Source organism: Eulemur rufifrons, chromosome 7 (assembly GCF_041146395.1).
Source record: "Eulemur rufifrons isolate Redbay chromosome 7, OSU_ERuf_1, whole genome shotgun sequence".
Classification (NCBI taxonomy): domain Eukaryota; kingdom Metazoa; phylum Chordata; class Mammalia; order Primates; family Lemuridae; genus Eulemur; species Eulemur rufifrons.
The window spans coordinates 177,091,774-177,163,862 of record NC_090989.1 but is presented as its reverse complement, the minus strand read 5'-3'; the positions used below and the strand labels follow the sequence as shown (position 1 = coordinate 177,163,862).

At 36.8% G+C, this 72,089-nt stretch overlaps 1 protein-coding gene across 3 annotated transcripts; it reads right to left on the bottom strand.

Annotated features, from left to right (window-relative positions):
• Positions 1–14,958: 14,958 nt before the first annotated feature.
• On the bottom strand, positions 14,959–71,786 carry PPP4R2 (protein phosphatase 4 regulatory subunit 2). 3 transcript variants are annotated; one of them, XM_069473817.1, is made up of 9 exons: positions 71,690–71,786; positions 70,643–70,724; positions 30,343–30,513; positions 20,558–20,651; positions 18,873–18,910; positions 17,776–17,850; positions 17,384–17,527; positions 15,879–16,168; positions 14,962–15,624 (listed from the first exon to the last, which is right to left on the bottom strand). In XM_069473817.1, exons 1-9 carry the CDS (start codon positions 71,721–71,723, stop codon positions 15,299–15,301), a joined length of 1,254 nt encoding a protein of 417 aa, XP_069329918.1. In that variant the 5' UTR covers positions 71,724–71,786; the 3' UTR covers positions 14,962–15,298. The 3 variants fall into 3 exon arrangements, with proteins under 3 accessions (XP_069329920.1, XP_069329918.1, XP_069329919.1); XM_069473819.1 differs by lacking the exon at positions 30,343–30,513 and having other exon boundaries at positions 14,959–15,624; XM_069473818.1 differs by lacking the exons at positions 70,643–70,724; positions 71,690–71,786 and adding an exon at positions 38,594–38,625 and having other exon boundaries at positions 14,964–15,624.
• Positions 71,787–72,089: the final 303 nt, after the last annotated feature.

The following is a 72,089-nucleotide window of genomic DNA, read 5'->3' as shown; positions in this document are numbered from 1 at the left end:
AATTGCTCAAGTCAAAAATCTTGCAGTCACTTGGCCTCATTTTTCTCTCACAGTCCATACCCGATCTGTTGACAAATCGTGTCAGGTCCAGCTGCAAACTGTATCCAGAATTTTACCCAATGGAATACTACTCGGCCATAAAAAATAATGAAATCCTATCATTTGCAGCAACATGGATGGAACGGGGGGACGTTATATTAAGTGAGATAAGCCAGGCACAGAAAGACGAATATCACATGTTCCCGTTCCTGTGTGGGAGCTTAAGAAGTAGATCTCCTGGAAGCAGAGAGTAGAAACACGGTTATCAGAGGCTGAGAAGGGAAGGGAGTGGAGGATGAGGAGAAGCTGGTAATGGATACAAAAATACAGTTAGAAGGAATAAGATCTAGTGTTCGGTAGCACAATGGGGTAATTAACAATAATGTATTATATATCTCAAAATAGCTAGAAGATTTGGGAAGTTCCCAACACAAATGGTAAATGTTCAAGGTGATGGATATCCCACTAGCCAGCTTTGATCATTACACATTGTAGGCATGTATCAAAATGTCACATAGTACCCCATAAATATATAAAAACATTATGTATTCATAAAAACTAAAAATAGATAGGCACGGCGGCATACACCTGTAATCCCAGCTACTCTGGAGGCTGAGGTGGGAGGATTGCTTGAGTCCAGGAGCTCGAGACCAACCCAGGCAACACCCAGCAAGACTCTGCATCAATTTATTAAAAAATTAAACTTAAAAAATAAGAAAATTTTTGAAACATATCCAGAATTTAAGCACTGCATTCATTGAGACTTTTTCTCTCCCTCTCCAACTGCTCCCAATTTCTGTCTTTTGATTTCCCCACAGTACTTTTTGCTTTCTGAAAGTATCTTGTTTATTCAATTCTTTATGTGTTTACTTCTGTTTCTCCCCTCTAAAATGGAAGCTCCGTGAAGACAGGGACGCTGTCCTGCTCATGCCTACGGAGCTGCACAAAGAAAAGCCCCGCAGAACTTGGGTTCTTCACACAGGCAGCAATCTCAGCTTCCAGCCCCACGGGATTGAAACTCTGTTCTGCCTCTGCTTCTCAGCTGGCTTTCTCTGGGGCGCCTGCTTTAATTCTCACACACCTGGGTGGGACTTACCCTGCGTCCCTTCCAGGTCTTACTGTTTGTCCTTCAAAATGTTTTGGGCACGTTGCGTCGTAAGGCTCTGTGACAGCGCTCCAAAATGTGTCTACATATCTTCTGTTGTGGTTACTTTGAAGTTTGTTGAATTATATTGTTTTGACAGGACTGTCACATCTCAAAACGTGTTGCTGACTAAAAACATATGCAGGACCTTTTTTCCTTCTCTCTCTCTCTCTCTCTCTCTCTCTCTCTTTTTTTTTTTTTCCTTTTAAAGAAAAACTCCACCATTGTCTTGCAACTAAACAGATGACCACAAGAGGGCACCCCGAGGCCGTGTTTCTGCTCCCAAGGAAGGCAGACGGTGGGGACGGTGCAAAACTTCGATTTTATCAGTGATCTCCGTTTTCATTCCAAAATCTACCTCTCAGTGATAACACACCCTTTGGGGAGCAGGCTGGGAAAACGAAATACTGGTACAGCATTAATAATTAATAGTAATAATAATAAGCTGTAGAACTTCTTCCAGTTAGTAGGAACTTTACAAAAGTGCATTTACTCAGATATAGTTTGTTCTAGGTTATTTTACCAGAGTTGAATAAAAGTATATAGATCAACAGCTATAAGCAAAAAGTGAAGAAATCTGAAACTCCTGTAATTACAGCCTTCAGAAAAATTTATTCTATAATAGAACCTCCAAACAAAACTAAAAAGTCATAGAAAGGGGTGAGGAGGGCTTAGGACTCTCTTATAATAAAGAGAGGCACTGATATCCGTCAATTTCTTAGACAGTGACGACCTCAAAAGGAACTGTTAGCCTTCAGTGATACTGTAAATGGGATAGTTTAATGGATTTGGAAGAAGTTGGAGAGGGGAATAGGAAAAGGCTTTAAATGTGCACATAAACGTTAAAAGTTACCCTTACATGGGGTTGAGGCAAAAGGGGAAATGGAGACTTTGACATCAGAGAATCCTGTTTAACAATTAACTAGCTGTGTGTCATTGGAGAGATTAATCTACCTCTCTGAGCCACCATCTTTTTTATCTCTACAGTGGAGATAACAGTACCTACTTCTAGGGATGTGAGGATTAGGAAACTAAATCTAAATGACCTGGTGCATGATAAATACCAAAAAGGCTACATTAATGACCATTTATTTCACACACCCAGGCTGTACAGGCTATATGACTTAAGAAATGCCACTCTTTAGTGTCAATTTTAAAAGAAATGTCTGTGGCTAAGGATTATGAAGTAGAGTCCTTTTGAAATTCCTCAAGAGATGCCAGAAAAGCTTTCAATAGCTTTTAATTCAAATAAACTTATGAAAACAATCAATACACCTCAACCATCGCCATTTGCTTCAGACATTGCTACCAGAGGGATCGAGATGTTAGACTTTGTTGACATCAATATCAGATCAATGGCCGAAATAAAAGCATCTTGAAAATAGTTCACAAAGCCTTTGAGTGACATGGGTTTCACAGAACCTCTGAAGCCTGCGTGGTGCCATGTTTGGGGGGTGGAGGCGGGTGGAGGAGAGAGACTCAAGAAACCCACCTCTTGCTTTAAAGGAGTCTCTCTCCCTAAAAAAGGCAGGGGTTAACAAATAACAGATACCTCAAGAATTCACTGGAAGATCATACTTGAAAATTCTAATTTCAGGTTTATATTGATCACAAGATTTTGTGTCCAAGGCTTCTTGGCAAATTCATCACTTGATACACCAGAGTTTGGTTTGGGATTTTTTTTTTTTTTTTTTCTTTTTAGTGTCGTCCGGGTAACTACAAAAGCAGCTTGGATTTTAGTAAGCAGCACATTTCTGGCTTTTGCTCTGCCAAGCTTGGTGCCTTCATCCTCATGTCTCCGCATAGGTAGAGAGCAGCTGTTCACTTCAAGACCTGCCTGGGTCTCAGTTTCATGGGGCAAGAAGAGGTCAGGACAGGGGAGGGAAAGGGCAAAGGGCAAAGAGGCAGAGAACACAGAACTTCCTCCCAGCAAGAAAAACGCACCCTGGGGACGTCTGTCTTGTCTTCCCCAGCCAGAGCTCTGTCACACGCTGCTCCTATGAGGCTGGGGTGGCCAGCGCCTTTCCAGCCTTTATTGTAAAGGTGGGCAAGGAGAAAGTGACTAACCATGGCTTTGGGGTATCAATCAATCGTCTATCCAGGGGCCCTTTTCAACGTTTTATTTTACCAGTTAAGGACACTAACACACCACGACCAACTCCTATCTCCTGCCCCCATCATTTCTGAGCAGAAAGGGTATTTTGACACTGGCAAAGGAACACAGGCAATCTCAGAATAATGATCTGTCCTAGACATCGCATCAGTTCAGTGATGTGAAAAATTCCCCACATCGTTCTTAGTTTCTCAAAGTTTTCAGTGAAAACTTCAGCACAGGTTGGCACCGCAGCAGTGGCGGGAACGAGAAATGACGCTGTGTTTACGCTGGGACATGTCAACCACAGCACGCGAGCCTGTGGCCTTTGGAGACATAGCGTGGAAAAGTTTTTTTTTTTTCAGATTTGTTCGTACAAATAACCATGGGACACATGTTAGTGCTATTCAATCTTGTCACATACTTTGATGAGTTGTCATAAATGAAGATGTACGTTACTAGATCGTACCAACCCCGCTGTTTGTGTTCCAGATCAAGATGAATCAGCAGAGCCCGGCTGGGACCTGACAGCCCACTCCTGTGTGAGAGGCAGGGGGTACGGGGCGGGGAGGGGGATGTCTCAGGAAGGACACATGGGAGCAGATCACACGGCCAGGAAGTTTGAGTCTTTCCCTCCCTTCCCCCCAAAAGATTCTGCACCTCTCACAAGAAATCATCCCATTTAAAGAAAGAACGCAAATTTAACGTCCAAGAGAAAACAGACTTTAAATCTCTTGTCAGTAGCATTCTAGGTTATTCTTCACTGGAGGAATTCTAGGTGTCTCGATTATTGGTGGCAGCCCTCCAAGACTGTTTTAGAAAGTCCAGAAATACATCTAATGCACCCAGGACTTTACTATGTGATGAAGGCAGCATATCAAATTAGTGTGATAAAGATGAGGTTTTTAATAAACTGTGTTGGGACCTAAAGACAAACTTAGATCCAAACCTCATACCACACAGCAGAATAAAAAGCACTCTAGGTAGACCGAAAATTAAATGTAAGAAATGAAATCGTATAACTTAAAATGGGGAAAGCCATTCTAAAAATAATCTAACATCCAAAACCATTGAAAGAAAAAACTCATGAATTCAAATATATAAAAACAATTTTTTGCTTATGATTTTTTGTCATGCAGAGACCAAAAGAAAAAGACCAACTAGAAGAAAAGTGTGATTGTAAATCATGTCACAGCTTAAGGGTTAACTTTCATAATATATAAGAAATTCTAAAGAAAATTCTAGGCAGGTTTCAGTGGCTCACGCCTATAATCCCAGAACTTTGGGAGGCTGAGGCAGGAAAATCCCTTGAGGCCAGGAGTTCGAGACTGGCCTGAGAAATCTAGCAAGACCTCATCTGTACAAAAAATAAAAAAATTAGCCAAGTGCATGCCTGTAGTCCCACCTACTTAGGAGACTGAGGAAGGAGGATCACCTGAGCCCAGGAGTTTGAGGTTGCTGTGAAATATGATGATGTCACTGCACTCTAGCCTGGGCAACAAAGGGAGCCCCTCTTCTAAAAAGAAAAAGAAAATTCTAAATTTTTCTAGAAATTCTAAAGAAAAAGACCAAGAACCCAGTTGGAATATGGGCAAAGGACATGAACTGAGGGGTCACACAAAAATACCAGTATCACTTAAACCTGTGAAAGGACCACATTGTTGGTGAGCCCGCAGGAAACAGGCACCCGTGCCCACCGCTGGCGGAGAACAGAAAGGCATCACCCCTATGACAGGAAATTTGACGGGAACGACCCAAATGACTCAAGGAGTTATCTTTGGACAGGACCTCACTTTTGGAAATCCATCCTGCAGACACTGCTGTGCACACATCAAATGACATATTTACAAGGTTACTCACTGAAGCATTACTGTAGATGCCAAAGATTGAAAACAAGTGAGTACACGTCCACTCTACGGAATTCAGAAAAGAAAGATGAGCACGATCTCTACATGAGTGTGAAGTAAGCAGCAGGATACATAAGTGAACAAAGCAAGGTGTCCAACAGTGTAGTCTGCAACTGCTACTTTTGTGTAAGAAAGGGAAATAAAACTATATTTTTTATTGGTCTTTTTTTTTTTTTTTTAAGAGAGTGGGTCTCACACTGTTGCCCTGGTTGGAGTGCAGTGGTTATTCACAGGCACGATCACTGCACACTACAGTCTGGAATTCCTGGGCTCAAGCAATCCTGCTGCCTCAGCTTCCAGAGTAGCTGGGACTACAGGCACTTGCCAAGCTATGTATTTTAATTTGCTTGTAATTACAACAGGAAACAATGAAAGAAAAAGCAAGACACAAATAAAAATGGTTACTTATAGAGGGTTTGCGGGGAAGGAACAAGGCTGGTAAGGAGAGCTTATGCTATCTTGACATTTTAACCATTTTAAAACAGTCTTGTTTTTTTCTTACAAGAAAGAATGATTTCACTTGTTCATTTAGCAAACATTGAGTAATGTTCCAGGCTCATATGAACACCTGGGTGGGGGTGAGGATTGGGGGTAAGTAGAGAATATGACGGCATGCTCATAAATATGTGTATTTCTACATATTTAAAAAATGTATCTCTGAATATCTGCTTTGGTGCAATGGAAAACAATTAAGTTTGCATTATTAAGAAGCCAAATCTAGTTATTAATTGAAAGTGCATGAGGCTGGGCGCAGCGGCTCACACCTGTAATCCCAGCATTTTGGGAAGAAGGGGTGGGAGGATCACTTGAGGCCAGGAGTTCAAGGTTGCAGTGAGCTACGATGACAACACTTCACTCCAGCCTGGGTGACAGAGTGAGCACCCCCCCTCCCCCGTCTCTAAACAAAAAAGAAAAAGAAAGTGCATGAGTATGAGAAAGAGAGATCAAAGAATTAGAGAGACCCCATTCAAGATGCAACTGCGTTCTCAGAGACTGACAGTTGCTGCCTTGGAGGGAACGGAGCCCCTCTGGGGGGGACAGCCACCACACTCACATAAAATGTCATTTCAGAGACTCTCAGTTTGAAATTGCACTACCCTCCCCCACGCTCCTTCCTTCTCTCCTATTTTCTTTAGGTTCGCAGCCCTTATCACCATCTTACATATATTTTTACTAGTTTGTCTTTATTCACTGCTCTATCCGGAGGGCCAGACTCATAAGCAGTTCCTTAATAAATATTTATGGATGAACAAATGAGCAGATCACTGCCTGGACTGATTGATGGCTCTTTCCGAGATGTTTGACTCCGGGATGCCGGTTTTACCGTCTCGGAAATCTGGGTGATCTCTCAGTCCCTGGGCCGTTGCCATTGCAGAAGCACGTGCAAAGTTGGTCCTTGCTGCGCATGCGCACTGTTGTCACTCCAGTCGAGGTAGGTGCCTTGCTGATGTACCACACACATTGAAATTAATCGCCACTGAAAAGGTCTCTAGAATAGCAGTCCCCAGCCTTTTTGGCACGAGGGACCAGTGTCATGGAAAACAATTCTTCCATAGATGGGGGTGGGGAGGCAGAGCTCAGGCGGTGATTCGTGGCCCGGTTCCTAACAAGCCACAGACCGGTACTGGGTCATGGCCCAGGGTTGGGGACCGCAGCTTTAGAAGGATTTCACATTGAGACAGAAAGTTAGCATGTCCTTCTGAAAGTCAAGGAAACAGAGCAGCAAGGAGAAAATTTGACATTGGTGAAGCATGTATTTATTTGTCACTGTGGAAATGGCTGAAATTCTATGTTTTCTTGCTAAACGACTAAGAGTTTTGCAGAGCCTAAGAAAGGAAAATACTCACAAATAGCTGAAGCTATATTTTGTTTTATTGCAGGATCACCGATCACAAGCCGAAGCCATGCAAACGATGGAGAAATTGCAAAATTCCTGAGAAGAAATAAAAATGTCAAGTCAGGATAGATGGTGTGACTGGTGCATGCATTGTGCAGGAATAACACTAAGGCACATGTCCTGTGCCAGTGGGTGGCTTATTTTCTTACTCTGTGTAAAATACAGTGTGCCTTGCCATCGTAGATGACCTGGAATATAGCATGTGGTTTGCCTACCAGATAATGCCCCATCCCTCCCCCACCGTACATCCCCAGGGGCAAGGATGACTATTTCACACATTACTTAATATGGTAATTCTTTAAAGACTAGTTTAATGGCTTGTTCTTTACCCTGGGAGGGGACTGATTTTTAAGTCTCAGTCTCAAACTGCTTGAACCGAGCAAATAATGGCAAGACAAAATACCATGAGGTCACTTAAAGGGGGACTGGTTAAATAAATCATGGTTCATCTATACACTGAAAGACTTCACAGATATTAAAATGACTGGAGTAGCTTTCTAGGTGCTGATCTGGAAGTATCACAATACTATATTAAATAGGGAAGGAAAAAAAGACCAAGCGCCGCATCTCAATGGGTTTGTTAGGCAGGGACCAAATCTGCAGGTGGTGAGTGTAGGCCAGGAGGGTGGTTCTTAGGGTTGGAGAAGCCGGGAACCAATCAGGCAAAAAGACTGCAGGAAAATGCAGAACACCTGATAATCATTGGTAACAACCCGCACCTCCTGTAGACCCTCGCCCGGACCAGGCCAATAAAAGGAAACCACCTGGGCATCCTCAATGTTTTTCTCCACTTGTGGAGACTGACCCGTTTCTCTCTCTGGAATGTATTTTCCCTTTGAGTAGCTTCCTTCTTTACTTTCAGTTTATATAGTTCCTTTCTTTTCTGTAATAAACTGTTTGTGTGGCATTGCTTTGTATTTGTGATCACTCCGTCACTGGCTCAACTCTATACCAGTACTCACTGTTGACACTGGGAACCGAGGACCAGGGAACAGCAAGCTAGACCTAACACGTGCAGAGTACGTTCACTATGGAAAGGGGAATCATAGAGAGGGAGTGACGACCACATCGTGCTTGCAAGGGTATATACCATTTTCTCTGGAAAGACACAGGACATTTCTGTAAAATGATGTCTTTTGAACTCCTCTGTATGTAGGGCTTACTAGCTGACACTTTTCTAATGGCTAATCCTAACAGCCCTATGAGATAGGCACCTCATCCTCCTATCTTACAGATGTACGGAGATCACAGAGTCAGCAAATGGCAGAGCTGGGATTCAAACCCAGGGAATCTGGCTCCAAGATCCTTGCTCTTGAGCATTCTGCCCGCTGGTAAGAGCGCTTGCCAGTGGGGTGAGGGAGAGGGTATAACCATGGGCATGGGAGCTGGGAGCAAGGGTAGTGGGACAGAAACAGTCTGGTATATATATGCCATTTTGTTCTATTTGAATTTTCACCAGGTGTAAATTATTTAATTTAAAAAATAGATGTTTCCAAAACATCCAGCTGGAAAAACCTGGGCAAGCCATTTAGAAAGATCAGGTGAAGCCAGATGCTGAAGCACATGCAGTGTGAAACCAAGAGCTGGGGTGCTGTGCCGTGAATGGTGAGGAGCATTTGGACGTTCTGAACATGGGCAAGTCCACATGGTGCTGAGAATCTTGATACCTGGAATGGCTTTGTCTCTGCTGTTCACCTCCTCGGTGCCACCACACCCTAATTCTGCAAGCCGTCCAAGACTAGGTACCACCTAAGCATGACAGGCTCTGGAGTCAGAGCCCTGGACTCTCACAATGACCTTCCACTTTCGAAGGGGCCGGGGCAAGTTGCCTTTCTTTACCTCAAATATCCATAAAATGGGCATAATATTAAGCACCTTATAAAGTTGATAGAAAGGTTAAACCAGGTAACACAAGGCATGTGCTAAGGATAAAGAAGTGTCCAATTAGTGCTTGCTGTTATTATCCTGGTACTGACCAAGATTGAAACCTGGACTTTGAGTCCAATAAAACCTGTTTTCTTCCCCAGGGACAACGGGCATTTTTCCCTCCTCCCTTAAAACATCAGACTCTGGACTAGATCTAGCTTTATATCCATACTTACTTAATGCTCCCAACAATCCTACCAGGTAGATATTATACATATTTTATAAATGGAAAAACTAAAGCTCAAAGAATACTGTAACTTAGCACAGATGCGTCAGCTGGGGATGGTGAAGCTGTGACTTAACCCATCTCATTACAACTCCCCTGCCTCTCTTCTCTGCCCATTACACCAGGCTACTACCTCCCTGTCCTGCTCACCTAAGGCCAAGCTGAGCCCCGCCTCACCCGAGAAGCCTTCTCAGACTGCCACAACTGCACTAACATGGCTCTCCTGTGCATCTCTTCAAGTCACATGCCACCTTTAGCTAAAATCTTGCATTGCTTATTGTTCTTCAAAGGTGACTGAATTCCTCAAAGATTAAAATTGGACTGAGTCTGCTCTTTTAGCCCCCCAAATACACAGCAACTCATCAAAGTTGCCACCTAACACGAGACAGATGCTTTTCTGCATCTGTATGTTGTGTGTACCTCCATTTGTTGGCATAAATGAAATCGCATAACCATAAATGCATTACCGTGAAATTAAAACTAAATACTCAAACACCTGGAATTTTTTGTGTTCTATTATTTTTTAGATGAAACTTATGAAATGTACTGGAAATTTATCCCCACCTCCTATACCTTAATACACTTCTAATATTCAATACAAAAACAAAATGACAAGACTGCAAATTCTACTGCATTCCTTATCACCAAATATTGAGCCATATTTAGTAGTTTATGTTAAATCGCTGACTTTTAAAATAACTGACATATCTGGCAAGCTACTGTATCCTCCCTGACACACCTCCACCCGCAGTCCTCACTTGCACTGCCAGAACTGGAAGAGGCATTTGACAAACCCACAAACTGGTCCCCATTTTTCCAATAGAAACGTTACAACTGCTACACTTAACTTAGACTATACTACACTTACTTTAGGGACTAAACAACTTCTTGAATAAGATGTGGCCTGACAGCCACATTTTAAATAATTTATAAGAGAAACTGTATTCTAAACAAGTGACTTAGTTTTAGCTACTCACCCAGGTTGAAAGTGGGAAATTGCATGCATTCCTAAACGCACGTTGGAATTGTTGGTCACCATTAAGATTACCCTTCCATTCTATAGCACTGCACGCAATGCAAAGAAAAAAAATATCCAAAATGAAGACAAAATACTAAACCCATATTTATCTCCAAGTTCACAACATAATAAGCAGTATTAAAAGCCCCACAAGCCTACTCAACTGCAAAAATTTCTTGATGCAAGATCATTGACCTAATATCAAGTCCCATTATACCATGTCTAAAGCAGGACTTCAGTGGTTTAATGACACGACTTCCCACTTGTGGAAGCTCCTATCTTCTATCAGGTGAGGGTATGTTGTGCTTTCTGTATAGGTCAGAGGTAGCTGGTCTCATCCCAATAAAGAATCTGCTCATTTCCTGGTGATACACAGTCCAACTGCCTGATTACCAGTCAAGGACACCCAACAGCATGTACTACTCCCAACTCCATAAACCTAGCAGCAAAGAAAAGCTTCAAGGTTGAACTCTGCACCCTCGAAGAGGGCAAACTTAGCAATCCAAAGTAGATTGTGCAGTCACTATCCACCCAGCCCACTTGCTTTCAATTTTGTTACCACTTACCAGGCATGAGGCCAGCCTGCAAGGTTATAAAGGTGATCAAAACAGTGGAGTTTACAGACTCGTAGTATACAGGCAATTGCCAGCATTTTTGTATATTCATTACTTTTAGTTTAAAAAATTACCTTCGGGAAGAAAAACCCTGGAACTTTACGAGTAAACCCAAAGACCACAAACTCCATGGCTAAATTTTAAACTAAAAACACTGTCCCCAAACTGCTAGAAAGTAGTATACTCTTCATTTTAGATAGGGAAGTAGCCAGAGATCATGCATCTTATTCCCAGTGGGAGAATCAGTCTTCCTATTATCCTCAAACTCTCTATCAGCTATACAATTTAGTAAATCAAATTTAGTGGGGAAAAGTCACAGAGCTCAAACATGAATGAGAAGCTGAAAGTCAAACTATTCAACTAAGTTTAGAAACATGCTGACCAGTACTCCATCTCCTCCGAGTTCAGAGCCACAGACGTTACTCTCTACTATACCTACTGTGCAATAATGTGCATAGAGAAATGAATCCAGATTTGAAAACACAATCCTCCTCTCCACTTTGGGTAATTCTATACTTCTTACCACGCAGTTGTCTGAAAGTGGGATGTCTAAAATGATTCCAACACCAACATTGTAGATCTGTGCATGTAGACTAGTGCCAAATTATGCCAATGGAGAAATTTTTACTTAAGTCCAGACTTCAGATTTTTGTCAGAAATCACTCTTGAAGTGCCTGTCAAAGAACCACAACTGTCCATTCAACTGAGAAGCAGCCTCCCTGTTGTCACTCCGCATTACCACTTAGGACACAGCTCTAACAAAGCCATGCACTGCTTCCTTCCCGTAGATCATAAGATGCTTGTGGAGCCTCAACTATCTGAGGTAGGCAGGGAGGGGGCCAGGGTGAACTATTATGGTAAATAAAGTAATTCCACACATGAAGATCTTCTAATTTGTATTTTATTGCATTATGAAAATAATACATTTATTTGGCAAAGTAATCTAGGCTCCAAGTTGAAATAAAAGAAAATTCTGAAGAAAGTGTACTGATTATTTTTTAAATGTGAAATAGTAGATGTATTCTAACCAATACATACTAGCATTCTTATTAGGCCAATAACCCAGTAAACCTAATTTTAATAATTCCATTTGAAATTACAAGGTGTTTTTGCATTCATCCATTTTATGATTAGCACAAATCTCAAGAGAACTGACCTTCATTTTATCAAAACCAATGTATTTAAGAAACTCCTGTTCAGAAGACAATTTGAAACACTACCCCAAATTTTTATTTCCTTTGGTTCTACAAGTTGCATTTTCATCCTTACCACAAGTTACATTTTTCATAATCAAACATTGTAGCAGCTTTAGATTCTGCCCAAGTACCTTTATAAGTAAACTAGTATATTACATTTACATTATTTGAAAAATTGCTGATTTTACAAATGCAAAAATGCATAAATACATGCCTATCTACACCAGCAAAACAAAATACTCTAAACCTCTATGCTTTAACAGGCCACACCTTCTGGCCCAGGACTTCTGAGACACCTTTCCAAGCCAGAGGGTTACGGCTCGCTGACCAGCAATTCCACTGCTCCGGACACACTTTTGAAAGGTGTAGTTACAATAAACCCTAAGCAGAATAAATTGATCTAATAATCAACATTTAAAACGTGACATTTTCACTACTTTTTTCTGGTCTGCTACATTTTCAGACTGAAAAGATATATATTTTTCAAAAAATTGCAATAATGTTTTCATTTTTTAAAAGGGAAAAGTGCTAAAAAAATATTACATATGTATTCTCAATTTCCTCATCAGCATCTTCCAATTCTTTCTACATGTTGGCTCACAGTCTAGAGTAACAGGTAAATGATCTGCTCAAGGTCAAAACAAAATATCTTTAATCACTGAGGTCTTGATTCTTAAAAGATCTTTTAATAGGACTTTGCTTGATATGTGTTAAGAAAATATGCCTAATATTAGCCTTTTTAAAGTTCACAAATAAATCAGTTACTATTAGAACAGACATTTTTATTTAAGCAAAGTCCTTGTTAAGTGCACCTATGTATATTTGTGGAAATTTACTTCCAAATGGCCATTAATATCTAAAGCCAGCTGAACAAGGTTTCCCAATTTAACTACAGAAGTATTCCACCTATCCTAAAGAAGATATTCCATGAGCATTCTACAATTATCTGTATAAACAGCAACAAGTTTGATCTATGATCAACATGAATATCTAATAAATATTAAAACTATTAAACTATAGATTAAAATGTAGATCTCTCATAGAGTTAAGTGATGTCATTTTGGTACATTCACCATTATTGTACTTTATTTAATAAAGAAATACATTTGCCCTTGCAAAAATAGCAATTGCAAGCTTACAAATAAAACCACAGACCTTAAAAGTCATGATGCTAAATCGTCAACTTATAACCAACAAAAATCAAGTTGTTTACAAATGGTCCATGGCACAATTAAAATAAAAAATATCAAAAGGTCACAAGATCTTAAAGAATAGGTTTATTGACAGTAATTTCATAAATATTCTAAAGAAAATTTCAGAATTTCTAAACTTAAAATGTTTAAAATCTGTTCTCATTGTCAAAATATTCCTCAACAAAATAAAGTAATAGGACACTATAAATGAACGTCACATTTAAAATCTGCTTCATTTTAACATTTTTTTTGCAAAAAAAAATTTTTTTAATTTACAATGTGTGATTCTTCTCCCCTCTTGGGTATAGTAAACCAATATTTAGTTTTTATTCCAACTATTAGACATATTCATTCATAAATATATCACCTAGCTGCTGTTAACCTGACAGTCAGTCAGTCAGTAGTACATTACCCTACAAACATAAAAGGGGCTGAATCATTTAGGTGTTTTTAGCCATTGCAATTTAAGTAGTCAAAATGCAAAACTTATGTTTGCCCCCCAAATCACCCAAAAACGTATGATACAGTGTCAGAAATTGTTCGCATCGGTTTTATAAGTTCATCTGTGTACTCCAGGTATCTGAAACTAAAAAAGGGATTCTTTTATATTTTGATAAAAATGTACTCGAATATTTCATAACATTAATATTTATTGCTTTATATGAATACTGTATTGAAAGCCCAAGCATTCAGTTTACACACAGAAATTATACAATTATATACCGCTTCACAAAGGCAGCGAACACATTACATTCTACAAAATCTACTTTACAGAAATTTAAAAATTCTAAATATCAAAAGGTACAGCTGAAGAAACAGGTATAAATTTGGCAGCCAGTAATTTTGACAGGGAAGTTGCAGCTTGCATGACTTTAAATATGTGAATTTGAAAATATTGAGTTTAGAGTAATCATTGTGCTTTGTGTTGATCTGAAAAATATAACACTGGCTGTCGAAGAAGCATGTTCAAAAATATTTAATTCACTTCAAAATGTTATACAAATTATGATGGTTTCTATGCACCCCTAAAGCTTCAGTCATTTAGCTCAAGTACATGACTAAAGTAATATATTAATTCTTCCAGTACAGTGGTGTTTCATACCATTGACATTTGCATACTCTAGAATAATTTAGAAAGAAATGTGTAATATTCACAATGTTCAGAAAAGCAAGCAAAAGGTCAAGGAACCTGCCTGGTTCTTCTGAGATGGTCTCATGTCAGCTTCATAAGTATTCATTCTACAAAACAGTAAGCTAATGTTTGAACACAATTTCCAAGATAAAGCACATTTTCTCATAAATAATGAAGTCTTTTTTTCTCAGGCACCTCAGAAGTATACAAAAGAATTTGTTTGAACAGATCTCTTGGAATGTGTTTAACCTGGTATTTCAACAGACTTAAGATTTCCAGGGTTTCATAAGGGCCAGATTTTATTCGAATTACTCAGAAGAGAAAGAAAATGTCTTCTGAAAGAGGTGAACTCAATCATTACCAATAGAAAAAGTATCCACTGTATTCATCTCTTATAGAAACAGAAAAATATAACATTTCCCCCCTTAGAATATTATATATATGTATATATGACTTAAAGTTCCATTGTACATAGTCAAACAATAAAATCTGGAAACCAGCATGAAACCCTATAATTCACATGTTAAAATGTTGAAACTATGACCAAAATATGAAAACTGCTAGAGCTGTCAGAAAGAGACAAGACAAAAAGCTTTCTTGCATATGTATAAACTAAATGTGATAATCTCAAAAAATTTTCAAAATTATAATTATTACTTTCCAGTTTAAAAACTTTAATTCTAAAAAAAAAAAAAAAAATCTATACACAAACCACTGATTTGACCAGACCAAAAAAAATGTCAGCGGTAAGCAGGACCCAGAGGAGCTGATATTCACAGTTCTTACATGTACAACTCTTTATTTTACAACCTGCTTCTCTTGTAAAACTAAAGGTCCACTTTTACATAAAAGTTTTATACAGTGTTAAAACCAGAACTGTATGTAAAATACTGCATCTAAATGTTTCTAAATAGTTAGTCTTGTTCCATTGGTTCATCTGTGACTTCTGTGGCTTCATCATCATTTTCGATGGATGATTCTGAGAGAATCTCTCCAGTTTTACTGGAATTGGATCCTATTAATTCTTCTGCTTCCTGGCAGTCAGAAGAACTACTACTTACAGAGCCTGTGTTTTCACTACCTTCAGAATGTAGTAAATCTTTCTCAGCTTGAGACACATCAGATTCCTCCATTTGATTATTTTCCTCAGAAGTCTCTTCATTCACAGTTAAGGCATCATCAGATTCTTTTTCTTGATTTTTTCTTTCTGGGATCATTTCTCTTGATGTCATAAAAGACTCTAAAAATAAGCAAATGTGTTGTAGTTAAATTTTATTTTCAAAATACCTCCACAGTTAAGTTTCATGAATTCTGATATTCTATAGTTCAAATCATATCCCCTGAAATTCTGCAGCAACTACATACAGGTGGGAGAAAAGCCCAACATCAGCATTATAAGGAGTTCCATTATGTTAAATTCTTTCATGAAAAAAATGAAGTACAAGAATTTGAGGATCTCCTTACTCCACCCTTTTACAGATGGTCTCTAAATACCTTCTTCTTCCTCTTCATCCTCTTCTTCATCGTCTTCTGTACAGTGCTGCCTGGTACAACTACTTTCTTTGTCTTTATCCTGAGATGAAGATGATGCTTCTGTTTCTTCTACCATAACTGAAGAAATTTCACTGGCAGCTGTTTGACTGGCTGTTTCTCTGACTTCACCTTCTTTGTCAAACCTGAGTCTTTTTACCTCATGCCCCTCAGCTTCCACAGCATCTTCATCTGGATGTTTATTTTTTATAGGGCTCACTGAGGAAACTTCTGATTCAGACGTCAGAGAGTCACTGCAAATGTTTTTTTAAAGTGTCATTAATAACATTTCCTCATCTTCTACATTTTCATTTTTAAGGTCTAATACTTAGTGTCAAAGTTAAATTATAACATCTGATCAAAGAAAAATACTAGAGAATAATTTTTAGACAAACTAAACTGCTTCTCATTAGGACCTAGTCAGCAAGTTACGTGATCTTTCTGTGCAATTCTCTAGTTAACTTAAATATCCTCCTATAATAAAACTGTAAGTCTTTCATATAAATATACTCTTTTAAAACAATTTGGAATAAGATGGGGAAAGGGAGAAAGACTTGAAAGAAGGTGGAATATGCCTTAATATTATTTTAACACTTTATATATTAATTGTATAATTAAAAACCAAAAAAAGCAAAACCAAAAGCAAAGTCATGGTACAAAATTAAATGAACATTTAGAATACAGAACTTGTGGAATAAACCAAAGCAGACAAGAATTAAGGAATTTCTCCCTGTGGCTGTCAATGACTTTTTACAAAGTCATTTTCTACTTAGTTAACCATCCTTGAGGAGTAAGGACACGGAGGATTTCTGACTCCATCTCCAGCAACTGACCCAGGTTTGGAGGCAAATTAACCTGCCTGCCAGTTATCTTGGTGTAAACTTCATTCTCTCTGCATGTACCCAGATAAGACATCAGTACCCTGGCTTGTTCTATGTAAAACTCAAGGTCTATGAAGGTACCAACTGAAGTCTATTGGCAAATTATGCTTTTAAGCAAATCAAAACCAGATGGTAAACTCGTATTTCTCTGAGTACATTCTGATAGCAAAGAAAATAAAAGGCAACGTAAAAAAAAAATTTTTAAGAGAAAATTTGGAATAAGATATAAATAAAAGGTTTCCTTTTTGATCTACAATGAGAAACTATTCACACAACTTCAACTTATTTATAAAGATCTTCTCTCTTTTAAGTAACTTTCAAAAATAAAAAATGCCATAACTATGTTACTTTCTTTAGACCCTATTTTTAAACAATCTTCCTGAATTAGCAGTTTTAAAGTCTGTTCTATGTTCATCTTCGGCTAAAGCTGCAAACAGAAGCCACAGCTCCTACAAACCAAATTAAAACCTTGTTCTATCCCTCAGAATAGTATATTATAAACAGTAAGTAATGAATGTTGAAAACCCTTAATAAATGTTAACTTTTAATAAAAACTTTTTTGTTTTTTAATGTAAAACACATACAAACCTGTGATTTTTCTCTTCATTTGGCTGTAAGTTTGACTCTTTGTTGTCTGTGCTCTCAGGCAAACCATTTGTTGTCATGGGGGCTGACAAAGAAACCTTTGGTCGATTAAGTGGCCTGGGTGTTCCAGGCCCATTTATATTAGACCTATAATAAGATAAACGAACATCATTTTCCATTTTTGTAACAAGTTACCCCTCCCACAGTATATTTATATGAACATGTCACGTAAGTATTTGCTGTATTTGTTTTCAGATGCCTTATACATTAACTAATTTTGTGTGGTATACACTATATCATCCATAAAATGCCCAATTTTCCAAAAGCACACTGAGTCTGCTACTCAAAATCAGGAAAACGCAAACTCTTTGGATATTAAGAATCAATAACCTCACCTCTCAGTATAGCTTGGTGAATTTCCAGGAAACATAACACCATTCATTCGATTTAAACTATTGGAATTATTTTTCCTATAAGAAAAGAAAATACACTTATGGGTGGTTTAGTTCTTTAATTTTGATAAGAATCATGGGTCTAAAAGATTCAAACAAAGACTATTAGAATTAACATAAACATACACTATAATTATAAAAAAAAATTTTCAGTCAACATGACTTAACTTTGCACTGTTTTACAATTTCTTCCAAAATACCTCACGTTCATTAGCAAAACAAATAGTTCATAAAGGGAAGTAAATCTTTTTAAAAATAGTTTCTCTACAACATAATATGTCAAGAAACATATTTTGGGATTATTTCAGTATCTCATTTACCAATACAGATATATTCTTGAGAAAGTTCTAGAAACAAATTCACTGTTGTTACCTTCTTAGGAAAGCAGAGGCAGCTTAACCTTAAACCAACGGTTCTCAACAGAGGGCAACCCCCTGTCCCTGCCCTTCATACCCTTAAGGGACATTTGGCAATGTCTACAGGTATTTGGAGGAGTGTAACACTACTGGCATCAGTGAGTAGAGGCCAGGGACACTACTGAACCTCTTATAATTTCCCAGGACATCTACCCAGAAGAAAGAATTATCTGGTCCAAAATGTCAATAGTGCCAAGACTGAGAAATGATGCCCTAAACTGAGTTCTTAACTTTGCTATATATGAACCTTAACAACTGAAGATACTTTTCCATCATGAAGAGGAATGCCATCAAGCAGCTATTCCAAACATAGGACATATGCCCCAGAAAGGCATCTAGGATGGCATCTCCTGGCTCTGAGTGCCATGGCAGTACATAAATCCAACAATATTAGAATTACAGCATAGTACCAATCTAACCCAAATCTCTCTTCTGGAAAAACATGGGTAATGTTATTAGTGATATTCCACTTTGGGGACTGGATGGCAGGTTCACGTGCATTTATAAATATAATCACAATTACATGTAAAATAGGTGTAATCTATTTAAGAATAATGTTTAAGTAACACAGCAAATTGAATACAATAATAATATACTAGAAAAAGAAAAAATCTCTATACTTACTCTGAAGAAGGATAAACACAGCTAACAACCATCACATTCTGCAACAACAAATATTGGTGATTAACTATAAGGAAAAGTAATACAAAGGAAAGTTTTGTCTTGTTTTAAAAAAAGTACTATGAGATAAAATCTAATCATTTGTTTTTAATTTCTCAAAATTCCCCGGTGTGTTGTTTCCATTTACTTTTGCTAATAAAGGAAAATAGTTAAAAATGACAACTGGTAAAACAAAAACTAATAACAACAAAGGGCCAAAATAAAATACCCTACCAATTTTTCTTTTACTAGTCTTTGTTTTTTTACCCTAATCTAGTTACTCTAGAGCCCTGACATCACATACTATATGTAATAGAATGGAACCATGCTCTCTTATTTTAGATGGAATCACCCAAAGATGTTTAGAGATTGAAGTATTTGGTTGGGCCAAGTGTAATGATTTTTCTTATAAAGCAATATCCAATCCCGTGCTGCCTGTATTGCATCATATACCCCAAGGAAAGAGACTGAAATCTTTTTTGCAATATACTTATAATCATCCTGGCAATAATTACTTCAATAATAGGCAATATTCACTGTGTAAGTTTACCACAAGCCAGCATGAGTGCTTTGCATTTAATTCCACTCACAGTCCTATTATTTTGCACATTTTAGAAAGGAGGAAACTGAGGCTTAGATTAAGTAACTGGCCCACAGTCACATAACTATGAAGCACTGAAGCACTGAAGCCCTGATCGGAAGGCAGGGCTCTTGGTATGACTACTGTGACATACTGCCTCCGTATCCAAAGAGATCCAAAAGGTAACTATTAAAAGTCTCAAAGCTGAAAAATAAATACTGATGAATCATCTCAGTTTCCTGGCCTTTGGGAATCTTATTCAACTGAGGGCACCAAGGATCAACAAAACATATCAATCCAATAAGGCTCTAGGAACTAAATGACTAAGCAATGGTTTTGAATCCCTGTTCCCAAGGTAAAGCTTTTAATTAGAACGAGAAACTTAAAATGTATGTTTTAGGATCAATCACCAACTGAGAATTAGTAAGACTTGGTTCTCCCATGGCTCATGCACTTGCTTTTCACTCCAGACAGACAAGTCAATTTCTTTCTTTTCATTCCCTTAAACACCTTGATTCATCATGTTGTTTTCTTTGTCCAGAATGATGCCCTTCTTCTCCCTTATTACTGACACTCCTCATCCACCCCCCACAAAAAACACAAAACAACCCCCAATATTTATCCCTAAATCTGTACTGCATTTTTCTACTCAATACCTAATTTAAAAGGTTTGCACTAGCAAATTTCCAAAGGTGTCTACCTCTGCACTCCAGAATTAAGAAAATGAATTCCATGGGTAAATAAGTTTGCAAAACACTCTATTAAATTAAAGTTAAAATGTCAACTGTAGAACTTCTCAGAACCTTTAATATGTTCATGTATACAATGAATTTTCCAAGAAGTAATAAACTGGTTTCCTCAAGTTTAAATTTTCACCACATAAGCCCTCCTTTGCCACCTTCTATTAAATCTCTCTCTGAAACACAAAGCTTAGAAAACTCAGGAAAAACTCAAAGTAGGCTGGAAAATCTATTTCAAGAAAAGGTGCCTAAAACAGATCTTATTTAATGTTCTTTTATGAAATCCATTTTACTACCTTTAATATAATTCCAGTAATAAAAATAAATACCTTTTCTACTCCTCTGAGAAATTTGTCTGTTCCTGTATAGTTTCTCCTTGGATCTGTTAGCAATTCACATAGTCGCTGAATAGTAAAAGGGATACTGCAAAGGAATGTAATTTTATAGTTTGAGGTCATTAATTATCAAGAGAATTAGGAACATTATTTCTTTGCTAGTTAAAGCTTTATCTAGTTACCCACGTGTTAAGCTACAAAAGAAAATGCTGTAATAGGGAAATGAATGGATGAGTCATTTAAAAACAGACAGGACAATAAGTACACTTGTCTTTTTACTTAACAACAAAAAACCTCTCTCTTTCTTGCTTGAAAAAGCAATAAAAAAGAAAACCCAAAATTAAAAGAAAATTTCAAAACTGATTGAGAAAAAAATTAATCTTCTAAATCCTGATAATTCAATTTTAAGCTTACCTGACAGGCAACACAAATGATAATCAAGTTAGAGTTTATTTAAATACAGAAACTTTTCCTCAAACATTCCCCTGTACACAAAGATTTCTTTTAAAGTATTCAAACTATAAATAATTTTGTTATGGGATAGACCAAGATAAATGATTCCAATGAAAAAGTATCTTAAATAAGGTTCTGCTCCATTAAGATTTTATATACAACCGATGTGTTCAATCAAACTTAAAACATACACAAAAATACTCAGTATTTTTATAAGAACCTATGGCTAACTTTACCAAGTACTCTTACCATACTTCAATTTTCACTTGATCAAAGCAAATACAAAACTGACATAAGACAGAACTAAAATCATTTTATAAATATAGAAAAAGTTTTCAGCTCACCATAACTATTAGCATTCAGCAGAATTACAAACTGAATGGCAAAGTTAATGAGCAACATATGTATGACAAATGCAGCTAAAAAGTACAAACATAAATCTTCTGACTTCAATGTTTGCCATACAAATCTATTTATTCTCCTTAATGAGGAGAATTACAAAGCCTCAAATTAATAATTAACATTCACAACATTTATTTTTTAAAGGCAATTCAACACAATATTCTCCCCCACCCCACCAGGTAAAGCAGCCAGTGAGTAATAGTGCCAGGACTCAAACCCAGTTTCTCTAACTTCAAATCCCATGTCCTGTCCGCTATACCACATATACTTTACAAAATCATAGTTATTTATCTTCTAATTGGATAAACTATACTTGGTTCTCATATTCTTAGCATCAACACTATTCTTACTTATGTTCTTATAAAAGTCAGCATAAGATTTACAACGCATTTTGGAAACACTAAAAGTAAATGTTATTCATATGAAAACAAATACTTTAGATATTTGAAAGTCCAAGCATTAATCTTTTCTCAATTAGCATTCAAACCTAAAAGTGAGAAAACTTTGTTCTGCCAAAAGACAGGGAACAAAATAAAAGATGAAATGTTTGCCTGCTACCACAAATATTCAGAAGCAACTGAAAATACAGAACTTCTTTGATGTTCATCATGACTGCTACAGGAAATTCCTTTGGGTTCCTGAGAAAGAATACTCATTCTTGCTTTTGAAAATCTACTCAGATTAAAGCACACTGTCAAAACTAAGAATCATTTTAAATGGAAAAGAGAAGTACAGAGCACACCAACAGCATTACTAATCATGAAACAGTAAGCTCACACCATCTTTTAGTTCATTCCTATAAAGATAACACGTAATTGGAAATCTATAGCTAATATATAGAACTCTAACTCCATGTAAAAAAATGTTTAAGGCCAGGCACGGTGGCTCACGTCTATAATCCTAGCAACTCTGGAAGGCTGAGGTGGGAGGATTGCTTGAGCTCAGAAGTTCGAGACCAGGCTGAGCAAGAGAGAGACCCTGTCTCTACTAAAAATAGAAAAATCAGCCAGGTGTCATGGTGTGCCTGTAGTCCGAGCTACTCGGGAGACTGTGGCAGGAGAATTGCTTGAGCTCAGGAGTTTGAGATTGCTGTGAGCTTGGCTGACGCCATGTCACTCTACTCAGGGCAATAGAGACTGTCTCCAAAAAAAAAAAAAAGTTTACACATTTTCCCAAGCTGCATATATAACAAACAGTATGTTTCTCGATTGTCTTTTCTCATCCTTGACTGAAAGCTTCTTAAAGGCAGGAGTTCTTCACATATATTATACTCAATATATAATTTTCATACATACATATTTGAAATCCAGTGTCATCGTGGATTTCAGAATATTAGTGGTATACCTGCACCTTAGCTCCTCTTCTAGTTCGTGGCTCTTCAAACCTTAAATACACATCACACCTAAGCTATTTCTTCATTAATTATCTCAGAGTGATACTGCAATTAAAGAGTTTATATGTTATTGAAAATATATAAAATAGTACGTTTGGGTATTCAAATAGTACTTAACTGAAAAATACTTAGATATTGTCTAGTTAGCCTTTCCTTCAAACTAAAATTCTTTCCCACACCAAAATCTAATATTTTCTCATAAATTAAAATTAGTTTTAACAAATATTTTTAAACTTCCTGTTTAACATTTACACTAAATGTTTTGGTTAATTTTCTTTAGAAATGTAAGTAAAACTGTAGCCAATTATTAATGTTGTATGTGTTGGTGAACAGTAATACTGCTGCAGGGTGGAGACAGGTGTATGTGCTTATATAGCAATGCCAACAATAACAGCCTATGATAAAATGAGTTTACATTCTTAGACACTTTCAAAGCTTTTATAGTCATTTTACCAAGTATCCGATAGATGGCACTAAAATGTCACACAACACCCCTTCCTCGTGTGAATAGGCTAAAAATACAACCAAACATTTCTTATAAATAAAAGCATCCACTGGAAATATGAATGTAACTTTGACAACAGGTCTCTTTACATACAGTTTGAACTTCTGGACTGTTAATCTATTCCATAAATATGAGAGCCTACTATAAACTAGAAATACCATGCCTGCTCAACAACACAGCAGACAGACACATAATTACAATTATAAATGCTAATAAAATTGTGTACATAGTGCTATGGAGATAGAATAAACTGTATGCCAAGCAAGCAAGCACAAACCTGAGAACGCAAGTGAAGTCTCTAAAGCAGGCATAAGAATAATCCAATCTAAAATGAATGCATTAGCGCAGCCATATGAAAAGTTTGTTGATACTTTTCCATTAGATAGAGCACACAAAACACTTTACTCTAACTCCGCAAAATATTAAGGCTTTTCTTAATGAAGACAAACATGCTAAGAAGAGTAAAAATAGAGGGAAGGAGTGTTAAGCATGAATGTCGCTTGTTCTCAATGAAAAGTCTGAACCAGAATCCTTAAATTTGGAGGAGAATGGGAAGATGTTCATTGGCAAAAGTATACTGTCAACTTTAGATAACTTTGTAGAAAAATATTTTGTTTTACTTAAAATAAAATGTACTCAGTTTACTCTGCAATGATATCTTATTTGCTCACACTGTAAAATATAAAACTGGAATTATATAAGGAACTGAAAAAATAAGACACAACTAGCTAGCATTTCAACTTTTTAAAAATTATGTCTACAAAATACAATAAAACTTTTAAACACACACACACACTCTCTCTCCAAAAGTAACAGATACTATCAGATGGTATTACTCAGAAATGCTACAGAAAGCTGTTGCCCTTTTATTGTACAAATTATAAAGTAGAATAGTTTTTTGTTTGTTTTAAACTTGCTAGCCCACTAGGAGACCTTGCCCATGTTGAATTATCTAAGTCTCCACGCTCTTGACTGGAAAATCAATGCACTTCCTACATGATTATCATGAGGACTAAATATAACATAATGTATAATATATATTAAATTACCTAATGGTGCCTTATGTATTTTAGAAAGTGTTCAATAAACCTTAGTTCCTATCATTATCCTGATTCCATCTACTATCTAATGGAGAATGTAGAAAGGCACGAATGGTCCGAAGACCAACAAAACTAAAAGTGTAACTCTGTCTTTTAAAATATTCCTTTTAATTCCAAGAAAAGAACTGACCCCAATTAAAGACGATCACACATTTCACATTGTTATTTCTTAATTTGAAAATGATGTATTGCCATTTACTATTCAAAAAGAAAAGCCCATGTATACCTAAAAGCTATGTAAATTCAAATACCAAGAAAGCTGCTGAACATCAGAGAAAGACATCTAAGCATAAAGTAGCAATTCAATGCTTTTTTTAAAAAAAGAAATTTCAAGCAGTAAGGCTAAACCCTAAAGAAACAATTTCCTATATTTGAAGCTCAGATTGTAGTTTGTCTAAAATGTATCTTAATTTGATTAAATGTTTGATCATTAAGACACAAAATAATCTGAATATATATCAAGGTATTCAGTTGGAAAGAAGGCACTCAAAAAAATGCACGTTTCATTCAGACTTTATCTTAGAATTAACTACCTTACCTTGGTATTAAATAAGCAACTTTCCTCATGAAAAAGAAAGGAACATAATACATAATACAGAGGCTATTATAATAAAAGCTGAAGAGATGACATAAAATCGGACATTCTGTTAAGAAAAATGTCAAAATAGCCATTTGCTTTTGTTTTATGTACGAAGATACGGATTTTACCATGTCTTTTCTGACTATAAATGGTCACAATGGTTGTGCCTTAGTTAACAGAAATACTTAGTTTGATTTGAACTATTTAAGTGGAAGTAACTTAAATCTCTCAGCCATCAAAGCTGCTAACAAGTAAGTTCATAATTTTGTTTACTCATAAAAGTTTTACCAAAGTCAGAAATACCACTGGAATCCTGTGGTATCTTTACTTGTAGCAATATGCTCTTTCTGTACTAAGGCTTTAACATTTATATAAATATACACATACATATTCATATGCATATATTTGATATCTCAAATGCCAGAAATTCTGAGATTTATTAAAAATGTTGTAAAATGTGAACTATAAAAAATAAAGAAAATGAAGAAGTAGCCTCTTTCAACAGTAAGGAAACCCAATATTGTACCTAATGTACAACACAGTAATAAACAAATGTCTGTGTTTAATCCCCAACTCAAAATTAATCTACAGCAATTGTTAAAGCTTTTAAATCATCTCTTAGCATGCCTATAGTAGTCTGCAGTGTCATTTCACTTGCATCAAATATAACTACCAAGGAAAAATTAGCTTCCTTCTAGTTCCCATTTTTCAATTTTAAGAATTTTATTAGAGAGAGCATCACATGAAACCACACTAACACTTGACACAAGGTGGAGGAATAAAGAGGGATGGCTATTAAATAATACCAACTCTCAACTAAATATTCTAAGAGAAAGAAAGTAAAAGAAAATGAAAGCACGTACATTTTAACTACTAGATTCAATATGCTCAACAAATATTGACATGAATAATTAACAAAAACAAAAAATTATTTTTCACAGCCACCTGAGGAGCAGAAAATCCTGCAAGCAATAAAAAATGGGTTAAGGAAATCAGAGAACAAAGCAACAAAAGGCTAAGAACCCATTCCCTCAGTCCCTGAATAACCTACAACTAACTGTAAAGCAAACAATACAAAACTGAAAAAGGAGTATGTTTTATATCTCCAATCCAGATTTTAGAGTATAAAAGTCTCATATATAAACTTTAAAAAAAGTATAAAGTGGCACCCTCTCAGGTGTAGAAATTTGTAAGAGATGCATGTGTGCACACAGGTAAAACAATCAGTTGAAACTTTTCAAAACCAAGCAAAATCTGGTTGATCATGTACATTAAAATAACACCAGAGAAGAAATTCAAAAGACAGAAAAACTACCATGCCAGAAGATGATAAGCAGTACTTCGCTGTGACTGACTTACACACGATGTAAAGATTCTTAGGTATCAAAGCAATGCTATTTAGTTTACTACTCACAGTGAGTGAGACTTATTGCCTGTTTTAGAGATGTTTTAGAGAGGTCTTACATCACTAACAGCACTGACAAGGGAGGGGCAAGACTTATGTGATTAATTCACTTTTATATTGATTCTTTTTCCACTATAAATAATTGAGAGGACACAAAATGGTATCTTCTTAAACTACCAGGAACGTAATTTACATCCTCTCTACCTCTCAAAATTCTTCTTTGTGTATCATCATAGTAATGAACCTACTAACAATTTCTAAATTATATTCATGGTGTCTATGACAGGAAGAGGATTTCCATAAATGGCTATGGTCTGGGTATGCCCATATACTCTTTTCCATTATAATCCCAAGCAGAGGGCATAAGATGGCAACAAATATCTTTTAATTGGCCATTTTATTCAAATTTTTAGTTTCCGTTAATTTCAATTTTTGGTGTTTCTCACCTAAGAAGAAACTGTAACTTCGGTTCTGGAGAGTAGCTAAAATCCATCTTCTCCTATAAAATTTTAAAGTTCAAAAGTAATTTTAAAAGGACAAGAAAATGACTAAAAAAAATTTAAAAGAACTTAAGCATTTATGTAATTCTTCCATGACCCATTAAATACAGATATAAATGTGCTTTTATTCCTTTAATTAATTCATCCATCCACCCATTTACACCATGCATGTTTGGGAATCTACAGTGTTACCGCACTCACTCTTCTAGGCCTTGTTTGGAAAAGACCATCTCCCAGGCTCTCCAGAAGCTTACAGAGTTCAGAAAATCAAGCAAACAAGTGAATGAACAATTTCCACTTTAAGGAGGGAAAACTTATATTTTGACAATATACTAAAATAATTTTAGAAGATAAGTAATCGTTTATGGCAAAATACTAAGAAGCATCTACTATAGAGTCTTTACAAATTAAAGGCAAAAAACCCCCAAAAACTTACCAATAAGAAAACCACCAAAAGATAAGAAAACAAACAAACAAAAAAGATACGAAAGGGCAATTCACATAAAGGGTATAAGCACATAAAAAGATGTTCCTGGCCGGGCGTGGTGGCTCATGCCTATAATCCTAACCCTCAATGAGGCCGAAGAGGGAGGTTCACTTGAGCCCAAGGGTCTGGGGTTGCTGTGAGCTAGGCTGACGCCACAGAACACTAGCCCCAGCAACAGAGCGAGACTCTGTCTCCAAAAAAAAAAAAAAGGTGCTATTTCACTTGCAGTCAAAGAAACACACATACACACAAATATTGAAGAATTACAGTATGTGCACTTAATACACAGGGAAGAACAAATGAACACATTCTGTGAGGTCAATTTTGCAGTACTGATAACTAGAAAAATTTTAAGTGTGCATATGTTTTTTCCTAGTACATTTCTATATTTTAAAAAAGCAACAATCTATACATATATTTAATACTTGACATTCATCAACAAAAGAAGATATGTACAAGGATGCTCACTACAAGCATTGCTCATAATAGCGAAAAGATAAATGCCCACCACCAACGAAGACAGGCGCAATTATAGCCTGTTCACATAACAGAAAATAATGCAGCCATTTCAAATAAATACACAAAAGATGTAGCTTTAAATGTACTGATATAGAGATGTTAAAGCCCTTCTAAAAGAGAAATATAACTAGCATACATGATTCTACTTTCATTCTTTTCTTTGTGTGCTTCTATGACATTTGGGGACCTTTTTAAAAGCATGAATATATATCACTTTTGTAATTTAAAGATGACCTATTATAAATGGGAGGAAGAGTATATTATAAAGGACAAACTCTCAAATTAGTTAACAGTGAACAAAATGCTATTTTTTAGTAAATATTTTTAAAACTACACATATTCAAAACACAAAAATAAAACTGAAAAAGGTTATAGACATGTTTCAACATACCAATATATTATAAATCAGACAAAAAAGGATAAATTAAAAACTGAAAAATCTTAAGGTATCTGATTAAGACTTAGATTCTGCCTGATTAGAGAGAAACTGCCATTCTGAAAAATCAAAATTTTAAAAATATAAGTTCAAAATGCAAGCTATGCATGGTGACTCATGCCTGTAATCTTAACACTTTGGGAGGACGAGGTGGGAGGATCGCTTGAGGCCAGGAGTTCAACACCATCCTGAGCAGGAGTGAGACCCTCCCCCGTACTAAAAATAGAAAAATTAGCCAGGAGTAGTGGCATGCCCCTGTATAAGTCCCAGGTACTCAGGAGTCCGAGGCAAGAGGATTCCTTGAGCCCAGGACTTTGAGGTTGCAGTGAGCTATGATGATGCCACTACCCCAGGGTGACAGAGTGAGACTCTGTCTCAAAACAAACAAAAAAACCCATTCAGTTCAAAGATGGAAAGTGTTTTAAAAACAACTATACTGAAGTATACTTAGGCATCTGATGACTGTTCAAATCATTTTCTGAAAATAGGTGAACTGTTTTACAGATTAAGAAATTATAACCATTTAGATTTAACAACCTATTAAATATAGATTACCTATATCTGTATCTAGCCCAACTTAATTTGAAAGAATTGAAAATGGTATTCTTTATTACTAATTCAAAATCACAAGTAAATTAGCTTAATATTCACAGTGGTGTAATTTGACCTGTTTCACCTTAACTTTTATTTTTGAATAGTAGCCGTAAATTTATTGAAATAAAAGATGAGTCACTATAATGTCTTAAGTACTATTTATATATGTACTATTTATAAATATCCCCAAAAGTACTACTCTTATCTTGAACACATTCATTCAATTCAATAGTAAATTTTATAGAACACACTTCTAAAACACAGCATGTGTCTTTGTCTGCATAAGTGCTTTTTAAAAAATTATTTTAGTTAATAAGGAAATATATGCATGCAGTTAAATAAACTTCAACAGTACAAAGAAAATAACTCTTCTTTCCACTCCAGATCTCCAGAAGTAACTATAATTAATGGATCCTCAAAGACAAAAAGCTATAGTTTCTCCCCCACAAAAAGCATTTTAGTATCAAAGCCAAAGCATAAGGGTTTGATATTTTAAGCAAAATTCCTAAACTTAGAATATATTAATAACAAAGGGTTTAACTGGATTACACTATCTTATTTCAAATCTCATGTAATGAAATACCTGAAGGTAAAAATCAGATCATTTATGCTACCTAAAAATACAACTGAAAGCCCCTCAAATAAAATCTACCTGTAAATATGAATTCATTGGTTAGCATACCCACAATTCATTATATTTGATATTGTCATTCCACACTCCAAACTGTTAATGCCAACTAAATACTGAACAAGTAAACTTCACAAACACTTCTTCCCTTCAATTTAAAAGAAACCCTAAAAATACAAAATCCTAAAAAGAAATAATTTTAAATGACAGAATATGAGACACAGCAACTTCTTTTTAAAAATCAGTTTTATCTTAGTACAGAGTGCCCTTTTGATGTTTTTAATGTTTTACAAAAGGCTAAAAAATGGTTACTTGCTGGGTGGGTGGAGGAGTGGGGACTCCAAAAAAATTTCTAAATAAGAGCTTACTAATAAGTAGAATACTTTTACAAATTGCTATTTTTCATTTTAAAAGAAATGTAACCTCTCTTAATGATATACAGGTTCTATACAAAGTATAAAGACATACCAAACATAAAACAAGAAAAAAAGTTTAAATATTTCCTGATAAACGAATGTTCCCACTGTTATGTCCATTTAAAATCTGAATGTTGCTGACAGCCATAAAGGTAGTTCTAGTTTCTTTTTTTGGGGGGGGGGGGAGCCTGTAAATATTTTAAATCCTTGTAAGCTAAAAATCATTAAGTATTATATGTCACAAGAAACACAGAATTTATTTTAATGTATAATCAATTCTCAAACCAGACACATTAAAACTTAAGAAAATCTATAAAGTTTTGCTACAAATTAAATCTTTAAAATAGTATTAAATGCATACCCATTAAATCCAGTGACAATTTTCAGTATTCTTTCCTTCATTTCATCAAAGGGAATATATTCAACATTAGGGTTGGGAGGACCTCTTGGTTCAGGAGCTGAAGTTCTGAAATCATCCATCACTTTCTCCAGTTTGAAAATAAAATAGCCTTTAAATTGGGACCACTGAATCCTATAAACAAAAAATTAAAAAAACATATATAATGCCATGTCGCTTTACAATTCTTGAACACAGAGCACAAATACAGAATATACCACGATACAAAATTAAGATGTGAATGATCAGTAGTGAGAAGGTCTTTGTTCAGGAGCATGCATCATCATGCCTGATCAGTCTCACAAGCTCCAAGCTGATTCCATCCAACTTCCCCAACCTAAACAAAACCCAAATCTCTGATTAAAACCTTTAAAATGAACCACCGCTGGCTGAAAGCCTATGATGTGCTAGGTCCCATTGTAGCATGTTTAAAATAGTATTTCTTTTTGACTCTATCCCTTATAACAAACCTAACTAACTAGGTGTTTGTTAGTGTTCCCTTTAAGATAAATCAGAATGAATCCACACCTTAACCTCTTAACATCCAAACTTTAATGCTTACACGGACTAATAAAGTTTCTTGTCATTCATCTGCTAAATAACAGAATAAACTTTAATTTCTCCCTTTTCTTTCTCTATTTCCAGGTTCTTTTGTCATTTAAGAGGTACACATCGTAGGTTCTACCCAACCAGTACTTGCATAGTGAAAATACATGATTTTCTTACGTAATTTTCATATATCTCTTCATTTATTAAATTAATATAAACACCTTTCTATCCCACTTCCCTCACATTTTACCACTAATATAAGAGGGAATTTTATAATTTTATCTGCCTGAATGGCCTAAACTCCTCCAGGAGATGCAAGAATCAGAAATGCCAACCGTTTCCTCAAGTAGACAGTACCAGCAGATCAATCTCTTACACAGTCGGACTACTTAAAATTACACAAAATAAAGGGAATGCTAATCTGTAATTACCCTTCCGTCCCATCCAGCAACCCTAAATTAGGGCAGCAGTTTTCAAATTGTGGTTTAATAGGTCAAAGCTATTGTCATAGAATAAACTGACTTTTTCATTGTGTTGACGTTTGCATTGAAAGGTATAAAAGCAACGGTGGGTAAAACTGATGGCAATTTACCAAGAATCAAGGCAACAGCACCAAACTGTACTGCTAGCAGTAGTGGTCATCGCCTTCTTCACCACCACCTTCTCATAGTAAAAAAAAAAAAAAAAGTTTCACTTAAAATGTAATACAGAAAAATTACAAATTTCATTAAATCCCAATCCTTGAATACACATCTTTTAATAGTCTGTAACAAAATGAGAAATACACACATAAGAACTTATACTGCATATCAAAGTGGTATGGGAATCTCAAGGAACACTTGAATATTGCTGCCAGCTAAACTAGCTGCCACTTTTCATGGAACACCATTTTTAAGTGAAAGGACTGCCACACAAAAAATGCTAACAGACCGGGAGAATGTGGTAGACATTTTCTTGAAAATGAATAAAGTGAGCCTATCATTTTAAGAGAAACTGATGAAAATACTTGTTACCAATGATGAAATGTGAACTTCCAAGCAAAAAACTAAAAGTTTGGAAAAGTTTTATTCTTCATCCTGAACTTGGAAGGCTCCTGATACATTCATTCCCAAGACATTTTGAAAGCAATCAGTGTTGATATAAAAGATACTGTGTGACACCAAAAACACAAGCAACAAAGACATAAACTGGACTACACAAAACTTGAAAATTTTGTCCATCAAACAATACTATCAACAGAGTGAAAAGGCAACCCACGAAATGGGAGAAAATACTTGGAAATTCTTATGTCTGATAAGGGGTTAATATTCAAAATATATAAAGAACTCCTACAACTCAACCAAAAAGGACAACCCAATTAAAAGATGGGCAAAGTACTTGAAGACACATTTCTCCAAAGAAGATACGCAAATGTCCAACAAGCACATGAGAAGATACTCATATCACTAATCTGAGGAAAATAGAAATCAAAACCACAATGAGATAAAACATCATACCCATTAGGTTGGTTGTTATCCAAACACCAAAATAATAACAAGTATTGGGGCTGGCAAGTATGTAGAGAAACTGAAACCTTGTGCATTGCTGGTGGGACTCTTGCCACTGTGGAAAACAGTATCGTTCCTCAAAATCAAACAAACAAAAAACCCCTAAAATTACGATATGATCCAGCAATCCCTTCTGGGTAGATTCCCCAAAAGAATTCAAAGGAGGAACTCAATCAGACACTTGAACACCAATGTTCATAGCAATATTATTCACAATAGCCAAATGGTAACAATAACCTCAACTGTCCATCAACAGATTAAGGGATAAAATGTGATATATTACATAAAATGGAATATTATTCAGCCTTTAAAAGGATGGAAATTCTGACATGCTGCCACATGGATTAACCTTGAAGACAGTGTGCAAACTGTAATAAGCCAGACACAAAAGAATAAATACTGTATGATTTCACTTATATGAAGTATCTAGAATAGTCAAGTTCAGAGACAGAAGAATGGTAGCTGTCAGGGGGTGAGGAGATGGAGGTATGGGAGCTATTGTTTAATGTGTACAGTTTCAGTTTGGGTAACAAAAAGTTTTGAGGAGGGATGGTAGTAATGGTTGTACAACACTGTGAATGTACTTAATGCCAATGAATTATACACTTAAAATGGTAAAGTTTATGTTATTTGTATTTTACAATAAAATGTTTTTTAAAAAATGGGCACAAAATTTCAATAGGCATATCTCCAAAGAAGTTATACAAATGACCAATAAATACATGAAAAGATGCTGCTCAGCACTATTATCTATTAGGGAAATGCAAATAAAAAATTAAATGAGATACCAATTTCACACCTACCAGGGTGGCTATAATCAAAAAGATGGGGCCAGGCGAGGTGGCTCATGCCTGTAATCCTAGCACTCTGGGAGGCCGAGGCGGGAGGATCGTTTGAGCTCAGGAGTTCGAGACCAGCCTGAGCAAGAGCAAGACCCCGTCTCTACTAAAAAATAGAAAGAAATTATATGGACAGCTAAAAATATATATAGAAAAATTAGCTGGGCATGGTGGCGCATGCCTGTAGTAGTCTCAGCTACTCGGGAGGATGAGGCAGTTGGATTGCTTGAGCCCAGGAGTTTGAGGCTGCTGTGACCTAGGCTGACGCCACGGCACTCTAGCCTAGGCACAGAGCTAGATTCTGTCTACAAAAAAAAAAAAAGATGGATAAAAAACCAAGATGTGGGGATACTGGAAATCTCATACACTGCTTGTGGGAAGGTAAAATGGTATAGATGCTTTGGAAAATACTTGGGCAGTTCCTCAGAAAGTTAAATGTAGAACTGACATGTGACCCAACAATTCCATTCTATTACATAAGTGAAGTAGATGGTGTATAAATTTATCACTATTATTTTTAAAACTGGTGAAGATGATTACTAAAAGCTATTTGCATGATTAATTTTTTCCCTACTTTCCCTAGTCTATTTTGGAGAGGGGAATTTGAGGTTTAACAAACAGAAGCAACATACGTTATAATTTTTGATATGCCAATAATAATTTCTGATTAATATACAATTGCCTACAGTTCCTAAAATTTAGCTTTCAATTTTATGAGACTCCCTACATGCACTTAATTAATACTTAAGTACACCAGGGAAGGTTATACTGAAATAGAAGTCTTATACTTTTCATTTATTTGTAATTTTAATAATCACCCACTATTCAGAATGTTTTATGAGTTCAGACTTCCATATGCACAGGTTTTTTTTTTTTTTTACCCCCATCTTTCCATTAACCACTTGACATGACATCTATGAGATCTCAAAAAAGGGCATTAATGGGAATAGTCAGAAATGAAATGAAGGACTCCAGGTAAGAAAAATTATGGAGTGCTTCAAAGACTCTATGACACTTATTCATGAAACAGGAATTAAGTCCTATAAACTGAACATGAATTGCCCACACATGGTATTTTAACTTTCAGATGTATCAAGCAGAGTTATTTTAAATTAGATCCAAGAGATGCAATTAAAGTGATACTATACCATATACAGATGGTAAAAAAAAAAAAACCTCCATAAAATGTGAAAGATACAGCTTTTTGTTGGAATACAACTATTTGATGAAAACAAAAACAGAAAATGCTTCCCCAAAAGTTATATAATACAGGCCCAAAAACAGGCCATGAGCAAATCAACTAAAAATTTGGCAACAAAAATAATATCCTTAGGAATGCATTCATTGGATGAAGAGAAACTACAAAAGAACAATTTTTTAGGCCGGGCGCGGTGGCTCACGCCTGTAATCCTAGCACTCTGGGAGGCCGAGGCGGGTGGATTGCTCAAGGTCAAGAGTTCGAGACCAGCCTGAGCGAGACCCCGTCTCTACTAAAAATAGAAAGACATTATATGGACACCTAAAAATCTATATAGAAAAAATTAGCCGGGCATAGTGGCGCATGCCTGTAGTCCCAGCTACTCGGGAGGCTGAGGCAGTAGGATCGCTTAAGCCCAGGAGTTTGAGGTTGCTGTGAGCTAAGCTGACGCCACGGCACTCACTCTAGCCTGGGCAACAAAGTGAGACTCTGTCTCAACAAAAAAAAAAAAAAAAAAAAGAACAATTTTTAAAAAATCCTTAGTTTTCAAAATCAAAATGAAATTCTAAACATGCCCATGAAACACATTTTCACCTTCAGAATCAACTTCTCCTCGAAATAAATGCATATTCAGAATTTAAATATTTGCTGAAATTAACTCAAGAATTTGCTGAAATTCCATTACTCATTAATTTTTTTAAGTAGCCTCATCTCTCTTTACTTCCATTTCTTCGCTTTTCCTTCCATTTTTCCCTTTTTGCAGTTTTCTCCTTTAGGAAGGCATTACAGCTCATATCTCTAATAAATGTACCCTCCTACTAAACTCCACACTGACCTATTCTTTTCTCATCATAGGAACTCGTAAGTCAATATTAAAACATGTTTCCCTCACAATTCTCTAAAGGCTAAAGGTATTTTTCAGAGGCTCAAGAACAGAAAATTCATCTTTTCTTTTCCCAACTCGTGTTACAACAACTTAATGGCCAGTGACCACTACCTTAGCTTGTTGCCTCTTACCACTCCAAATTCTATTAAGATCACTCTATTAAGCCTAATGGCATTCCACACAAAATTGTGGGGAAGCTAACATAAGAAAGCACAGGAGAGCCCTGCTACCACTACTACTACTACTACTACTGCCACCACCACCACCACCTACTCCAAGGGTACATCAAATACTGCATGCACCATTTGTAAACATCAAAGGGGAATATGAGAAGAATGAATAAATAAAATCTAATGGAGCTGATCACTCATAAAAGGTGACAGGTTTATGTAACAGTCTTCAAAAAGCAGACACTTGAATCAGAAGACTTAATTATATGACTAAGACAAACAAAACAGGTAAATTTAATCTGGATATTAAATTAAATAAGTAAAAAATGACAAAAATAAGAACATGTGTATTGCTTACAAAAATCATGACATTTAAGAATTATAAAATACGAATTACTAGCTCAGAAAACCTCTACAAGTCGGACCCCAAACAAGTGAGGGTTCTTTTTGCATTAGCATATCATATCATACTGTATTTTATTGATTAATGGAACATTAATATACATCAGTGGAACATAAAAGAGAGCCCAGAAGCAGACCCACACATACGTGAAAACTGGTATCTGGTAAAAGACAGACTATTCACTAGTCAGTAAATAGTCTCAGAAATACTAGGACTACTCCAAAATTTTACTAGAATTTAAAAATAGAAGAAATAACATGATTTTTTCCTTTTCTGATTATATCAATAGTACAGTCATTATGAAAAGTGAGAATACAGAAAATTATACACACATTAAGAACGAGGTGAAACATAAGAAATAACATTTTTTCCTTTTCTGGTATCAACAGTACAGACATGAAAAATGAGAATACAGAAAATTATACACATGCTAAGAACCAGGTGAAACTGAAAAAATGCATATATACAATTAAAACATGAAAATTAGCCATGATCTGCAGTCAGCAATCATCACTAAAGTATATTTTTCACCAATCTATATTCTATTCCACTTATTTGACATCCTAGTTTAGTGTCCCTTTATCCCCCACCTTACCTTAATTCACTGCAGATATTTTCATGGGATAGTCTCTGAAACCAAGATTTTTAATTGCATCACACATTTATGACATAATTTAATAACCACCATTTTTTAAAAATTTAGGTCACTTCTAGCTCATTACAATTAAAAATACTCAAGTGTGAAGCATACCTATTAAAACTGTGGATTAGACCTTCAGTAACTCCCCAGACACAAAGTATCACTTACTTTATTTATAGTGTCATCAGTAGTATACAAAAATACCTATTCCATTCGAGTACTATAATCTTTCAAAAATTCTGTCAATTTGATAGAAGTAATTTGCATTTCCTTCATTGCTAGTAAAACTGACTATTTTACCTATGTTTATTGGCCATGAGACATTTTTTCCCTGTGTTAACAGCTCCTTTACAATCCTTCATCCTGGGGTTTCTCAACTTTAGCACTACTGACATTTTAAGCCAGATAATTCTTTGTCATGGGAGGCATGTCCTGTATATCATAGGATGTTAAGCAGCATCCCTGGCCTCAACCCACTACAAACCAGTAGCACACCCATCCACTCCCAGTTGTGACAACGATAAATGTCTCTAAACATTGCTAAATATTCCCTGGGAAACAAAAATTGTCCCCTGTTAAGAATCACTGCCTACGTCCCCACCCTTTTAAAATTATTTGTCTTTGCTCACTCTTACGTTATCATGGAAAAAGTAAATTACTATGTGACACAAGTATTAATATAAACTTTTGGATTCTCATTTTGTACTGACTGCTTCAAAGTTAGTAAGTATTGTTGACATAAATGTTGAAGTGACACTAAGATATTCCTAATTTTTCATATTTTGAAATTATCTCTGAAGTGTTACATGCTTTCTTGCTCAGAGGCTCATCTGAAGCTGGCATGGTACCAGCTCCACAACAGTAAAATTCTGACACAAATCCTAAAAAGAAAGTATTTGCCACTGAACTTAGAGTGCTATCTAATGATGGTTGTTAACATAAAAAGATCCAATCGGATGGAAAGGAAGCTTCAGAAGGTAACACAAACTTTCAGATAATAGTTCAGCATAAACTTGGGTTTCTTTCTTGGCAACTTATATATTCGTGATAAGGACTGTAACATGCCTAGAAATTCAAATTTCTATCCACTCACCCCATCTCTCCCTACCGGTTAAAACAAAAAGTCCAACAAACTGTGAGTGTGTTCTGGTTAATTTGACTTAATTCTGAGCCTTTGAGTCATTACTTCTAGATCCCTAAAATCTATTAATATACCAAAAAAATCTATTACTATACCAACATAGACCCTTGCCTTCCACATATGCAGGTGAACCAAAGATTCATCTCCTCTAACAGTGCGGTCCAGGCTGAAGACAGCCAACAAAGGACTGCGTTTTTTAATTAGCACTAGCCTAATGGATCTACTTTCTTCCCTGCTACTGGGAAGTCACTCTTCTCTCACCATTTTTGCCACTGCTGTTACCACTTCCTCCACAATCAAGTTGATATCAATTCTACTTTGATATCAACAAGGACAGTCTATCCCTTCAATACCACATTTGCCAGAGCCTAGGTAGGCCCTTAAATCCTTTATTTCATTCTACCGAATCAGCCCATAACATCAAGGTCAACAGCAGTTGAAAGGTCCTTAAGAAATGTAAGACTATCCTTGACTAACATAATTAAGTTTGGAAAACAAGATGTACAGATTTTAAACAAGTAGAAAATAAGACATCATAAACTATTAATTGCAGGGATTTAAGTGACGGTATGACAGAACCTCGAAAAAGATCACAATGTAGGTTTAGAGCCCATCAAGGAAAGGCCTCAGGACAAAGTTCGAACTTTATGCTGGACCATAAAAGGGTGAGAATAAAAAAAGGAAGTGTAAAGATATTGGACTTAAGTAGAGCAAAGAGAAGGAGCTTAATATCAACAATAAATGAGTTTCTCAAACTCAGCACTATTAATATTTTGGGCCAGAGAGTTATGAGTTTCGATAACCTGTCCTGTGTTATTGTAGGATATGTGCAACATCCTTACCCTCTATGGACTTGATGCCAGAAGCACCCCACCACTCCAATTGGTAACAACCAAAAATGTCTCCAGATATTGCCAAATGAACTGGGGGGGAGGGACGAATTGCCCCTGCTTGAGAATCACTGCAATACACAATCCCTTTTGTTGAGAAGTACACTGGTTCCTGAAAAATAACAGAGTTTGGAAAATCAGAATTGCAAGATCAAAGTCACACAAATTTGAGGGATAAAATAGCAGGTGGATATATATTTCAAAAAAAAAAAAAAGGGGGGAAGAAAAATTCTAAAATGTAGATTATTCTATTAAAAAATAAATAACTCATTGGCATTAAAATCTATTTCATGAATCTCTTCCAGTAGTACAGGATAATGTGCTGTAGAGATCTAGCCAAAATTTTTTTCTTGGATGTGGTCTTCTATGCATTAAGAAAGATGGAGGGGCCAGGAGAGGTGGCTCATGCCTATAATCCTAACACTTTAGGAGGCTGAGGCAGGAGGATTGCCTGAGGCCAGGAGTTCGAGACCAGCCTGGGCAACAGCAAAATCCCATCTTTACTAAAAATAGAAAAATTAGCTGGGCATGATGGTGCATTTCTGTAGTCTTAGCTACTTAGGAGGCTGAGGCAGGAGGATCACTTGAGCCCAGGAGTTTAAGGTTGTAGAAAGCTATGGTCACAACACTGCACTCTAGCCCAGGCAACAAAGCTAGACCCTGTCAGGAAGGGAAGGGATGGGAGGCTTGATTAAGGCTTAAAATTTCTGTTACTGAAATATAAAAATGAGTTGGCACACAGCCAAAGGTGGTGAGAGAACACCGTACACTTTAGTACAAAGGTTTTATCATACAGAATCTTGAGTTCGAGGGTGAGACTCAAAGTATTAACAGTGCTTACAACACTGGCTTTTAATATTCTGTTGTCTATTTTGTGTAGTTTTACATACTGACTTTTTAAACTGTATTTTGAAATATACCCCAGAGTTATGTGCTACTCTGAAATTACCAATCAAATAGGTATATAATTATTTGGAAAGCATTTTTCTATATCACATACTCCCAAGAGAAGAAAAAATAATCATTAAAAGCAAAGTACCTACTGCAAGAACAATTTGTACTTTGGTTCAAGGATTGTCTGAATACATGGAAAAGGAACACATCAACATTATTACATGGATAACCATTCCTGGGAATCTCCATCTACGTATGACAAAACTAAAAAGATACACTGGAAATTTTTTTATTGATACTTAGTAATTATACATATTTATGGGGTACATGTGATATTTTGATACGTGCATACAGTGTGTAATGATCAAATCAGGTATTTAGGATATCTATCCCTCAGTTACCATTTCTTTGTCTTGGAAACATTTCAAATCTTTTCTAGTTATTTTGAAATATACAACAAATTGTTAACTGCAGTCACCCTGCTATGCTATTGAATACTAGAACTTCTTCTAACTATTTTTGTACCCATTAACCAATCTCTCTTCATCCCTGACCCTCCAACCCTTCCCAGACTCTGATAACCATCATTCTACTCTCTATATAAGTAGAGAGTAAGTAAGATCATAAGACCAACTTTTTTTCCTAAGCTCCCACATATGGGTGAGAACATGTGATGTTTGTCTTCCTGTGCCTGGCTTATTTAACACAATGATCTCCAGTTCCATCCACGTTACTGCAGAGCACATATCATTCCTTTGATGTCTGAATAGTAATCTACTGTGTATATATACAACATTTTTTTTTATTCATCTACTGATGGACACTTGATTCCATATCTTGGCTATTGTGAATAGTGCTGTAGTAAACACGGGAGCGCAGATATCTCCAGGTTATGGACGAGATTATGTTCCTGAGAATGTCTTTAGGTCAGATTTGTATATAATTTGGATCCCTGATGAACAGTGCATCAACGGTAGTAATAATAACTATCATAATTACATAATGGCTCATGTGATAATCATACAGTACAATACTGTAATAATGATACCTTGCACTGTAATAGTAAGTTATAGAAACTGTGCTTTTGTTTAATTCAAACAAACAGACCAAAAATAAAATCATACAAAAAGTTTAGATAATAGGAGATACGAGAAATTTCAAAAATCAATATTAAGGGCCGGGCGCAGTGGCTCACGCCTGTAATCCTAGCACTCTGGGAGGTGGAGGCGGGTGGATCGCTCGAGGTCAGGAGTTTGAGACCAGCCTGAGCATGAGCGAGACCCCGCCTCTACTAAAAATAGAAAGAAATTATCTGGCCAACTAAAAATATATATATGGAAAAAATTAGCCGGGCATGGTGGCGCATGCCTGTAGTCCCAGCTACTCGGGAGGCTGAGACAGTAGGATCACTTAAGCCCAGGAGTCTGAGGTTGCTGTGAGTCAGGCTGACGCCACGGCACTCACTCTAGCCAGGGCAACAAAGCGAGACTCTTGTCTCAAAAAAAAAAAAAAAAAATCAATATTAGAGGTCAACACTCACCTAATGTTGCATCAATGTCTTGCTTACTAGAAGGGGCATTTTTGAGGCAAGAAGGTAGGCTATCATTAATTGGAAGATGATGATGGAGATGGGGCGAGGAGAGTGGGTGCTGGACAATCAGGATTTGATTCTGTTGCTGGAGAAGTGAAGTTTACCACTGAAGTCGGTTTCTTGAAAAAGCTATCTAGGGGTGTTTGCACAGGCTTTTTTTCTTTTTTCCCCATCATCAATGGCCTTGTAGCAGCTGATGATCTCAACAACTCCACCATAAACCTTTGTAAACCACTCAATGTTAGGATCTTGCTCCTCAAGTTTAGTAAATCCTGCTTCAATGAGACCAAAGGCTTCAGCTAATTCTTTTGTCACAGACTTTCTTGGCTCTGGATCCTCTGATTCTTTATGTTCTTCAGTTTCTATCGGCCATTTCTCTACCCATCTATGAGACTAGCTGCTTGCATAAAGAAGCTGCCCCAATGAACCGCTTATGCTATGCGGGTTTGTTTACATGTGGGGAAGAAACTAGTTCCCAAATTATTAATTATTTAATTATGAATTATCCTTATAGGAAGCCTTGGAAGCCCGTTCATTCGTAAATATGGAATGCTGTAATTCGGGTTGTCTATAATCTGGGCAATGCTTGTACAGATTTCCTTTCTTTTGCATATATGCCCAGCAGTGAATGCTGGGTCATATGGTAGATACAGACCTGTATATTGTTTTCCATAGTGGCTGTACTAATTTATATTCCCACCAGCATTATATTAGTGTTCCCCTTTTCCTGCATCCTTGCCATCACCTGCTATTTCTTGCCTTTTTGATAATAGCATTTAACTGGGGTGAGATGGTGTTGTGTTGTGGTTTTGATTTGCATTTCCCTGATAATGCTAAGCATCTTTTCATATGCCTGCTGGCTATTTGTATGTCTTCTGAGAAAAATCAAGATTTCCTTTTTTTTTTTTTTTTTTGTTATTAAGTCTCATATCCTCTGGTTATCAAACCCTTCTTGGATAAATAGTTTGTAAATATTTTCCTCCTTCTGTAGGCTGTCTCTTTACTGTTGATTGACTGCTGTGCAGAAGCTTTTTAGGTTGATGTAACCCCATTTATCTATTTTTGCTTTTGTAGCCTGTGCTTTTGAGGTCTTACCAAAAAATCTTTGCCCAGACCAATGCCCAGCAGTGTTGGAAATGTTTTTAAAAACGAACTATAGCTTGCTGCAGTTCCATCTCTCCAAAAAGTTATTCAAAAAGAAATACTCAGTTATCAAACAAAGCTAGGATTTTTGAAGATGAAGAAATTGGAGAAAATATGCCCAATTAATTGAGAAAAATCATGAGTAATTATAATCAGGGAGTTTTCTCAACATCTGGAACATTCTGCACAAAAAAACTCATTCAATGATGGCACATTTAACACACTTTTTAAAAGAGTGCACAATTTATGTGACGGAAAATAAGGGAGGAAGTAAATATGTTATGCATATTTTGTCTCAACCAATCAACCAACAAATAAATAATTCCCAGAATTAAAGGATACTAGTTTTCAAATTGAGAAAGCTTGCAAGAATTGTTGAGAGTGGCCAACACAAGGGTTAACAAATAGACCCACAGCAAAGCACATCGTGGCAGTAAAACTGCATCATTCTGGAATCAGAGAAGACTCTACAAAATTGCAGGGATATTAAACAGGTCACAAAGCCTTAACAACTGTCATAAGAAAGCAATGGAAAAATTCCTTCAAATTTCTTTCTTTTTTTGAGGTGGGATCTCACTCTGTCACACCAGCTGGAGTGCAGTGACGTCATCAAAGCTCACTGCAACCTCAAACTCCTGAGCTCAAGTGATCCTCTGGATTTGGCCTCCCAGAGTGCTAGGATTACAGGCGTGAGCCAGCACGCCCAGCCAAATTTCTAAAAGACTATTATTTTCGACCTATATACACCCAAACTATCTATTAACTAAGTGGGTAGAAAAAACACATTTCAAACACTGAAATTACAAAAAAAAAGTAATTGCTATTGTGCCTTCTCTCATTTCACCAAAACAATGACTTAAACCACAAAGAGCACGACACGGTATCTAGAAAACTGAGGATCCAACACAAAAAAGTGAATTTCAGGATATGATGAAGGGAGACCCTTCATCATCATAACATGGTAGGATTTCCATCTTCATCATAAAATGTTAGGATTAAGGCAGGTGTAGAGAGCAACAAGTCCAGAGGGGAACAGTTAAGAAGGCTCCACAAGAGATTTTTTAAAACATGAAACTGATGTTAAACAACTAAAATTTGGGGTTGAATTAGTCATAAATATGTAGAAAATTAAAATAAGGCCGAGTGCAGTGCCTTATGCCTATAATCTCAGCACTCTGGGAGGCCAAGATAGGAGGATCACTTGAGGCCAGGAGTTGGAGACCAGCCTGGTCAATATAGCCAGGACTCCGTCTCTACAAAAAATAAAAGTAAAAACAAAAAAGAAAATTAAATGAAAAAATAGCACTCACAGAGGCAGTGTATAAATCGAATGCCAATCTGACCAAAATGTCAATATAACTGAAATATAACTGCAGAAAATGGGCATGGACGCAGGAAGTATGTACGTATGTATGCATAGAGAAGGAGCAGATAAACTAAATCTTCACTTTCATTAGTAAGAAATCAGAAATTCCAAAGAAAAACAAGAGGAAAAGTAACATTATAAGACTTACCTTACAAATAGGAAGGTAAACCCCAAAAGGAACTAAATGATTTTAAAGTGGTTGTAGTAGTAGGAAATAAAGAAAAGCACACAGCAGGAGACTTTTGCGACCTTTGCTGTAATAATGAGTAATGCACTATGTGCATGTAATTTTGATAAGAATAAAAATGAAATGATAAGAAATCTACTTGAAAAGAGTCAAGTGGTATTCTGGAGTTTAGAAGCATGGCTGGGGTGGGGGGGAGGGTTTCAAATCTTAGTTTAGCCACTTTTTGATTTGTATAGCCTAAAGCAGATAATTCTAGCCTCTCTGTTTCTCCTATCTGTGAACTGGGGATAACAGTATACTTCTATTGCTATGAAGATTAATACCGGTGTAAGCAGAATGCTTAGAAAGTGGCTGACATCTAGTAAGCACTCAATGGTTATTTTTCCTCAAACTCAAGAATATCTTGAGCAATATAGTGGAAATATGCAGAGGGCTTTGGGGATGACAGCAGTGCCCTGACATGGCATTAGTAAGAAGGACTGGAAGAGAGAGAGACTTCTGTTAGACCACAATAAGATGCTAGGGCTTATACTGTACTGTCACATGACAGATAACAACTTCAGGCAGTCTCTCTGGCCTAGAAATACCTCTAGAGGCACTTTATTCCTTTTTATTAGACAGAGGAGAAAATTCTCTACCCAATATTGCTTCTCCACTCATTCCCAAAATTGCCTATTTCCTTTAAAAATTAAAATTAAAAAGGGAAATATTTCAACAGGAAAGTATTAGAGAATAGGAAAAAAAGCCTATATATTACTTAGTGTTGTCAAACCTTACCTAGTTATATTTTTACAGTTCTTGAAGAGCTAGAAGACATTTACTTATTAATATATTATGCTTATTCCAAAAATTCTCTGACTCCACTCCATTACCAATCCATTAATTCTACCCACCTTTTTACTGTCCCTTGTGCCTTTGATACATACCCTCTCTCCCTTCATTATCTGGTTTAAATTGTAACAATAATTATAATCACTCCCTAGCATATAGTTGATTCTCTAGCCCCTCTCTGTCTCAACTGTACTAAAAAAAAAAAAAAAAAAAATCAGCTTCACTGGTTAAATGCAATCCCCACCAAATCTGTACCTATACACATGAAGATGAAAATAAGATTAGAGAAAAATACACAACCAATACACTATTACAGCTGCTGTGATGTTGACAATATTACACTTCCATTGTCTAGTCAATAATTAGACTCTTCCAGGTAACTATTTCTTACTATCTCTCTCTCCTCAACCCTTCATTTCTCCCTCCCTCTTACATACTCATTTCCTGTTTCACTTATAAAACTGAATCAATAGGGAGAGAATTAATTGAATCTCATCACAGTTACCTACTATCATGTCTGTGTACACACCCTGAATTTCCACCTGCTATTATAGATGAACTATCCATGCTCTCATCTATTTACATACCAGATTCTCCATTCAATCACCTACTCAAGACCAACACTGGAAAAACTTTTCCTTTTCTCTTATCAATTACATCTACATTAACTATATATTTGCTAATGGATCATTCCCTCCAGCATACAAATACAAATATGCTGATATTTCTCCCATCTTGGAAAACTTTTCTTTACTCCACTTACCCTCCACTTCCCACATCATTTATTTGCTGTCCTTTGCAACAGAATTTCTTTAAAGTGTTGTCTCCCTCCTGTGATCTCTCAAAGCCACTTCAGTCAAGCTTTCAGTGCCACCACTAAACCTAATTTGCTCTCATCAAGATCACCAATGACCTCCATGTTGCTAAATCCAATGGTCAATTCTCACACTTCATCTTAACTGGTCTATCAAGAATATTTCACACAGCTGATCCCTTCTCCTTAATTACTGGGTTTTCTTTTATCTCACTGGTGTTTCCTGTCCATTTTCCTTTTCTGGTTTTCCAAACTGCTTAATACTGGAGCGAGCACTCAACAGTTCAGCCTATCTCTTCTCTATCTACTCTTAGTGATCTCATCCAGTCTGGACATTTTTAATACTCCATATAAGCCAGTTATATCTCACCTAACCCCCAGACTCATCCACCGAATCACTTGGATAATTAATAATCAGCATGTCAAAACTGAAGTCCTGATCTTTCCCACAACTTGCTCTTCTCGCAGCCTTTCCCCCCTCAGGTATGATGAAATCCCACCCTTCCAGTTGCTTATGCAACTCTTGAGTCACTCAGTACTGACTCCTTTCTTTCTCTCCCACATGACATCCTATCAGGAAATCCTGTCAGTTGTACCTTCAAAATATATAAAGAATGTGACTAAGTCTTAAACATCTCCTGTTACCACTTAATTCAAACCACGATCATCTCTTAACCTGATTTTAATAACCCCTGCTTCTAGCTTACTTTACCAAAAACGTATTTTCAGCACAGCCATTCACTGAACAATTCTTTTAATACTTCAGTCTGATGTCCCTTCTCTGCTCAAAATTGCAATGGCTCCAGATTTCACACAAAGCAAAAGCCAAAGTCCTTACAGTAGTCCACACTGCTATGGCCCTCATTCCCTTTACCACCTCCTCTCCTTGGTCAGTCTACTCCAGCCAGGCTGGCCTCCTTGTTAGCTGTTAAAAGGCTGGACACACTCCTACTTAAAAGGGCTTTTGCACTGCAAGATTCCTCTACCTGAATGCTCTTCCAAATGCTGCATGGCTAACTCCTTTTACTTCCTGAGTCTTGACCAAATTTTACCTTCCAAGACTTCCTCTGACCACCTTATTTAAAATTGTAACTACCTTTCTACCCGTAACTCTTGTTCTCCTTACTCTTTTTCTTAGGTTTGCACTGCCCTTATAATCTAGTAAGACGATAGAGAATTTATTAATCTACAGTCTGCTCACAAATTTGTTCACTAATATATTTATCACAAGTACTAAGAATAGTGCCTGGCAAATAACAGATGTTTAATTACTTGGTACTGAATAAATGAATATCCTGAAGCCTACTTTGTGGGAATAATATTCACAATCCACCTAGAGTAGAAGAAAAAAGAAATCAGGTAGAAAAATGCCACTTTCCAAGAAATTTGGGAATTGTGTAACTTTTATCAATTAATGGATTAAATACATATTTGAAATACAATGCATAATAAGAGCAAATACATAACCACAAATGTCAGGCACTGTTCTAAGCACTTTGGACATATTAATCCACTCCGCACAATCCTGCCCTAAGTTAGGCAGTACTATTCTACCCCCATCTTGTTATCAATAAGGCAACTCAGAAACAAGCTAAATAACTTGCTCATAATTGCACAGCTAGTAAGTGGGAGAGCCAGGATTTCAACACAGGCATTTTGGCTTCAGAATCCTTTTTTTTTTTTTTTTTTTGAGACAGGGTCTCACTGTCGACCCAGGTTGAGTACAGTTGTGTCATCATAACTCACCGCAATCTCAAACTCCCAGGCTCAAGTGATCCTCCTGCCTCAGCCTCCCAAATAGCTGGGACCACCTACAGGCGCACACCACCACGCCCAGCTAATTTTTTTTATTTTTGGTAGAGACAGATCTCACTCTTGCTCAGGCTGGTCTCAAACTCCTGAGCCCAAGCAATCCTCCTGCCTTGGCCTCCCCAGAGTGCTAGGATTACAGGTGTGGACCACTGTGCCCTGCCCAGAATTCATACTCTTAACTGCATTGTAACACCTAATTAGGACACAAAAACAAAGTTAATCCAAATATGCATCTCCTACTTTGTGGTAGGAAAAGAGATATGAAAAAGAGTAGCTGCCTTCAGGGAGCTCACAACCTAAACAGAAAATAGCACAGCAAAATTTATATATGATGATAGAAGTAAGTGAGCTAAGTCACATCTAACTCAGGGTCAAGGAAAGTTTTTCGTAAGAGATGACCCTTAGCATAGTTCTTTAAAAATGAGCACAAAGGAAAAGGAAGGTTTTTGTTCCAGGGAAAGGTTACAATACATAACAAAGTCACTGAGCTAAGTGAGGCAGCATCATCTACCAGAAGATTGAATAGCAGAGCAGAAAAACACAGGGAACAAATGAAGGAATAGCAAATTATGTAAAGCTGCAATTATAAACTTTTTTTTTTTCACAAGACAATCTTAGCTGAAACAATTATATACTCTTTACATTTCATAAGGACCTTAAGTTTTAACCTGAGCAATGGAGAGGGTACATAAAGATTTTAATCACGGGAATAACATGATATTTACATTTGCAGGATGGCTACTGTTAATAGCAAAGATTAGACAAGAAAGGCCAAGCAAAACTGCAGTTAGGGAAACCATTCAAAAAATCTATACAGAAAAACTCAAGCAGGATGAGAATTAAGAATAAAGAATTTCAGATGAGTGAGCCACACAGGGGGAAAAAAAAAGAATGAAGAATTGATAATGTCTACGGAACCATGACCCACTGTTGTCTGTGAGTCTTCACAGCCACTCCTACTAACACTGCCCTATTGCAAATTCTCATTTCCTCTAGCTTTAAATACCTTAATAACTTCCTGAGTGATTTCCCTAACTTCTCTGAATTAGACTCAATTTCCCCAGGGCAAAGCTCCGATTTATCTTTCCCCTGCTCAAAAGCCTTCATTAACTTCTAACGTCTTTCTAAATCCAAAATCCTATGTATTAGCAAGACACTCTGATCTATCCTAAATCCTGCACTTTTCCCTCACAATTCCTCTGCTCACTGTTCCCTCTGCCTAGACTAAGCTGAAATACCTCCTTGAACTATGAAGCCATCGCTAATACACCTACCTTGACAGAAATCAACCGCTCACTTTACTACTCCTAAAGCATTTTGTTTATAACTTCTTTAAAGCAATTCTATTATATTTTGCCCCAGACCATACTCATTAGTTGTCTTTTTTCCTTAGAAGATCAGGTTCTATGATGCTAATAATCATGCACAGGAACTTTTTTGGGGAGGGAACCATTTGTGTCACAAAAACACTTTGATCTTAACTTGGCAGAAGCTACAGCCTCAAGAAATATAAGCATTCAGTAATTCGAAGATCTTGGTAAGGAAATGAATGTCTCATAAGAGAATAGAGGTTTAGTGCTAAATTTATCTGGATCCTTAATGGTCAGGAGGCAATCTCTCCCTGACACTTCAGTGGCGGTTATGATCTTCACGATAGTTTTAGACAACAATTTTAATACATTTTACCTGTATAATGAATTGAGGATACTATTACATATATGCATACATGCTGGTTACAGCATAAACCACTGAGTTAGCTCCCCAGTTCATGGTTCCCACTTTCCTAGAAAGGGACCTAATATACAGGGATGGCCTCATAGCTACTACCTGTTTCTCTCTCTCCCCATGCTACCTGCCAACCTGAAAAAAGTGGATTAATGCTGGGGTAGGCCAATCAGATTCTCCCCGAGAAATATGAAATATACAGCAAACCAGACTGGAACTCAGCCCTTTGCGAGAACCTAAAGGATGAGTCTAACAACTCCTACTGTTGCTGAGGCATCTGAGGTGCCCCATTCTAATATCCTTGGCTTAGTGGTTTATCTCAGTCCTTGATTCTGAAATGCTACATCAATATCCTTCCAATAAATCTTACTTTCCCTTCTTTTCTCATTTTCTTTTGGGCTTAAGTGAATCAAAATCAGCTGTGCTGCTTTTGAGCGGAAAAAAAAAAAAAAAAAGAAAGAAAAGAAAAGTTTAAAACCTGATGTTTTCAGAAAGCCAAATATTCTTTTGGGTTGAAATCTTGAATTCTCTAGCTTCAAGCAGAAATCTGAGCCATTAAAAAAAAACTTTTGGACTTTGAAATTATAAAAGTTTATTTCTTATATTTTAATATTTAAAATGCTATTACATTAAGTAAATTAAATCAAGTCTGAGTGGATATTCCCAAACGAACTATTTAAATATCCAGTCTACCCAACACTTAAAGGTCCAGCCAAGGTATTCAGAGAATTTAGGTTTTAGTTTTTTGCATGTAACCCTCCAGAATGTAAAAAGTCCTCTATGGTGTTATACATATGGACTATCTCCCTAAGACAGATCACTACCAATAAAGTAACTTTACTGCTATTTTCCTTCTTTATTAGAACTTTATCCCTTGGTTATAATTTGGTGAATTTTATCTTTTTTGAAAATAAGTATCTTCAAAAAATAGAAATGTTCCTGAATCAGACCTAAAAGTTGATTTTCCTACGAAAATTTAAGTTTCTAGTCTGAAAAAGGTTGTTCATTTCAGCCAATTATACTTATAAAGATTTTTTTTGTTTTTAATGTAAGCTTTTTACCTTTTAAAAGTATTAAAAAGGTTAACTGCTTCAAGATACTGAAATTACAGCCTGGGGCAGTGGCTCACACCTGTAATCCTAGCACTCTGGGAGGCCAAGGCAGGAGGATCCCTTCAGCTCAGGAGTTTGAGACCCCTTCTCTACTAAAAACAGAAAATTAGCTGAGCGTGGTGGTATGCACCTGTAGTTCCAGCTGCTCAAGAGGCTGAGGCAGGAGGATCATTTAAGCCCAGGAGTTTGAGGTTGTTGTGAGCTAGACTAACGCCACAGCACTCTAGCCGAAGAAACAGAGCGAGACTCTGTCTCAAAAAAAAGAAAAAAAGAAAAGATGAAATTACAAATTGAGAAAAATTAAGCTACTAATGGTGAAACTTTGTAATTTAGAAATAAAAACATTCTAACTGAATACCAAAAAGGAAAGACAATCCAAATTATTCCTTTAAGGGGCTATTGGCATCTCTCTTTCAAGTATATTATAACTGAAAAATCTTAATTTAATTCCTTAAAATACAAAGGTTTGCTCAAGTATACTTTAGTTTTTCCTGGTGACTGTTTTTTTTTTTTTTTTTTTTTTTGAGACAGAGTCTCACTCTGTTGCCCTGGCTAGAGTGAGTGCCGTGGCGTCAGTCTAGCTCACAGCAACCTCAAACTCCTGGGCTTAAGCGATCCTACTGCCTCAGCCTCCCGAGTAGCTGGGACTACAGGCATGTGCCACCATGCCCGGCTAATTTTTTGTATATATATATTTTAGTTGTCCATATAATTTCTTTCTATTTTTAGTAGAGACGGGGTCTCACTCTTGCTCAGGCTGGTCTTGAACTCCTGACCTCGAGCGATCCACCCGCCTCGGCCTCCCAGAGTGCTAGGATTACAGGCGTGAGCCACCGCGCCCGGCCCTGGTGACTGTTTTTAAAAAGTAACTTACCGGCCGGGCGCGGTGGCTCACGCCTGTAATCCTAGCACTCTGGGAGGCCGAGGCGGGTGGATTGCTCAAGGTCAGGAGTTCGAGACCAGCCTGAGCGAGACCCCGTCTCTACTAAAAAAATAGAAAGATATTATATGGACAACTAAAAATCTATATAGAAAAAATTAGCCGGGCATAGTGGTGCATGCCTGTAGTCCCAGCTACTCGGGAGGCTGAGGCAGTAGGATCGCTTAAGCCGAGGAGTCTGAGGTTGCTGTGAGCTAAGCTGACGCCACGGCACTCACTCTAGCCTGGGCAACAAAGTGAGACTCTGTCTCAACAAAAAAAAAAAAAAAAAGAAAAAAAGTAACTTACCAAATGTCTGCTTCCATTTTTTTATGTTACTGAATGCACATAAACATTAAGTATATTCAAAATTAATATGCTATTTTACTCTGGGGAATATAAAAGGGGGAGCTGTTTTGTCTTCTTTCCACGAACTATTGCACTGTTTGGATTGTTTTAAATAAGGTACTCTACTTTTATGATAAAAAAAATTTTAGATATCTGGCCACATTTAACACTCTATGCTTCATATCAATACTAAATTCAATAATTTTTAAACTGGGTACATTCAGAAAACCCCATGCCATTAATGTGATTCCATAATTTAAAATGTTTGTACTGTTCAATTACAAAATTTTCAAAAGCAAAATCTTAGCCAGATGTGGTGGCACACACCCATAGTCCCAGCTACTCGGGAGGCTGAGGCAGGAGCATGGCTTGAGCCCAGGAGTTTGAAGTTGCAGTGAGCTATGATTGTGCCACTGCACTGTAGCCTAGCCGGGGCGACAGAGTGAGACCCTTGGTAAGTGGGGGAGGCAAAATCTTTAAACAGTCACAATTAAGGATACAATTTTATCCACGAATCCCCATATCGACCTGAATTTCTGAAGAAAGAATACCAGCTAAGTATAAAAGCAATATAATATTTCTTAGAACTTTTTCTTACTAGAAACATACCATTACTTAAATCAGTCTACTTAACACTGAATCCTCACACATCTTTCTTTCAAGAGTTAGTGAATCTTCCAAGTTGCTTCTACTAGCTATCCAATGTATTTAAATATGTGCTTCTGCTAAACCGTCAGTCAAAGAGCTATTAATACAGCATTTGCTAAATGTAAGTCAGCATCAACTGTAAGACTACATTATTTTAAGAAAGAAAAAAATGCTGCCACCTACAATTCTAGGACACTACTGATGTCTGAAAGACTTTCCGATTTCAGAGATATTAAAGGTGGAAAAAAACAAATGCTGATGAGAAATATTAACTTAAGTCTTAAAAAATCTAGGTAGCAAATAGCTTCTAATGTTAAACTTTGATATTAATAAAGTTTGTAAATATGTCAAAATTTTGAATACCTGTAATTTACATATGAAGAAAAAATTCTAAAGACAAAAATTTTAAAGTAATTTCAATTTTATTACCATCTAATCTAACCAAGCTCTATTGATTGCACTTCTCACATTATGAAGTGACTAAGTAGTCCTTGATATTATAACTTCTACCTCACCACCAAAGTTTAAAAATAGAAATGCACAACAAAAATAATTATTGGCCTTCTATATATCATTGGTCTTAAGCTCATAACATATGCTGATGTAAGAATCAATTGGGGAAAAAATTTACTTTCTTAAAAAACTACATTTGTACAAGTTTCCTCCAGGCTTAATTTTAAAAATGAAGTTAACACATTTGATACAGACTAATTGCTCATAAAAGGAATAAGCAAAATATTAATACTGTACTGTTAAAATAATAAACAAATAATAAATACTAGTATCAGGAACTAGGTTTTGCTCACCACTGCATCCGCAGCACGGTACCTGGAACAGAATGTATGTTCAAGAAATATTTGTTAACTTAAAATAAGGGATAGCTTAATAAAAATGTAAAGGAATGTAAAATCAGAAAGTGCACAAATACTAATAAAGAGACATAACAAACAGGACTTCCCCTTTCAAAAAATTCACATCAATGTTTTTTTCATAATTTATGTTAAAAGTACCTAACTTGTCACATACCATGCATTTAACAAATCCCAGCCCCTTCACATTCTCACTGTTAAAAACAGGGCTGTATGAATACACCTAAAATGTTTACTTCACAAAACTCAATTAGTAAAAATCTTCCAAAACACACCTGCATAAAGCAACCCACACCTGAATTTAATCCACTGAGAGAGATGCACCCCGTCTCCATAAAAGTGAAAAAAATGAGCTGAGCACGGTGGTGCATGCCTACAGTCCTGGCTACTCAGGAGGCTGAGGCAAGAGCATCATTGCCAGAGCCCAGGAGTTCAAGGCTGCAATGAGCTATGATCGAGCCACTGCACTCCAGCCTGGTTGACAGAAGGAGAGCCCATCTCAAAAAAAACCAATTAATTAATTGATTAAAGAGTCAGATGTCAATCATATTTTTTATTATTTTCTAAAGTTAGACATGATCCTCTCAATAGCATTCCACAAAATTCAACACCCTTTTATGATAAGAATGCTTAACAAAATAGGCACAGATGAGACTTACCTAAAAATGACACAAGCCATATATGACAAACCCACAGCCAACATCATACTGAATGGGGAAAACTTGAAAGCACTCCCACTTAGAACTGGAACCAGACAAGGCTGCCCTCTATCACTGCTTCTATTCAACATAGTGCTGGAAGTCCTAGCCAGAGCAATCAGACAAGAGAAGAAAATCGAGAGCATCCAAATGGGGACAGAAGAGGTCAAACTATCTCTCTTTGCTGACGACATGATCTTATATCTAGAAAACCCCAAAGATTCTGCCATGAGACTACTGGAACTGATAAACAAATTCAGCAAATCTCAGGTTACAAAATCAATGTACAGAAATCAGTAGCATTCCTACATGCCAACAAACAGTCAAACTGAGAACCAAATCAAAGACTCAATACCCTTCACAATAGCAACAAAGAAAATAAAATACCTAGGACTGTATTTAACTAAGGAGGTAAAAGACCTCCACAGGGAGAACTATGAAACACTGAGGAAGGAAATAGCAGAGGACATAAACAGATGGGAAAACCATACCATGCTCATGCGCTTGCAGAATCAACATTGTTGAAATGTCTATACTATCCAAAGTGATCTACAGATTCAATGCAATTCGTATTAAAATACCAACATCATTTTTCACAGATCTAGAAAAAATAATTCTACGCTTCATGTGGAACCAGAGAAGACCCCGTATAGCAAAAGCAATCTTAAGCAAAAAGAACGAATCAATTTACCAGACTTCAAGCTATACTACAAGGCTATAGTAAGTAAAACAGAATGGTACTGGAACCATAACACAAACACAGACCAATGGAACAGAACTGAGAACCCAAATATAAAACCATCCTCATATAGCCATCTAATCTTTGAAAAAGCAGACAAAAACATACACTGGGGAAAAGAATCCTTATTCAATAAATGGTACTGGGGAAACTGGATATCCACATGTAGAAGAGTGAAACAAGATCCACACCTTTCACCTCTCACAAAAATCAACTCATGATGGATAACAAACTTAAACCTAAGGTGTGAAACCAAAGAATTCTAGAAGAGAATGTAGGAAAGACTCTTACAGACATTGGCCTAGGCAAAGAATTTATGAAGAAGACCCCAAAGGCAATCACAGCAACAACAAAAATAAATAAAGGGGACCTGATCAAATTAAAAATCTCTGCAGAGCCAAGGAAACTATCACCAGAGCAAACAGACATTCTCCCTACAGAATGGGAGAAAATATTTGCTTATTATACATCCGATAAAGGGCTGATAACTAGAATCTATATAAAACTCAGGAAAATCAGCAAGAAAAAAATCAAACCACCCTATCAAAAAGTGGGCAAAGAACATGAACAGAAACTTTTCAAAAGAAGTTGGCTAATGGCTAACAGACATATGAAAAAATTTCTAATCATCAGGGAAATGCAAATCAAAACCACAATGAGATATCACTTATCTCCAATGACAATGGCCTTTATCAAAAAGTCCCAAAACAAAAAATGTTGGCATGGATGTGGAGAGATAAGAACACTTGTACACTGCTGGTAGGACTGAAAACTCAGCCACAAAAAACAATGGTGATATAGTACCTCTTGTATTATCCTGGATAGAGCTGGAACCCATTCTACTAAGTGAAGTATCCCAAGAATGGAAAAACAAGCACCACATGTACTCACCATCAAATTGGCTTTAAATGATCAACACTTAAGTGCACATACAGTAAGCACATTCATCGGGTATCGAGCAGATGGGAGAGGGAAGGAGGGGATGGATATATACACAGCTAATGGGTGTGGTGTGCACCATCTGGGGAATGGACACGCTTGAAGCTCTGACTCACGTAGGGCATGGGCATATACATGACTTAAACGTGTACCCGTGTAATATGCTGAAATAAAAAAAATTAAAAATTAAAAAGAAATAAAGTTAGAAAGAATAGCCTCTTGGTAGATGAAGACAAGGTTTTAAATTGTTTTTCTTCTGTAGTCATGTGTCGCTTAAGGACAGGGCTACCTACTGAGAAATGCATCATCAGGCAATTTCATCACTGATCATCAAACTTACTAACACAAATCTAGATGGTACAGCCTACTATACACCTACACTAGATGGTTTAGCCTATTGCTCCTAGGCTACAAACCTGTACAGCATGTTACTATACTGAATACTGCAGGCAATTAACACAATGACAAGTATTTGTTTATCTAAACATACCTAAACACACACAAAAAGTCTCCAGATACTGTCATCCCAGCTGAGAACCACTGCTATAAAGTACTGAAAAGTGAACATTATAGAATTAAATGAAAGTTTGAAAAAAAATTCCACATCTCAATAATTTCACATCTTCAATGAATTTTATTTCTAATTCATTGTCAAATTTTTAGTTTAAATAGACACCATAGATCGAATATTTTACTTATATTTAGAGTATTTATTTAAAACTAATTTTAACATTGTAGAAAGCTAGCTTATTTTAAGTCAATTATAGAGAGCAATCTTAAAATGTGTAAATTTTTGTAAGCAATGTTTTCAGTTCATTCCTTCTGTCTGAGAGTAGGATTTTATGACATTTCTGAGATCTCAGAGTGCTCTCAGTATTTAGTCAACCTAAGTGCAGAATTCAGATTTTCTCCCCACATCCTGTCTTACTCTGGCCTATTTACAAACAAACAGGCCAGGACAGTATTTTGAGGAAAAAACTTACAAGTATGTAATTTCAAATAGTCATAAAAACAATTACATACACTGCTCATATTTTGTATGTAAAAGCTATTTTACTGACAAATATGACTATTTGTCTTTGGAATATGACTGAAAAAAAAAACAGATATATGCCAGAAATATTTCAATCCACCACCAATCATTACAAATACTATCCTTTGTCATACAGTCATGACCATTCTTTTTAAATAACTTGCTGCTTGAAACTATCTTAAACTCAAATTACTCCTAACACAACAAAAGAATAATTCGTTTAGAAGTAACTTTTTTAGGCTTTTATTATTTCTACTAACAAAAATCTAAGGGTTGGGGAAATGTTGGTCAAAAGATACAAAATTTAGGAGAAATAAGTTAAAGAGCTCTATTGTACAACGTGATGACTATAGTTAGTAACAATGTATTACATTTCTGAAAATTGCTGAGAAACTTTAAGTATTCTCACCACAAAAAAAAGTGAGGTAATACACATTAATTAACTCAATTTAGCCATTCTACGATGTATACATTTGTCAATCTAAAAAAATTAAGCTGACAAAAAAAAGAGAAAACGGGAAGAATATGCCTAAGTAGAATTTAGTGAAATGATTAAAACACTGTTCAAATTGAACTCCACAATAACCAAAAAGCTGATGAAAGTTCTTCTTTTAAGAAATCCAATAAAGTAATGATAGATTTAGAATATTACCATTTTCAAACCTCCAATGAAATAAAAGATGTAGGCAATGAAAAAAAAATCTAGTAACAAAATCTGAAAAAGAAACATAGTTTAATAAATGAGGAAGATAGAAAATTACAAATGGCAATAAAAATGGAAAGATGTTGGCACAAAATAAAATAAAGCAAATTAAATAAAGCACTTTTCATCACACAGGGGCTGGGTGGGGAGTGGAGAGTGCAAAGAAAAAAAAAACTTTTTTGAAAAGGCATTTTTCACCTGTCACAAGTTTCAGATTTAAAAGCCTGATAATGCTTGGTGCCGACACCAAGGTTACAGAGGAAACTTTCATACACTGCTGATAGAAGCATATACTGAGAAAGTTTTTTTTGGAAGCCCAGCTGGCAATATCTGTCAAACATAGTAATGTACATCATCATCAACCCATAAATCCCATTCTTGCATCTGTCCCAAAATAAGTAAGTATGCTAACTTAAGCACTGTCTGAATTGTTGGTACTGTAAACAGCCCAAAGGACCATCAAAAGAGGACAGGTTAAATTAAGGAGCACCCAAAACAATAGAATACTATACAGCCCATAAAAAAAGGTAAATTTTTCTGTTTTGATAAAAAAATATATCTAAATACAGCAAGTAACAAAAAGCAAACTACAGAAATTTGATGTCATGTGTTTTTAAAAGGATTAACATATACACACATATGCACAGAAAAATTCTTTTAAGAATATACAAGAATCAGGTAGCAATATAGTTTGATTTTTCTTTTTTCTTGTGAGTATTTTGATATTAATAAAATTTTAAATGAGATTTAAAGTAGTATAAATTTCAGTAATCTTTTTACGTGAGTTTTTTCACATTATGGGCACAATAACTACCTAATTCATGAGATCCATTACACTCAAAACGCAGTTATCCTCACCAAACTCCTCAACCAAAACGGAGATGTAAATAGAAAAAGCATGCATATGATTTTTTCCATAGTAAAGACCCTTAAAACTATGAAACAGTAGAAGTTTTAAAACTAATTTTGAAAATTTACCACCTGTCCATCTATTTTGTCAGAAAATAATTTTTTAAAGTAGCCACATCCTGTCTATGGTATTGATTTCAGCCATACCCTAGGGCAACCAGAATAGCAAAACCAAAGACCACAGACAATATTTACTAGAAAACTGGATGACAAGGTAACAAGGTATCATGAACAAGTGGGGCAGGACTAGAGAAGTATCAATATCTGTACAGAAGGAAGAGAGATAGATACTACTTGTTTTTCAATGACCCCATCAACAGGAAAATCCCAAATTCACCAACAGTATTCAGTGGGAAAAAAGAAAACAAGCTCACAATCTACCTACGTTTAAGACTGCTCCTTGCAGAAACACTCCAGTGTGCAAAGGCCCTAGAAAAGGTGGGCCAGTCTCTAGTTAAAAAACTACTTTCAAGCAAAAATGGTTACCATCTCAAGTCACCCATAAAGTCACCATGGACAATATTCCTAATGTAAGACCAGAATAAAACAATCTCCAAAATTATTAAATTCCCCTTAGTGTGCACAATTTTGATTATTTAATTTTTAATTTTTCTTTATAGTATATGACTTTCAACCCAAGGTGTGTACAATTTTGAACAGAAATACAGTCAGCCCTCTGTCTCTGTAGGTTCCACATCATGGATCCAACCAACCTGATTGAAAATATTTGGGAAAACAAAAAAGCATCTGTACTGAACATGTATAGACTTGTTCTTGTCATTATTCCCAAAATGATATAGTATAACAATTTACACAGCATTTACATTGTGTTAGTTATTATAGGTAATCTAGAGATGATTTGAAGTATACAGGAAGATGTGCATAGGTTATATGCAAATATGATGTCATTTTATATCAGGGACTTGAACGTCCACAGATTTTGATATTCAAGGTAAGTCCTGAAACCAATCCTCCACGATACCAAGGGATGACTGTTCTCTGCTGTTACTTGACAAAAAGCTACCTTACTCTCCCTCCCAGAGATACACAATAGTACAAAAACTGCAATGGCAGCACTTGTAAGACCTCTTATATCCCTCAAACTTCAAATACTTTCTTCAGTTTCACCACCTTTAAATGGGAATATTACCACCTACCTCCCAATATTGCTGTAAGGATAAGATTTTTTGCTAAGAATACCAAATCCAAAATATATATATTAAAGAGAAAAGCACTGACACACTTCAAACTAAAATATATACATCAGTCTGAACACCTGTATGCTTCAAATATATGCCTCTACAAAATTATAATTACTAAAATTTTTTAGCCTTTGAGGTCACTGGAAAACAGTCAAAATTAAAATGTTATGGGTACATCAGTCACCTATCTTATTGACCTTCTACTAAATATCGCCTAATATAGTTTTCCTTAAGTCACAAATCACCACACCCAACCTCTCCATAATTGTCACACCCCCTCCCCCAAACTATATAGCATCAGTGCTTAGTCATATTATGGTGCACCACAAAGGAAGGAAGGCTGGACAGGTACATGAGGTCAGGCTTAGGTAAGCAACTTGAAAATCTCAGAAATTACAGAAATAACAGTGATAATACGCTCCTACTCAAAGAACAACTTCAAATTCTAGTGGTGGTTTTGAAAGGATTCTCAGACTACTACAACAAAGGAAAATGTGACAAGACAACTAGACAAGGGACAAACAGTACATAAAATACACAGTATGAGAGGATTTGAAATCAGAATGCCTGAGGATAAATCCAAATTCCACCACTCATCAGCTACAAACCTTGGACAAATTATTTAAGCTTTGTAAACCGTGGTAGCCTCATTTTTAAAAAAGAGAGATACCTACTTCAGAGAGTACCTGCAAATTCTAAATTAGTGTTTGCATATGAAACATCTGATGACGTGTGGCACAAAATAAATGTTCATTAACTAGTTGCCCTGGGGAGGCAGGGGTAGATTTTTTGTTGTTGTTGACACAGATTCTGGCTCTGTTGCCTGGGCTAGAGTGCCATAGCGTCAGCCTAGCTCACAGCAACCTCCTGCCTCAGCCTCCTGAGTAGCTAGGACTACAGGCGTACACCACCATTTTTAGTTGCCCAGCTAATTTTTTTCTGTTTTTAGTAGAGACAAGGTCTCACTCTTGCTCAGGCTGGTCTCAAACGCCTGAGCTCAAGCAATCCTTCCGCCTCGACCTCTCAGAATGCTAGGATTACAGGTGTGAGCCACCGTTCCTGGACAAATGGTTGCCTTTTAGGAAGAAAAAGGAATAACAACCCAAAGCAGAAGTTCCTGTGTGAAAACCCTAATCCATTAAAGACAAATCATCATTTCAGGTTCACCATGTTAAAATCAACAGCTCTACCTAGGTAGGAATACTGAAAAGAACTACATAAAACAAGAAACAACATCAGAATAAAATAATAAAAGGGTCAAAAATACTTAAAAGGTCACAGCTCCTGCAGGGAGCCTAGACAAATCATAGGGAGATGGGAAGAGAAGTGCAATGCACTGCATGTCCAACAGAGCCTAAGTCAGATCTGGTTATAGGAAAGAAAAAAAAAAGTAGCTGAAGCAAAGTTTTGGCAAACAAAACGAATGGCTAGCTCAGTCGGTCATGAGTACAAAGAAGCTTGATGAGACAAAGAAAAGTATAGGACCTGAACAGAAATCACTGTGACCAGTCAACATGTTTTCATTCTTAAGATTTCATTTCAGTAAGCTGTGAAACTCTTAGGTACCAAAACTGGTTATTAAATAAATGTTTTCACTACTACTAATTTTGTTTTTCTCTATCACAATGTATAAACAAACTAAGGAATGTAAGATTTGTTCAATGCCTGCACTTCACAAAAACCTCAAGCAGTAAGTGTTGTCACCCACATTTTGAGCTGGGGAGCTGAGAAAAAGAGGATGTAGATTATTTGCTCCATTACAGTCACTCCAGTAGATCACAATCAAAGTAGAGTTTTAACCAGCACTACCTTCTAAGCTAGGATCAAACAGATTATAAGCACAGAGGCAAGAGAGATACCCAGACATGTACAGCTCGAAATGGCTCTTCACTCTACCAGAGCCTCTCAATAAGACTTTTTATTTTTCACAAAGTGAAAGTGACAGTGATACCAAAAAAGCCGTACTTGCATTACCACACATATGCCACATTTTTAAACTATTAAGGGCACTATTACTATTGTATCATTACTAATTTGAGACCTAAATTACCTATTATTCACTTTATAGTCAATGGTGTGAGTTCCCAAAAATATTTCATATTCAGGTAGCAGGATACCCAACGTATCTGATAGGGATGAAGTGTGCAGAGTTGGTTACTTAGATTCCATACATACATAATAAAAGCAACTTAAGTAACTTAAAAAATTGAAAGCAGAATAATTAGTTATAAGCAATGTCAAACCCAAGCAGCCTGATTATATGAACAGTGGAAACAGAAAGAAAAGACAAGCAATTAACACATCTGAGGGCCTAGCAAAAATGAAGATCTATAATACATTTCTCAAATATAATATTTTTCAGACATATCTAACAGCTAACATTCTCCTCTTCAATTGTCTATACTCATGTTTTAGTCATTAATTAAAATTATTGATCCTAAATAAAAAAATAAAATTATTGATCCTGAAACTCAATTTAGGTAGGTAGGTAGGTAGGCATGATGGTGTGCACACACACGATCCCTCACTCCAATAATAAACTCCCACATCAGAAACGTAAAAGACCTGTAAGTCCACAAAACAGACGGAAAGTACAGTAATTTGTGAACTATAAATTCCTCATGTTTTTACTAATGATATGTTCTGAAGCAATATAAAGCTTTTGACAGGCTTCCGGTAATAGTCCATAAGCATTATGAACCCATATGTTCGTTGCTAGGCACAAATCAGATCTCGAGCTACAGATAAAAACCACCCATAAATACAGGTAACATTTAAGATGGGCATTTTGGGAACCTTCCTGTGACCCTAAGGAGCTTAATGGTAACTCTGACTGTTCTTTCTCATCTTGTATAGACAACTGATTCTCAATTTTACTGTCTCCAAACCATTCACCTATGTAACATATTCAACAGTTAAAATCTCTCATTATCAACACTAATCACCATTATCACCATGTCCCACTCTCTATCCCTAGTCACTACTGCTACAATACTACCCCCCAACCCCCAGACAACTCGCGCTGCAACACAAGAGATTCCTGTAAGCTTTTCAAGCTGGAAGGAACCTTGGAAATCACATATTACAAGCCCCTCTTTTAGTATCTAAGGGAACCGTAGCTGACAGTAACTTGAGCAACTTAAAAAACTGAAAGTAGAATAATTAGTTATAGTAGCTCCCATTTGGGGACCACTGACTATGTGCCAGTCACTGTAAGTACTTCATATGTATAAACTCATTTAATCCCTACAACATCCCTTGAAGTAGATTTACTTTATTTCCCCTCTTTTCCACACCAGGAAATTAAGGCACAGAGAACTGAGCCTTTGTCACATACTAACTGGGGGGTGGAGATGGGAATTCAAACCCAGGTCTGTTTAGTGCTCTCCTGACTGCCAACCCCAGAGCATTTCCACAAGATTAAGTACGTCAGACTTATTTCTCAAGCCAAATTCATTCTATTTATGCCCAGCATACAGATAATTCTAATTTTTACTCTCTCTCAAATTTTAATAGCTATAGCTATATACTGCATGTATGCAAGTCCTCACAACAGTTGAAGCAACTGTAAGGTATGAACCCCATTTTCAAGTGAGGAAATAAGCTCACAAATAATTTGCCCAAAGTCACACATAAAAGTGGCCAAGAAAATTCAGAACTCAAGCTATGGTCCTTCCAATATATGACATTACATCTTCACCACATACTAACTCACAAGAAATTAGGGAACTAGCCAACAACTAGTAAAAATGTGGACTGAACATGCAAAACATGAACTTACTTGGGTACCCAAGAGAATGAAGATTAGAAATCTTAACTCTAGTCAGAAAACAAAGTTGGTGTGCCTAAAATCTCATTCAGTAGATTTTATGCAGTGTACATAACCCATCACCATTTATAGTATGATGTGATGAAAAAAAGTGTAACTATTAATATAATTTTCTTCATGTTCACAGCTTAATCGTTGCACTTATTGGAATATTTAGAAACAAAAGGGCATCCATTTAATATTTCCTGAAAATCTCTGTGTACCACTGTGTACCACAGTGTACCACTGCGATGACACTACATGGGAGGAACTTAGGTGGCACACGGATAATTAACATTACATACTTTAGTATTCATAGATTGTAAAGTGACTTAGAAAAATATTGCTAATACATCAAACCAATGATTTCACATCTTATTTCTCACAAGATTAAGGGGGAAAAGTCAACATAGTGGTAACTAGGAAACCCACAGAAGTATCCATCAGCCTCATGGGCTTAAGATTTTGTTTATAATAATGCAAGTCTTAGCTGTTGATAACTACTTTTAAGTAACCTTTTATTTTCTTACTGATATGTCAAAATATCTGAACATAAGGAACTTGAAAATGCAGAGAGAAAAACGCAGAATCAAAATATGCATTACCAACAACATAGTAACTATTATTTATTGAACACTGTGCACCAAGCACTGTGCTGAGTTTTCTATGTATCACCTGCCTACACTTTGAGGTACTATTATTATCCCATTTTTATAAATGAGGAAACTGACTTAACAGGGATTAAACGCTTTCCTAAAAAGTGGAATTCTGACAGGATGGCAGCAGTGCTATAGTTTTTCATGTCTCTAAAACCCTCTAGTTGTCAGACAGAACAACTAGAGAGGAAAACCCAAAACCAATGGACAACACTTACAACAAAACTAGATGACGAGGTAGTCCCACAAACCCCAAAAAGTGGGTGAGGAAAAACTGACAATCCCATGACCTGTACATAACTGGGACCTGTGCAAGAGAAAACAGAAGTCAGGTGCACCTCAAGGGCCTAGGAATAGGAGAATCACAAAATAGCCAAAAGGTATTCACTGGAAATCATGGTAGACCAATTTCAGACCAGCAGCTGAAACTGAGATGGGTTTTATCCACTGCACGAGAAGGAGAAATAGACAATAGAGATGAAGGAAAGACTAAATCCACATAAAAGCAGGAGTGGAAAATAGAACCTGGAATTTCAGAACACAGGCTGCCATGTTCTTAAACACTTCACAGAAACAATGAGAGAATTCTGTGTAGTTAGAAAAGCTACTCTGGGCCAGGCCCAGCACTTTGGGAGGCCAAAGTGGGAGGACTGCTTGGGCCCAGGAGTTCAAGGTTGCAGTGAGCTGTCAGCATGCCACTGCACTCCAGTCTGGGTGACAAAGTGAGAGCCTATCTCAAAGAGAAGGACAGGACAGGACAGGACAGGAGAGGGGAGGGGAGAAGCAAAGAAAAGCTACTCTGAATCATGCCTCCCCCTGAAAGTTGGAGAAAACTAATTTCACATAAAAACGACAAACAGCAAAATATTACAGTCAAATTCAACACAAAGTTATTACAAGAAAAAGAAAACAAGGATCAGAATAACATCCCTACAGACAACAAAAGCGAGCCAGAAAGACTCATTCAAAAACATACCAAAACTACATCATGCTGTTTAAAAATGAGCTAAAAGGCATTAAGAAAAATGATACAAGACAATAAAAGTCAAAATTAGAGAAATTCAGAAAATGAAGTGATAGAATTCAAGAAAAAATGAGAAATAAAAAGTAAAAACTACTTCCAAAATAAAGACCAAACTAGAAAGTATACGAGAACAAATGAACACAACAGATAATGCAAGAAGTGTCTTTCAAGGAAGGAAATTTTTAAAAAACTTAAATGGAATTAAATTAAAATTTTCTCTTTGAAAGACACTGTTAAGAGAATGAAAATACAAGCCACAAAGTGGTAGCAAGTATTTGCAAATCGTGTCAGATAAAGGACTTGTATCCAGAATATATAAAAAGTTCAACATACACCTATCATAGGATCCAGCCATTCTACTCCTAGGTATTTACCCAAGAGAAAAGAATGTTATGTCCATAACAAAGACTTGTACACAAATGTTCACAGCAGCTAGCAGCTTTACATCTATAATATAAAACTGGAAATAACCCAAATGCCCATCAAAAGGTAAATGTATAAAAAATTGTGGCATAGCCATACAATGAATACTACTCAAAAATAAAAAGGAATGAATTGCTAATATCCACAACATGTGTCAATCTCAAAATAATCATGTTGAAAAAAAAAAAAACCCAAAGAATAATGTATAATTCCATTTATATAAAATCCCAGAACACGCAAACTAACCTATAGTGACAAAAAGTTGTTTGGAGGGAGGGGAGCACACATAGGAGGAAAGATCACAAAAGGGCATGAGGTAACTTCTGGGAATGAATAAGTTCACAATCTTGATTGTGGTGATGGTTTCATCAGTGTAGGTGTCAAAACTTAGCAAACTGTACATTTGTAATAAATGTGGTGTATTTCATGTCAATTATACCTCAACAATGCTGCTTTAAAAAAAGTAATAAAAGAATTCCAGATAAAATGACAAGTGTTGAAGATATGCAAAGAAGATATAATATAAAAATACAAGGAGTCCCTAAAAAAGGAAACCAAGAGAATTGAAGAATCAGTTTCCTAAAAATTTGCTTAAATTTTTTGAAAAATTTGAAAAAATTTACTGAAAGAACGCACCATATACCTGAGCATACTGACCCCAAATGCCCAATATTGATTTTTAAAATCTAGAAAAGTTGCCAGGCATGATGGCTCACGCTTGTAATCCCTGCACTTTGGGAGGCGACAACAGGAGGATCACGAGAGGCCAGGAGTTCAAGACCAGTCTGGGGAACATAGCAAGACCTCACTTCTACAAAAAATAAAAAAATTAGCATGGTGTTACATGCCCATAGTCCCAGCTACTCAGGAAGCTGAGACAGGAGGATCACTTGGGCCCAGGAGTTTAAGTTCAAGGTTACAGTTAGCTATGATCATGCCACTGCACTCGAGCCTGGGTAACAGAGGAAGCCACCATCAAAAAAAAAAATAATAATAATCACAAATCCTTGACTCCACTACTTATGATGAAAAAAAGGAGGGGCATAGTTTATAAAAGTCACTGCACTTAAAAGAAAAAATCTTTTAAGAATCTAGGCAAAAAGAGTGGGTGGTTTATAAGGTTAAAAAAAAATTATCAGATTTTAACAGTTAACACTTTAATTGGGAGTAAACAATAGGATTAACATACTTAAGATACATAAGGATAGAAAATGTGAACCAAAGATTTTATTTCCAGTCAAACTGACCTTCAAGAGTAAAGGACACAGACGACATACAAGACATACATGTAAGAACTCAGGAAATACTGGTCCCAGGAGCTCTGACTCAATAATCTAGACAATGAGCTTCAGACAACCTAACAGATTAGAAACAATGACATAAGAACTGGTGGTAAGCAGATATATAGCTACTATAAAACTAAAACTAAACTACCATTAAAAGGACAATTATATAATAGCAATATGCTCAGATAATGTAGATACAACTTTTTTTAAATGGGGGCTAGAGACTGGTAGAGCATCTGTACAAAAAATTAACATTCTTAGTAATTATACTGGTGGCAGTAATACTATTATCATTCTTCAACTTTCTGATGTGCAACATTACATATAGTCAGCAACTAATCATGGGATATTCTAACTCTATCATCTTGTGTCCTTGAGAACCAGGATTTTTGGTGTGAAAGAAGTTAATAAAAACCCTATAGTCCTGAGGTCCTTTCCAAGTCTGTTTGAACACTTGCTGTCTTTAAACTGGCCTTTCTGTCTCTAGGCTTGATTTCTAACTTTTTGCTTAAGGGATTATCCTTTATTCACTTTAGATCTCCTGTAGCATCCAAAATAGGCTTTCAATAAATGTTTGGTCAATGAATGACTGGGAGTAAGAATCAGGGAAAGGACCATACATATGTGGAAGTTCTTTTATATATCTATACTATACTTCAATTCACTTAATCTTTACAACATTCGTGGAGATTGTTGCAGACACAACAAGATTTACTAATATGTGCATGTTCTTTCCTTCCCCCTCCTCTAACCAGTTCAATAGAGAGAATTTTGTCCTTTCAAGTTTAGTTTCCTCCCTCTCTTCCACTTCTAAGAAGAATTTTTACCCTCTGGTTCTTAGGTTTTTGTGACTCAGGATTACGACAATGGAAAGATAGGTTGCATAAATCCAGGCTGAGGGAAGCTTAGGATTTTTGCTTGCAGGATCTCCTTTGTTATGAAGAACTCAGGTTTAGGGCAAATTGGAGAGAACACAAAATAAAATGTTAAAAAAAAAAAAAAAACCCTACAGTCCTGATCCTGAATTGCAAGCCTCAGTATTTTATCGAGCTCATTAATATTAAGCATCTCTAGAACCTGGATTGTAGACTGTAAACACCAATTCTCACTAAAAGAAGGCAGATCTTCTTGAGAAATGGCAGATTCCAAGTCCCGGGCAGGAAATGAGCTTACCATATTCATACCAGAGAACAAGGATGCTATCAAAGACTCCTAGGGTTGGCTGGGTGTGGTGGCTCACGCATGCAATCCTAGCACTTGAGGCCAGGAGTTCAAGACCAGTCTGAGCAAGAGCCAGACCTCGTCTCTACAAAAAAACAGAAAAATTAGATGGGTGTGGTGGCACGGGCCTATAGTCCCAGCTACTGGGGAGGCTGAGGCAGAAGGATAGCTTCAGCCCAGGAATCTGAGGTTGCAGTGAGCTATGATGAAGCCACTGCACTCTACCCTGGGCAACAGAGTGAGATTCTGTCTCAAAAAAAAAAAGGACTCCTAGGGTCCTGTCAAAAGGCACTGCCCAAATGAGAGACAATCTGACCATCAAAAAGGATAATAATTGCAACTCGAACCCATCAAACATGCTTAAATCCATGACTAAAACCCATCAAACGTTTAAATTCATGACTGAAACCTGCCACCTGTTCCTGTTTATTCAACCCATACTATATATTTAGCATTATGTTAGGAACTTCAGAAAAGTATTGCTCTAGAAAATGTCCCATTTTAAGGTGAAAGTAATCTTTTAAAGATTAAAAACAATTTACTGAAGTGGCCAGAAACAATTCAAAGATTAGTTATATACATACACAGTACTCCTCTTCCTAACAATTTAATACACCATGTCTTGGCATCTTTCCTAACTCCCTACATCAGATGTTTACAGGTAATTTTAACAGACTAGGAAGGAAAACCATTCCAAAGCTCTTTTATTTTCCTACACCCTCTCTTCAGTAAAAGCCTACACTTACAATTCTAAAACTTCTCTAAAACTAAAAACACAAGTGTCAAATCAATTGTTTTTTGACGATAAAAATAAATAGCCTCAACTATCACTATTTTCATCCATGAAGTTTCACACACTTCTTTTGTTAATGCTTCTTGCTACGACGTTATCAGTGAAAATAAAAATGATCAAAACTATGGAATTTTTATTTTAAGCAACCCATCCACCCTAAAACATCAGAGATCTGAATTGCTATTCTTTACATTTTCATTCTCCTGTTACAATCTTACAAACTAGACAAAACTAGGTTTAGCCATAAATGGATAACACAAACTGCAAATGTCAGTTATCAAAAATTAAGGTATGTAGGCCAGGCGTGGTGGCTTATGCCTGTAATCCTAGCACTCTGGGAGGCCAGAGGATCGCTTGAGGTCCGGAGTTTGAGACCAGCTTCAGCAAGAGCGAGAACTGGTTTCTACTAAAAATAGAAAAATTAGCAAGGCAACTAAAAATAGAAAAAATTAGCCGGGCGTGGTGGCTCACGCCTGTAGTCCCAGCTACTCAGGAGGCTGAGGCAGGAGGATCACTTGAGCCCAAGAGCTTGAGGTTGCTGTGAGCTAGGCTGATGCCCTGGAACTCTAGCCAGAGCAACAAAGCAAGACTCCTCCCAAAAAAAAAAAGGTAAAGTATGTCTATGTTGATAAAAAGAAATCAAAGGCTAAAGCTAAATGTATAAACACCAACTGTTTGAATAAAATAAAAAAAAATTTTCATAACTCCTTTAAACATAAGAATAAAAAATCTGAGAACACCAATCACTTCAATACAAAATACTCTTAGTAAATACACAAACACCTAATACAGAGTGGAGGTGGGGGACTTTAAATCCTCTATCAGGACAAAAACCTATCCAAAAAAAATCAGATAATTTCCCCAGCCACTTGGTGTTCCAGTAAGACAGGATATTAAAAAGCTATCTTTTAAAAACTTTCCAACTATTTATACATTTACAGGCAATGTATTTTATCAAAAAAGGAAGCCAGTGTGTACAGACCTGATAAACCGAATAAGAGGTTTTAAGTATTTATCTCCAAATAGTTTGATATAATCTTGTATATCAAAAAACTTCTGAAAAGTAAAATGCTTTTCATTGTAGAGAGAGATACATTTGGACCAACAATCAATTCAAGAGGAACAGTGGCAATCTAAGCATTTATGTTTTAGGGATTAATTTATTTTTGAAAGAAGACATCTAGTCATTTTTAGGCTTGTCTATATAAATATAAATTAACTATTCTGCATCCATTTTTTAAATCAAGATGTTCTATAAGAGACTATAATTCAGAGGTAAAAATGACTCCCCCCCTTGAGAGGTCCATTTTTTAAATGTAATAAATAGAAATATAAGATTTAACACATCACAGTCATGGTAAGTTGACACTAAGGAGGTTCAGCTTGTCTACGTGCCCATTAACTCAAGCATTGGGGCAGCAGCCGTTTTTTTCTTTCTAAAATCAGGCCAGTTGTTAGACTACAACCATAAGCAAATCTTAAGAGAAATGAACACTTGCTAGTAAAGCCAGAGAAATTACACATTACTTAGAAAAGGTTACACTCTTTTACCAGGCAGAGAACCCATTTATTAACATTGTACACAAAGAAACCTTTCCTCTTCCTGCTCCCCAATCCCCACCCAAAGAAAGGACTACAAAGTAATCAGAGATGCACCATCCTCTACAAATTAAGAGTGTGAAAACCAACTCCTAAAATCCAAAAACAACAATGAACTGGAATGTTCCCTTAAAAAAACTTACACTAACCTTACAGCATAAATTTCATATTCAGAACATTTGGAAACAAGCCTAATAAAATGCTGGGCATACGAAACAAGTTAGCTATCTTAGAAAGTTTACAGGACAGTCAAAACTGTAGCATCTGGAATTTGTCAGATGATCACCCTGGGTCCTCAATAAACAGAAGTGACACTTCAAATACCCACATATAAAAATATGACAACAAAAGGCTGGATACAGGACAATATGAGAAAATACCACCACCAAGACTCTGAAACAGAATCAAAGCCACAAAATTCTGGGAATAAGCCAATTTGTTATGGCCAAAAAGGGTCATCCTTCCTTTCCTTGGTTCTTTCAGACTAATAAGTTCTCTAAGTGTGCCAAAGCACAGACATAAAGAAAACTTTAACATAAACAAGTTTAATTCATTACAGAGCATGCATAGAGTATACAAGAAAGTATATACACTTAGTACATTCTTTAAATGACCAGGACTTCTACAATTAGGCAGATGCATTATTTAATTCTCCCAAAATAGACTTTTTCCCTTTCCTAATAACACTAAATGCATGTTTTCAACTCACATTGTTTCTCCAGTCTTGGCTACATGACAAAGAAACTGATCCAGGACAGGACAAACTTCCTTTTTCCCCCTCTTCTCAAAATCTAAATAAAGGAAGAAAGAAATGTTATCAGTATTTCTCAAATGCCCTCTAAAAACAAACTTTCCTGCCAGTCCTTCCCCGTATTAAAAAGCAATTTTTAAAAATCAGCCTCTCAACCAAATACCCACCTAGACCCTCCAAGTTCTACTTCCAACATGTCACCCTCGTTACAGATAACAAGAATCCTCCTAAAGGGGGCACTCAACTTCTCCACAAACCATCCTTAACGCAGTGCTTCTCAAAGTGTGGTGGATGGGAACACTAGCAACAGATTCATCTGGGAATGCAGTAAAAATAAAAATCCCCCGGCCCTGACTCCCACAAATTGTCTAAGTCCAGGAATCTGTCTTTTTAAGAAACACCAGCTAACCCAAGCAGCCGTCCCCCAAATGACTCTGTCAAAAGAATAATTCTCAAAACACTGAAATCACGCTATTCTAAGTTTGAGAACCACTGTTCTCAAGCCTGTTGCTTGGAAGGAAAGCAATCAAGAACAGTGAAGGGAACCACCTTAGAATTGGGGCGCGTGAAGAATGACTTACAGGGCTTCCTAAGACAACTTAAAAGTTGCTCTGCCACACCCCTCCACCGTTTTACTTTTTTTCTCACCCCGACGCCTAGCGTGCGGGGGGCCTGGAGAAGAACCGAGCCTGCCTGGGAAGGAGGGGGCTGCGGGCCCAAGACTCGTGCCCAAAGGGGTGGCAGAAGGTCTGGGGCCCCCGCGAGAGCTTCCCCGGCTCCCCTCCCCCAGCCCAGACGCCGGCGGCCGACACAAAGCCCAGAGCGGGGCGGGAGGGAGCTGCCCACAGGGCTCCCCGCCCCTGGGGAGGTGAGAGGGGGATGGGAGCCGGGGAAGCGCGCCCCCCCTGCCGCTCGGCCCCGGCTCTCGGAAACACCAGCCCTGAAAGGTGAGGAGAGAGGGCCGCGGAAGGTGAGGAGGAAGGGAGAGGGGGCAGCTACCCCCACCTTTCAGCGCCTCCTGCAGCCTCTCGACGTCCATGGCTTCCCGGAGTCCCTCGCAGCCTCCGCCTCCCTCCGCGGGTCTCCCGGGGACCGGAACGCCTCCCCCCACCCCCCCGACACCCTCCCCCTCCCTCGCACACACTCCGGCACGCAGGCGACGGGGGGGGAACGAAGGGAGCCGGGGGAAGCGAGCGAGAGAGCGAGACCGAGAGAGCGAGCACCTCCCCGAGCCGCTACCACCAGCCCTCCAACATGGCGCCCGGCACGTCACCGCGCGCACGCTCCCCGCCGCCGTCCTCGCGCCCGCCGCGCGCCCCGGCCTGGAGCCCGAGAGCGCGTGCGCGGCGGAGGCGTGCGGCCGGGTCCGGAGCGACCCGGGCGTGGGCGGCCGCCTTGGCACCTC

What these genes read in the sequence shown, in the direction of transcription:
- PPP4R2 (XM_069473817.1), bottom strand. Translation starts at nt 71,723, where the DNA reads ATGGACGTCGAGAGGCTGCAGGAGGCGCTGAAAG. An exon ending in ATTGTCACTGGATTTAATGG is followed by an intron (nt 20,652 to 30,342) that starts GTATGCATTTAA and finishes ATTCCTTTGCAG; the next exon opens with TATCCCTTTTACTATTCAGC. An exon ending in GGATGAAGAGGAAGAAGAAG is followed by an intron (nt 15,625 to 15,878) that starts GTATTTAGAGAC and finishes GCTTATTTTTAG; the next exon opens with AGTCTTTTATGACATCAAGA.